This window comes from Solanum dulcamara, chromosome 12, assembly GCF_947179165.1.
Source record: "Solanum dulcamara chromosome 12, daSolDulc1.2, whole genome shotgun sequence".
NCBI classification, from domain to species: domain Eukaryota; kingdom Viridiplantae; phylum Streptophyta; class Magnoliopsida; order Solanales; family Solanaceae; genus Solanum; species Solanum dulcamara.
Genome location: NC_077248.1, coordinates 65,070,416 through 65,142,504, shown reverse-complemented (window position 1 = coordinate 65,142,504; position 72,089 = coordinate 65,070,416). Strand labels below are relative to the sequence as shown.

The 72,089-nt window shown below is 32.6% G+C and overlaps 3 protein-coding genes across 7 annotated transcripts; 1 reads left to right on the top strand and 2 right to left on the bottom strand.

Annotated features, from left to right (window-relative positions):
* Positions 1 to 6,053: 6,053 nt before the first annotated feature.
* Positions 6,054 to 11,702, bottom strand: LOC129876519 (cytochrome P450 CYP72A219-like). Its single transcript, XM_055951972.1, has 5 exons — positions 11,122 to 11,702; positions 9,775 to 9,992; positions 8,795 to 9,036; positions 7,749 to 8,130; positions 6,054 to 6,643 (listed from the first exon to the last, which is right to left on the bottom strand). The coding sequence occupies exons 1-5, from the start codon at positions 11,408 to 11,410 to the stop codon at positions 6,221 to 6,223; spliced, it is 1,554 nt and encodes a 517-aa protein (XP_055807947.1). The 5' UTR covers positions 11,411 to 11,702; the 3' UTR covers positions 6,054 to 6,220.
* Positions 11,703 to 37,983: 26,281 nt separating this feature from the next.
* Positions 37,984 to 41,385, top strand: LOC129875503 (pentatricopeptide repeat-containing protein At3g16610). Its single transcript, XM_055950782.1, has one exon. The coding sequence runs from the start codon at positions 38,056 to 38,058 to the stop codon at positions 40,486 to 40,488; it is 2,433 nt and encodes an 810-aa protein (XP_055806757.1). The 5' UTR covers positions 37,984 to 38,055; the 3' UTR covers positions 40,489 to 41,385.
* Positions 41,386 to 44,281: 2,896 nt separating this feature from the next.
* On the bottom strand, positions 44,282 to 49,546 carry LOC129875977 (probable alpha,alpha-trehalose-phosphate synthase [UDP-forming] 7). Of its 5 annotated transcripts, none has more exons than XR_008763265.1 (4): positions 46,784 to 49,369; positions 46,274 to 46,547; positions 44,986 to 45,355; positions 44,282 to 44,866 (listed from the first exon to the last, which is right to left on the bottom strand). XR_008763265.1 is itself a non-coding variant. In XM_055951246.1 (4 exons), exons 2-4 carry the CDS (start codon positions 48,769 to 48,771, stop codon positions 45,044 to 45,046), a joined length of 2,574 nt encoding a protein of 857 aa, XP_055807221.1. In that variant the 5' UTR covers positions 48,772 to 48,802; positions 49,376 to 49,546; the 3' UTR covers positions 44,282 to 45,043. The 5 variants fall into 5 exon arrangements, 4 of the variants coding, with proteins under 4 accessions (XP_055807221.1, XP_055807219.1, XP_055807220.1 ...); XM_055951246.1 differs by adding an exon at positions 49,376 to 49,546 and having other exon boundaries at positions 44,282 to 45,355; positions 46,784 to 48,802; XM_055951244.1 differs by adding an exon at positions 49,376 to 49,545 and having other exon boundaries at positions 44,282 to 45,355; positions 46,784 to 49,152.
* Between the last annotated feature and the right edge of the window lie 22,543 nt (positions 49,547 to 72,089).

Here is a 72,089-nt window from a genome sequence, read left to right as displayed (position 1 = left end):
GGTCTTCAATGGAAGGCTTGAATTCTTGGAACTCTTGAAGACACCCTTTGTTGGAGGAGGATTTGAAGAAGGAGAGGAAGAAGAGAGGGAAAATTTCTAGGGCTTTTTAGAGAGAGAGAGAGAAGCTGAAAATAATGGTCCAAAATGCTCAAGGATGGTGTATATATAATTTGGAAAAAATCCAAGTTGTCCCTCTTCAAAAATCTGAAAAATTGGACAAAAACCTTGTTGGCGCTATAGTGGCGCATCGCGCCACTGTAGGGCAAAGCCAAAATAGGCTTAAAACACTGCATATCTAATAGTGGCGCGTCGTGCCAAGCCCCAAACTATTGAGGATGTTTTCTGGCGCTATAGTGGCATGGAGCGCCAAGCCTGAATTTCGCCCAGGCCTGAAATTCCTGCAGTACTAGTCTGTAGTAAAATGGCCATAACGTTTGACTTCGAACTCCAAAAATTACAATCGTAGTGGCGTTGGAAAGAAGACTCAAAGAACTTTAATTTGGTAGGTCGTGGTCCACCCAATTCATTATATTCTAATAGATATGGTCGTTTGAAGTTGACCCTTATACTAACTCGTCCGAAAACTTAATCGATTGGAGTTCTTTGGACTCGACTTGGTGTTAGAGATCCCTAATGACCCCTAAACACATCTAAACACTTCGAATACTTAGGAATCAATCCCAACTCATGTGTAGAATTACAAGTCCTCCGGTCCGAGTTTACCCACACGTGAGGAAATATTCGAGTCTTTGTGAAAAAAATTCTGGGGTGTCACATATAATTTCAGGACAATAATTTTGGGGAAGCATCTGACTTTAACGGTTCAATCCCTCCTACGTTTGGCGACGTAGTTATTGGGTTCGAGTATGGACTATACTCTTACCCAATTCGGTGCTCGATACTCCTCCCAAGACTCAATGCTCATAAAACTTCATCCAATCAACTCAATCAAATCATATCGATAAGTCTCATTTAGAACTTTGTCAATTCATCAACTCTATCACCATCAAACATCTCCCAATCATACTATCCGATCGATTTCAATCATATCTTTCAAGAGTAAATTTAAATGTACATTTATAGCATCATACAAACATATCCAACCATTTCTCTATTCATTTAACACATATTTGGAACTCATCACAACTCCAAGGTTTTAGACCAACAATTTAAAATGAATAACATATTTAAGAGAATTAGCATTTTTTGTCATAATCCACATAGTTAAGAAAATCAATAAAGCATGTTTAACAACTCATCCTCATCAACTCATACTCACATGAAGGTTCTTTCTATAAATTTCTTGTCTCAACAACATCAACATAACAAGAATCACATTAATGGATGAAAAGACTCATTTAGACATAGGCCTATCAAGAAACTCCATTCTTATGAACATTTATCCTCAAAAAAAGTGTAGGGAACATGGATGGACTCAACCCATGTTTTGAGTAGCCTTACATACCTTAGTGAAGACTTGAAGAAAACCTTAATGTTGGGTTTTCAATGGAAAGCTTGAATCTTGAAGCTCTTGGAGGAACTTTTTGTTGGAGAAGAATTTGGAGAAGAAGAAGAGGAGAGGGAAATTTTCTAGGGCTTTTAGAGAGAGAGAGAGAGGGGCTAAAAATAGTCCCAAAAACATCCTAAGGATGTGTATGTATAATTTGGGGAAATACCCAAATTGCCCTTTTTCCAAAATCTAGAAAATAGGCCAAAAACACTCTTGGCTCTATAAAGGCGCGTCGCGCCACTGCAGCGCCAAGTCGAATAGGCTTAAAAACCCTGCAACCCAATAGTGGCGCGTCGCGCCAGGGACCAAACTACTGAGGCTGTTTTGTGGCGCGATAGTGGTGCGTCGCGCCCTTACAGTGCCAAGCCCAAGTTTTCTGGGTTCTAAAAAATAGGCTTGAAAATCCTGCACATCTCGTAGTGGCGCACCGTGCTAGGGGACTAACTACTGAGGTGATAGCGGCGCCAAGCCTAGATTTCCAGCAGTTGCAACCTAGGCCTTAAATTTCTACCGTGCTAGTTTATCTTAGGATCGTCATATATTTTGACTCCAAACTCTAAAAATTATATTCTTGGTGGCGTTGGAAAGAAGACTCGACGATCTTTAATTTAATAGGTCGTGGTCCATCCAGATTATCGTCTTTCAAAAGATAGGGTTGTTAGAAGTCGACCCCTTATACGAACTCATCCTAAAACTTAGTCACGACGAATCTTTTGGACTTAGCTTGGTCCTAGGGGTCCTTTGTGACCCCCCATCACCTCTAACACTTTTCAATTTCTCAGGGACTCATATTAACTCATGCATCTACTTCATAATAATAGAGTTCAACCCTACACGAATACAAGAAAGGTCTGAATCTTAGGGAAAACATTTGGGGATGTTACACAAGAATATGCATTGGCCAAAACTTTGCTATGTTAGAAGCAAAAATGGCAATAACTATTATTCTTAAAGACTATTCCTTTCAACTCTCTCCATCTTATGCTCATGCTCCTCATCCACTATTGCTTCAACCTCAATATGGTGCTCATTTAGTTTTGTACAAGTTGTAAAAATGGTCATTTGGAACTTGTTATTAGATTTGTATCATTGTAATCATCAACTATGAGAGAACATGTTTTTCTTGTAATAGATCATGAACTTCAGTAAATATAATTATGTTGTATATGGTTTTGAATGCAACTTGCCATCAATAAGAATAATCTCTATGTGTTTTCCTTTCATATTGATGGTATCCGACTAGCTTATGCACCCCCGACTATTCCTATATATATAACGAGTATCTTATTATTATTCTTATGGTAAATGTGTACATAGTATTATTCTTATGATACTTCAGCATATATAACGTAGTGACTTTTTTGTTATACATGCTTTGCTAGTGACTTTATATAGATATTTAGAAAAAATTGAGTGATTTTTCCGTTACAAAAATGATTTAATAACTTTGGTGCAATAAAACTAAATTGACATGCAACGAACCATATTGAGTATGGTTCTATTTTTCCTCTCGGGCACACCATTTTGTTAAGGTGTCTGCGGCATAGTGAATTGATGCATGATTCCATGATCTTTGCAGGACTTTTGAAACTCCAATGAGGTATATTCTCCATCTCGATCGGTCCGCAAGCATTTTAATTTACAACCGCTTTATTTTTCCACTTGACTCTTGAATTCTTTAAACTTTGTAAAAACTTCACTCTTTTCTTTCAGCATGTAGACCCAGATTTTTCCACTATAATCATCAATAAAACTTAGGAAATACATGTTACCACCATTGGATTCAAGCTTGATTGGTCCACAAACATCTGAGTGTACAAGATCCAGACGTTGTCTTGCTCTTCTTGTCTTGTAATTCCTGAATAATTTCTTTGTTGTTTTCCTTCAATTGATCATTGAGAAGAATCTCCAAATGTGATACTTCCAAGATTTCTTTCTTCAAGTTCAGAAAGAATTCTTTCCTTCCACACATATGATTGAAAGCTCTTGTATCTAAGATCCACGTAATTGACTGCAACAGTTCTTCACTTTTGTATGCCATCAGCGATAAATTTTCTCCATTTTCTTTTTGTGTGGCAGTATTCACCTTTTCTTCTTCAGGTTTAGGATTATACCAATATTCGGAAGAGTAATGGCCATATCCTATGCAAGATTAACACTGATTGCTACTTTTATCATTCTCTCCATTCTCTAGATTGTACCAACACTCGGAAGCATAATGTCTATAGCCTTTGCAACAATGACACTAGACTTGGCTTTTATCTTGCCTTCCTCCAGTATTTCTTCCACTTCTACGGCCTCTAATATTACTACGACCACAACCTCTACCACGATCTTGTTGGCCGGAATTCCTATCATTATTTCTTTGATCATTCGGATTGAAATCTCGACTGTCTCGTCCTCTTCATCACTGGGCAAAATATCTTCCTCTTTGACCAAAATCTCAGCTTGATCTATCATTCTTCAATGTTGAACTGGCCTGGAGTGCTTGTTCTAAGGAACTTTCATCTAGCCGTCTCAGTAGCCTTTATTCATAGGCTTGCAAGGATCCCATGAGCTCTTCTCCTGTCATCTGCTCCAAATCTTTTGATTCTTTATGGCCACTGCTATAAGATCATACTTCGAATCTAGCGATCACAATATTTTTTCTATGACTCGAACATCACTAACCTCTTCTCCGTTTCTTCTCATTCAATGAGTAATCAAAATTTTCTTGGAGAAGTAGTCTAAGATAGATTATGAGGTTCCTTGACGCAATGCTTCGAATTGAGATCGCAATGTTTGAAGGTGCATCTTCTTCACTTTGGATGCTCCTTCGTATGTTTTCTTCAATATCTCCCAAGCCTCCTTTAATGTCTTTGCCAGAGAGATTAATTCGAAGCTAGATTCATCCATTCCTTGATAGATTGTAAATAGAGCTTTTTTCTTTTGCTTCTTCAGCTCTCATAGTTCTTCTTCGTTCTTGTCTGTTTCTTCTTCCTTTTTCGACGAGATCCCATACATCAAGAGATCCTAGAAGAGCCTTTATTTGCATGCACCATCTTTCATAATTGTCTTTGATCAAGATTGGTACCTGTAATGAACTAGTAGATGCGATTTTTTTCAATCACTCACTTTTTTTCACTTCTGCTTTTTTTCACTCAATAACTCTATCTTTATGTAAACCGCACCCTCTTCTTTTAAAAAAAATAATTAAAACTCTTACACATATGCACACATTGCACCCTCTACTCATTTTTCTTTAATATCTTCTACTATATAACAAAACTCACCACCTTTCAATAAAATAAATGGACCCACCAAGAACTGTTATTTTTTTAATTAAACTCTTACATGTACTCTCCACTACCTTTTCTTTAATATCTTCCACCATAAAATAAAACTCACCACCTTTCAATAAAATAAATGGACCCACCAAGCATTACTCTCTTTTTTTCACTTTTTTTAAGAAATAAAATAATAAAATAAAATTCTTAAAATACACATTCTCTTTGTTTTATGTTTCACCTCAATCTCAAACAGAGCACTCTTGCTCTCTGACTCAATTTTTCCTTGGTAATCTCTCAAGAAGATCACTCCAGCTCTCTCTGGCTCTGATTTCATATGTAGGATATAAAAAAATAAGTAAGATATATGTATGTACCGGAGGAACTCACTCTTTTATATCTCAAACAAAACATCAGTACATATGATTTTTATATCTATCTTTTGTTATACAACTTCTACTCTACTTATGATTATTACAATCTCAAAATATACATCCCTATTTATAACAATACAATCATACATGTGCTTAATTATTTTTCAACTAGTGGTTCTTATTTTTAATAGTCGGCAACCACCTTCACCGACGTTCCTACATTCTTCAATATTGATCGCACCGTCTTCTCTTCTGTGTATAATTTCTTCAATGGTCGGCCATTCACAAACTGTACTTATTGCTGCTACTTATTTTTCATGTGCTTCAATTGAATGGGAACATGTTTACTTTTCATCACAACAATCATTTTGAACTCAATTCTGCCATGTGTTCATTCTGCTGGCAGACGATTTCCCCCAAGAACTCCTATGGTTGTTCTGGTACTTATACCATCGATATTACTTCCTCATGGAGTTCAAGTGTAGCTTGTTTAGGGATTTTGATAGAATCCAGTCATCCATTCAGAAGTTTTTATTTTGGTTTAGGCCACGACGATAGTGGATTCATTGCTTCCAAAATTCCTACAATGCTAAGATGTTTATGTTGCACCGCTCGGTGAAGATCATTAACAAATAGGTCCAAGCACGATCAGAAATTTCCTTCGGGTGGAAATTTCCTGTCTCTAGTTTGTCCTTGGAAGACGAATATCATGAAGCAATATATTCATATAGTCATGTTAATTCTTGATGAAAATTTTCATGATCTCTTGTATTTTAAATTTATTTACCGATATCTCCTATAAAAAAAGGTCATATGACTAAAAAAATCATGAATTTAATCTAGGTTATTATCATCTTATTGTAAGGGAAGAAGAGAGTAACACAATACTAAGGATAAACAATTTTAAGGCACAAACATGAAGTACACTAATATTATTATGAAAAAGTACTCCACTCTTACAAAACAATATATGACTTCACTTATACATAGTCTACTATGTCAATCCTTTAATCCTAGTTAAAGAACAATACATAATATAGCATGACTTAAAAGACAACACATGACCACTTCTACAACTTGTGCATGATCAATTGAGCACCATATTGAGGTTGAAGCAACAATGGATGAGGAGCATGAGCATAAGATTGAGAAAGTTCAAATGCATAGTGTTTTAGAATCATGGCCATTGCCATTTTTGCCTCTAACATAGCAAAGTTTTGACCAATACATATTCTTGGACCCCAACTAAATGGAAAAAATACAACTTCTCCTTTTGTTGCTTTTGATATTCCTTCACTAAATCTCTCTGGCTTGAACTCCATTGCATCATCTCCCCATATTTCAGTATCATGATGCACTAAAATTGTTGCTAATATGAGTTGCACCCCAGAGGGTAAACACAAATCCCCTAACTTTGTTTCTGTATTTACCATTCGATTAATTGCATATGCTGATGTATACAACCTTAAGACCTCGTTAAAGATCATAGTCACCTATAGAATAATAGATCACAGCCATATAAACATATTAATCTTAGAAGATAAAATAGAATTTAGAACTTGATTAAGTGAAGCACCAAAGGTAAGTTTGCAAACTATCACTCCTTTTTTTTTATTGCACACACGAAATTCCTAAGTATCTACAAAAAGTATCATAGGAGAATACTATGTGCACAGTTACCATTTTGATGATACTTAAACAAAGTTCAGTGACATTTTGATTATAAAAACTAATTTAGTGACTTTTTGGTGATACGTACGTAAAGCTAAATGACTCTTTTATTACATAAAGTGGTTTGCTGACTTAGGTGCAATAAAGTGAAAGTTGACTAGTGCTTCATAAAATGGCGCAGTCGTCAAAGAAGTGAGCATGGAAGACTAAGACTTCAAATTTCATCAGGAGACAGGAAAAAAATTCTATGAAATTTTTTCTCATCTACCCAATCTTTGGTTGGTAGGGTTTTCCGATATATTTATATAGGAAAAACTATATAAATTAGACATACTTCACTATCATATATACTATTATTACATATAATTTCAAAATATTATGTATTTTACCACTCGTTAAGAGTTTTCTACCATATATTAAGGATGATACAATTAGATATATGTAGTTTTGCCATCAGATACACCATAATAGGGAGAAAGGCGAGTGATATTCGTTATGTATCTCAGATACATGCGAATTACACTAGATACATGTATCTGTATGTATCTGGTGTGATTCGCATGTATCTAGTATTTCAGATACATAGGAGAGTGGCGAGCGAGATGGGAGAAAAGCGATAGAAATTTGTTATGTATCTCAGATAAATGTGAATCCACTTGGATACAATGTATCTAGAATAAATTACTCTTAATTTTGACTCATGTATCACGAGATACATGTAATGAACGTACCAAAATCTGGTAAGATAAGTAATATTGCAAACTAGAGTGTATCTAAGTAATTAACTCCTAAATTAGTTATATTTATGTAAGTTTCCCGTTTATATATAAACTAGCCGGTTGAGGTACAACTTGCAAACTAACTCAGATACTACCGCAATAACAAAAAGTTAAAATTAAAATAATTGAGGATATAGGCAATACTTACTACTTTTAGTTGATTCAACTTGTCATAGTCAAGTTCATCACTTCCAAACACTTGTAAAACCTCCTCTCTAGCTCTTTCTTGCCAAATAGGATATTTGCACAATAAAATCATTGTCCATACAAGTAAAGTTGAAGTAGTCTCTTGCCCAGCAAAATAGAACAATTTACACTCATCAATCACCTCATCAATGCTCATACCAAATTTCTTATGTCCGTGTTGTTGGATTTCTTTTAAATTGGATGCCAATAATATACCTAATAAGTCATCGTGTGATTCTCCTGCTTCAATCATCCTCATTCTTTTATTGATAATTCCCAATATAAGTGCTCTTACTTCATAGAAGATTTGCATCATCCTTTTGTTCTTTTTAGTTGGCACAAACCTATAGCTCATGATCATGATAACATTTTAATTATTGTTAGAAACATCATTATATAAGAAACATAATAGACTTAGAAGACTTAGAGACTCGTAAACATGCTTCTTGAAGATAGTTAAAATCTTTTTCACGAACTAAAAAAAATGATTAAGACAATATTTTCAAATGAGGAATGAAACACAAAAACTTTTCAGAATAATCCATCCTAGTACTACATACTTTTTTCTCAAACACATTTAATTTTCGGAATTTTGACGGAATCTAGTTAGTGTTGGTATGATTGCATCCCCACAACTTTATATTTAAGAACTTTACCTTTTTATACTTGAATCAATTTCACATTCTGATAAATTTCTCTCTAAAAATTTTCAAGTAACAATTATTTTAAAATTTCAAAAGAAACAAGACCTACCTGTAGATTAATTAAGAATTAAAAAAAAAAGAGCATAGATAAAGTTAATGAATAAATTCATGTATTTGCATTAGAACCAAGGATGTCAAAAATGAATCTCAAATTATTTGCAACAATTATTAATGAACCACATTGAAAACTAATAAGACTTTGATGATTATAATAAAATTGAATCTAACGTTTTCAAAATTATTGAAATATCACCTAACAGATTTTATTGAGAATTCATAAAGAAATAAATAATTTTTATTGTACCTCCATCCTGGGATGTATATTGATCGTGTCATTTCTGAAATTAATTCAATTTGTTCTTTTTGAAGTTCAAAAATCTTTTTTCCTTCTTCATAGCTACTACCAAAAGCAGTTCTTGAAATTGCATCACTGGTCAAAGTTTGAAGATATGGCCACACATCTATCTCTGATCCGTCTTTCGAAACAATTTCCTTCCATTTGTTCAACATTTCGCTAACAGTCAATTTGAACGCAGGTAGCATATGCTGCACATTAATAAGACTTCTAAGAGTTTAATTTCTATAAATTAACGATATAATAAAACTTCTACGCCATAAATCACATAAAAATAATTCTAGACAATTATTCATTAAAAGCAATTAATAACCTATAAAAGTAAGACAAAAGATAACACATGCGATAACATGTTAAAGTACATTGATGATGTAAATATTTTATTACAATATAAGTGTACAATTATGGGGTTAAATTTTTTGCTAAAATGAATCAAAATATAAAGGAGTAAACACATTACACATTTAAAAGTCAAAAAGAAGCGTTGTTAGGCATAGAAACGTTAAGACAATTGACTACAAGTTTAATGGATCTTTTAATACAAATATAAAATTTAAGCCAAAATTATTGAATTCGCCAAACCTATATTACCTTCTGCGTTCACTTCTATGCTCAGTCAAATTATGACAACTAAATGGAAACAAGTGGAATAATAGTAGTAAGAGAAATTGAATACTCTCTCTATTTTAATTTATATGTTTTACTTTTCTTTTTAATTGTTCTAAAAAGAATGTCTCTTTTTTTTTGACAACTATTTAATTTTAACTTTCCGCATGACATATTTAATACCACAAGATTGAAGATCATTTTGTATATTCTATATATCTTTAGTTTAAAATGACAAGATTCAAAAAATCTTCTTTACTTTATTAAACTTTTTATCAATCAAAATCAGACAAATAAATTAAAATGATAGCAAAGTTTCAAACCTTCAACTTGTCAAGGTGAAAAGCAGGATTGAGAATCCTTCTATGTGTGGCCCATTTATCTTTTTCATGGGCCGCAAGCCCAGATATTGCCAACTTAGATAGTGGGCTGCCACGTGCCTTGTGATAAACGTAGTTCTTTGTTAGCACCTCCCTTATCAGTTTGGGCTCTGTGATTAAGACTGCTGGTTTTGGCCCAATCCACACAAAACAATTCTTACCTACAAAATTGAAAAAGGGAAAATTACGCGATATAACAACTTAAATTTACTAATTATTCATTTTAATAATACTTTTAACTAGCTAGATTTTCATTTTATAGCGAATTTCTATTGTATATAGGTATGTATGTATGTATGTTAGTTAGACTACGATCATTTTATGTATATATGACTGACTTGTATATATTTACGATGGCAGGCAAATGTATATATACATCTATGGTTGTATGTCTCTAGTGTACATATGTGAGTATGCATGATATGTTTTGAAAAAAATGTTACACTATTATATAATTACATTATAGTGGCAAGCATAGATTGATAACATGCCAAATATGGTATATGACTTTTATCAGAATTTTGGTTAGTGCTAAGAAAAACACATGATATGTAGGTTAGATATGTTTGTCGATAGGTTTAAACCTTATTACACGTAAAAGCTCGATATTTAAATAGAGAATGATGAATGATCATACACATTATTTACCAAATTTATAATTTATCCCATTAGTATATTTAAGAGCTTAAGTTATATATAGTGTCCGTGTAAAACATATTTTATACTATCAACTTATCTACAAGGATATATACTAGTTACCCTCCTTAAAATATTATATTTATAAATGACAACAATAGATAAATATGATCTGATGGTATAAATATTTTAATCACAATAATATTAGTAAAAAAATTCCACATACCAAATCAACTAAAAGATAACATATAGTAAATATAAAAAATGGTTATATTTGTCTCTTTACACTAAAAAGTTATATTTATTTATTGTCATACTTTTCTGATATATAATTTTTTAATAGAGATCAAAGAAGCAAATATGACCCATAATAAATATTGAGGGTCAGTTTAGCTTAACTTATTTCAAGTAGTTTAGCTTTAACTTATAAGCTAAAAAAAATTAGTTGGGTTACTCAATTAATTTTTTTTTAGCTTGAAACTGTTTTAAATAATCTAAGTTAAACAGAACCAATTATTTTTTTGGTTTATTTTAAGCATAAAATGACTTTAAATTGGTTAGTCAAATACTCAAAAAAGATGAAAACGACTTATAAACCAATCCAAAAGTGCTCTAACCATAATAAGCGAACTAGTTACTTGAAAAAAAAATTACCATAATTTGTGATGGTTTTGTGGATGAAGGGGTTGATTCTGGGCCAAATCAAGTCATGTGAGAAATTGATAGGCTTGGATATAGCCTCTTCAATCATCCTCTTCATCTCTTTCATATCCCCATACAACAAGTTGTAAGAATTTCCTTTGAAACCTTGTTGTCTTAGACATTTCTCCAATTTTCTTGGTTTGAACCAAACATAATTTAAGATTCTCCATGTCCATCCCAATACAAAGATAATTGCAAATGAAGAGATTGCAATTTTTAAGTTGTAATATGATATTTCCATATGGATAAGCCTTATAATTCACTCACTAGCACACAATATGATAACACCCTATGGTTGATTAAGAAAAAAAACTGGAAAGAAGTTGCATGTAGAATCCATAAGCATATTGTTCTAGCAGAAGAAATATCCAATAAGATCCAATATCTAGGACCTGAAAGTCCAGGCGGTTTCGTTCTTTTATCTAATTTGTATACTACTGCTGGGAGATGGGATGACGCTGCTCATGTTAGAGTTAAGCAGAAGGATTCTGGCTTTAAGAAGAGCCCAGGATGTAGTTGGATTGAAATAAACGGTGTGGTCCATGCATTTGTTGGTGGGGATCAGTCCCATCCTCAGTATGCTAAAATAGATGAGAAGAAAGTGACTTTTTAAATAAATTAATTAATTAAAAGTCTTAAGGGTCCAATTGGTTCATCGAATAAGGTGGAATATATTAAGGGGTGTATATCGGTCGATTTGTTTTGATTTTAAATATTATCTGTTTGATTTATACGTTTTTTATTTTTAAATACGCTAAATCGATAACCAAACCAATAAAATATTTGTTATTGGTTTTTGATTTATCGGTTTTTAGTCTTTAACGGTTCGGTTTTCAGTTTAACAAATAGAAAAAACTTTTAAAACAAATATACGAATTCTGAAGCCGCCGTCGTAGCAACTTGCAAACCCTTGTCGTTGAACCTAAAGTGGCAAAGCCTAAAGGGTAAATACTAAAATATTAAATATTAAATAGCATTACATAGTGATTAACTGATTTATATATTTATATTAATATTTTTTGTTTTATATTTGTGCATGAGTAAAATACCAAAAATTAAATTAGTAAACAATTATAGTCTTAATGGGTTATCGGTTTACCTAATAACCCAATATTATAAAATCAATATCAAACCGTTAACCCAATAATTATTTTTTTATGAAAATATTAAATAACCGTTAACCCAATAGCAATAAATCATTAACATTTATTTCGGTTCGATTTTTATACACCTCTAAAATATATAAAATTAAGTTTGAGATAAATTTATACCTTCGATCATAAAAATACAAATATAAATACATTACATCTTATGTCATCCAACTTCATACCTTCTCTTAATTAAATAAATTAATTTAAAAACTATAATTTCCTGATCGGCTTTTAGTGAGCAAGGAAATACAGTCCAACCACACGTCTTTGAAAGTTTAGAAAAATTCATATTGCATTATTGCACGTCATTTCTCTATCAATCGTTTTCTTGATTTTTTGTGTCTAGACTATTTGGACTTGTCTACATTTATTAAATCTTCCTTTCTAGAAGAAAAAAACGATATTTTACTAATAATGCAGATATTTGAAGCAAAAGCAACGAGGGATTTAATAAATATAAATAAAATACAAGAATTCCATATAATTTGAACCTACACTTAAAGTTGAACCTTGAATTAAAATAATTTGAACCTTAACTTAAATTGAACCTTGAACTAAAATAATATGAACCTTAAATTAAATTTACACCTTGGAATAAGATTAGTCTTTATTGAGCCTTGGAATAATTTAAAATAAGATTAGTAGTATTAAATAAGTCCTAAAGTTTAAATTAAGTGTTGAATTTTGAAATCAAGAATAGTATTAGTTAGGTTTTGAATGTTGAATTTAAAGTAAAAAAGTGTTGGATCTCAAAGATTATTAAAAATATGAACTTATTATTTTTTAATTATTAGTTTCTTCCCTAATTACTTACAGATACTTTTGGAAGCATTAATTGAAGTCCTACTTTAGTTCTAACTAGTAAAAAGATTTGCACTATACGCGATTGTAAAAATAATATTTTTTCTTAAAATAATAAAATCGAATATTTGTCTTTTTTAAAAAGAAATAATCGTAGATAAGAAACTAAAGGTATATGCATTATGTCAACATCTAGTTTAGAACATTATGTTTCTACATAAAAAGGAAAAATTACAATATAAATCCTGAAAAGTTAAATTAACATGCTAATAAAAACGATTTATTTACTAAAAAGAAAGAGAATATTGAGAGAGAAAAGAAAATAAAAGGGAATAAAACTTAGAAAATTATCTAAATACACATTTTATTTTATCATAATTTTGAATGCACCGTGGATCGTGTTGAGGCTACACGTATTGATCCTCGGGTACTTACAAAGGGTCTCATAAAGGTTTCGAAAAAATTAACCAGAAGCCAGTTCACCAAAATATTCATGGGCTAACACATACGAAAAATGAGAAAATCGCCTAATTCCGCTTGTGCGACCCTAAATGTTATGAATGTGCCATTGATCATGCCAAGGCTATACGTACTGATCCCCCGGGTACTTACAGAGGGTCCCATGAAGATTTCTGGGAAAATAATTACGAGTCTGATATAAGAATAGGATCACTATGAATTAAGAGAGATGACTTTCGAGCTTAGATACTCTTGTTTCTTCATACGACACTCCATAAGTTGCCACTCTGAGCTCCCACAAGGAAGCATAAGACTACATCCAGCAAGTCCTAGGACTCCAAGTCTAACTGCATGTTCTTACTATGTTCAAGCCGCTAAGTCACATGGTACTACACATAAATGATCATGTTAATGTTGACACCCAATTTTGATCCTCCACAAACATATATTGGTTATCAAGCTTCTTCAATTTCAAACAATTTTAAAATAATTTGCTTGCAAAAATCCAAAATATTTTAAAGCTATTTTGACAATTTTATATTTTTTGAACAAAATATATATAATTACTACCTTTACGATTATTCGAAAATCATTTTAAAAAATATTTCTTTTGAACTAAAAATTATGTTAGTTTAATTAATAGATTTATATTTTTATCAATTAATTTAAATTTAGGTTAATTATTTTACTTTGTCGAAATTAAGAAGTTCGTTAATTAATTGATATTAATTCGTCTTATTAAAGTTTTAGCCGAATTCACCAATTAAATCGATTTAGCTATCTCCTAAAGTTAAATAGGTGAAATCTGCAATCTGGTTGACCCAATTCTAAAATTTAATATTAACCAATTTTGCCTCAGTTTTGAGTCCAAATTTTCAATATAAGTTGGCCCAAATCTAATAAATTGGCCCAATTCTTACTTCTATTTCCTATACACATAACCCAACCCATTATATAATATTTATCTCATACCTACATCTATACGAAAATACGTATACACAAACAACCTTCCAATTTCCAACATACACATGACAACACCAACTTACTACAATACATATATTATACTTATACAATACTAACCTCACCCCTTTCCTCTTTTTCCTTTTCCACCTCACAATCCCACCTAAACCATCTTTTCTTTAAATTCTCAAACATCATCATTTTCCTATCTTCATCTTTTTCCTTTTCCTTTTTTCTTTTTTCTTTTTCACCCCACCAAATCCATCATTATTCAAAAACAATATTATTACTCCCACCAACCTCACTCTTTTTTAAAAATACCTTCATCTTTCTTCAAAAAAAAAAGGAGAAGAAAGGAGAGAAGATCAAAAAAAAAAGAAGAGAGAATTCATCAACATTCATCTACTACCAATCAACATTCAAAAAAATAAAATAGAAGAACAATATCAAGAAGCAAGAACAAAAAACAAATACTACAAAGAAAAATACCGAAAGAAAATCACAAAATTTTAGTGTTAGAATCTTATTTTTATTTTATTTTATTTTTCGATTTCTTTTAGTTCCTTTACTCATTTCTTGGTGATTTCGAGGAGTTCATCGCCTTCAAATTCGTCGTCTCAGTCGCTGTCCAAAAATAGGTAAAAATTATTCTTTCGGTTTTATTTTATTTAATGCATAATTACTTCACGCCTTCTATTTAGTTTATTTATTATCTTATTTTTTAAATTAGCATGTGTTAGAATTAATTGGATTAATGATATAAATTTTTTGTCTTGTTTATAGTTTAGTGATATTTTCACCAAATATATGAAAACTCTTAGTTTGATTCATTATTTTTTCAAGTAGTTTTCTTTGATGATATATATTTTTACGTTTTCAATTTTTTCCTTTATCATCATCTAGATAATAAATATATGCTTAAGTTACTTGTTAGTTAGAACATTCATGGCTTAATTGATTTAAATCTTGCTTTAAAATTTGGTTTAGTGTAATGTATAGGTTAATTCCATGTTCTTTAGTTATTTGAATATATTTCTATATAGTGTTTTTTGTTTTCTACATGTATGCATGTTGTTAGTCATTATGTTATTTTATTATGCTTATATGTGCCCCTTTTAAGTGTTATGTATATGTACATATGTGTGTTTTTATATTATATTCTTATGCCTCAAGTACCCACCATATCAAGATCAATTTAGTGGTAATTGGATCATGAGTCGTGTTGTCTCTATTTTATTTACTGTGAAATTATAATGTATATATGTTTGTTTGTTAATAGACAATAGTTCATATTTGTATTATTAATGTTATGCATGAATGAGTTTTAGTATAACACATGATTAATTAGAATTAATGAGATTTTTGTCCTTAGATGCAAGTTTCATACTGATTTTCTTTAGATCCTAGTGATTGCATTAAAAATGAGACATTTAAGTATTTTTTATTCAATTAATAAGAATCATATCACAATTACTTTCTCTCTATTCATTTACTAATTTTATCCTCTTTGTTTATTGTATGAACCATCATCCGAGTCCAATATGGACTTTCTCTATTATTTGCATTTCGACGTTGAGCCACGGAGGCTCAAATACCCTCTTTTTCGAGTCATCCTCTTCAAAACAAAAAAAATGGAAAGAAATGTTGATTTACAGGTTGCTGGAGCTGAAAATAGGTTGTATGCGGTGTATATACAGTCCGATATACATGAAAATAGTATTGTATATACTGATATACAGTATATATACATCCGTGATATACAGTAAAATTGGGCCTAAAGCCCAAAATGCAGGTAGCCCAATAACTTAGCCCAGGCGTACAGAAACTAAGTGTTGGGCCAAATTTTCATTCTTTATTCATTTATATTTAATTTGGATTGTAATAATTTGTTTATTTACGTTTATTCATATTTGCGTAGAAGTTGATTTAGTTTGGTTTAACTTAATCGAACTCCCCTTAAAAGAGAAACCATTTTTGTGTTAATTTGCTCCAAAAATGACTTTGTCCAAATATTTTCCTTTTAGTTAGACATTTCAACAAAAAAGTGAGATTTTCTTCCAAATTATCTTAAAGTTTTTTTTTTAGTTGATGTTCTTTCAAATCAATTGAGTTTAAAGTGTCTTTTCTCTAAATTAATATTTTACTAAATAGCTCAAGTGATTTTCCTCATTTAATCAAAGTCTTAATCGCCTTTAATTTAGTTAAAATACATTAGATCTACCACTTCTCTTTAAACATATTTAAAATTTATTTACTTAGTCATTTAATATAGTATATTTTCTTGATAAATTATCTCAAATATTTCAAATTGATTTACTGCTCAAATAAATATATTTATCTTTGTTGACACCCAATTTTGGCCATCCACAACGCAAATTAGCTATCGAGTTTCTTTGAATTTGAACATTTTGAAACAATTAGCTTTTATAAAAAATATATATATTTTCATATTATTCTTAACTATTTTTATCTTTTTATAAATTTTAGTATAATATACATATTTCTATATAACTATATATTTGATTAATATTTATGTGGTTATTCAAAAATTACCTTAAAAGATTTTTTTTTTTACTAAATACAATGTTAGTTAGGTTAGTTTAATTATAGTTTGCATTTTTGAAAATTTTAGTTTTTTTTCTAAAAATAAAAATAAAAATAAAAAAAATCCCAAACTCCCACATCAAAAATATATGGAAAACTTGGGGTTTTTGGAGCCTATATAAAGGCTCATATTTTCATTAAGAAAAGGAAGAAGGAGGAGGTTTTTTAACCACCCCAAAGTTAGAAATTTTCTTAACTTGGCTAGAATTTTGGACTTTTGTCCCCAGCCTAAAAGTTGTGAAAATTTCTAGCTTTCAATCTATATTTTCTTCACGGAAAATAGGAGATTGAAGTTGAAATTTAGGCTAAGAACCCACGAAGGTTCGAGTCTAAACTTTTTTTTTAAAAAAATCTTTTTCTTTGTTTTTGTAGATTGGAGTTCCATCAAGCTATTATTGGATGGTGGTGAAGTTGTCTTCCGCTCATCGTTTTCAATCTTGGCCCGGAAAGAGATTGGAGTTCCATCAAGCTATTATTGGATGGTGGTGAAGTTGTCTTCCGCTCATCGTTTTCAATCTTGGCCCGGAAAGAGGTAAAATATTTTTTCAGTTTTATTTTACTTAATTGTTTCACGTTTTATATTTAGTTGATTCATAGTCTTATTTTTTTAGTTAGTATGTATATAAGAATAATTAAAATTAATGATATAAATTTGTTATAGTTAGCATGTGTTAGGATTAATTAGCTAGCATGTGTTAGAGTTAATTAGCTAGAATATGTTAGGATTATTTCATTAAAGCACTTAGTTTTGTTCATTATTTTTCCAAGTAGTTTGATATTATTATTATTACTATTATTATTATTATTGTTTGTTCTTATTATTATTGTTTGTTCTTATTATTATTATTGTTGTTATTATTATTGTTGTTGTTGATTACTATTATTATTAATATTATTATTATTATTGATTGTTGTTGTTATTATTATTGTTGTTCTTATTATTGTTGTTTTTATTATTGTTGTTGTTGATTACTATTATTATTATTATTATTATTGTTCTTATTATTGTTGTTGTTGTTGTTATTATTGTGTTCTTATTATTGTTGTTGTTGTTATTATTATTATTATTATTATTATTATTATTATTATTATTATTATTATTTTTGTTGTTGTTGTTGTTATTTTTATTGTTGTTGTTCTTGTTATTATTATTATTGTTCTTATTATTGTTGTTGTTCTTGTTATTATTATTGTTGTTGTTCTTGTTATTATTATTGTTATTCTTATTATTATTATTGTTGTTCTTATTATTATTATTATTATTATTATTATTATTATTATTATTATTATTATTATTATCATTATTATTATTATTATTATTATTATTATTGTTGTTGTTGTTGTTGTTGTTGTTCTTATTATTATTATTGTTGTTCTTATTATTATTATTATTGTTGTTATTGTTGTTCTTATTATTATTATTGTTGTTCTTATTATTATTATTATTGTTGTTATTGTTGTTCTTATTATTATTATTGTTGTTCTTATTATTATTATTGTTGTTATTATTATTGTTGTTCATGTATTATTTATTGTATTTATATTGATTCGGGTTGTAATAATTTAGTTACTTATGTTAGTTATACTTTCCTAGATATTAATTTTAATTTATTTTAACCTAATTAGATTCCCCTAAAGATAAACCAATTCATGTTAAGTTTACTCTTTAAATGATTTTCTACCTTTACTTATTTATTTGATAAACTTTTACTTTTTTATATATACATCTATATTATTTTCAATGTTTAAGTTTAATCTCTTTTTTTTCTAAAAAAAAAATAATTCTAAAGTCTTCATTTCATTTTAAATTAATATTTTCAAAAGTTAGTCAAATAATTTTCAAATCGTCGGATAACCGCGCGTTAGTGGCCACTTTGAATGCTTAACACCTTCTCAAAGTGGAAATAAGAACCTCGTACATTTTTCTCTAAATTTTTAAGACTTAAATCTGTTAGGGTCTTTTAAATTAAGTTTTCTTAATTTCTTTAAAAAATTAAGTAGCGACTCCTTTTTTCTAAAATTGATTTTTTCTCTAAAAAGTTGAAATTAATTTTAAACCGTCTTTTTTCGATATAACAGAAATGGCGACTCCGCTGGGGATTAATTAGGTTCTAACCATTAGATTTGATTGTTTATTTGACTAACTATTTGAGTTTGTAATAATTAGTAATTCTTGTTTTTCTTAATTGTGCAATTATGTGTTTAATTTATATATTAAATTGTTATTTGCATTTCATAGCATTTTTCCTATTTAATGTATAGTATATTAAAGAACGATTTTGCGGTATCGCAGTCGGGCTTTTTATACTTAACCCTTTTCGGAAACGATCGACAATTTATTGATACGCCATGCGTCCAATGGTTGTCGTAAGTTCCAGCCTGAGTTGTCCGCTTGGGTTACCAGTCTTGCAAAAGCCACTCTTAGTCAATCTAGCGTAGAGCAAAGCCAAATCCCTAATTTAGTGCATTGGCCTAAGACGACCTAATACCCAAGGCGTATTGGGCCCATGAGAATGACCACCTTGAGTTCAAAACGGCCCTCGGCCTAAATGGACAAGCATACATATATGTTTAAATTTGAAGGTTTTATACGCGGTTTGGCAAACCATTGTCCCTCGGGGCTGGGAGTTTTTTTTTAGCTTAGTCTAGTCAAAGAAGGACCTTCAGTAAATGACACTTCATCCAAAAGGCGTTGCGTTCGGAGATGTCAAGAAATCAAGAAAGAAGGATTTTCCACGAAGGCTTAGTTAGGATTGTACCCCTGCGTGTGACTGACTATTTATATCCCTTTTTTCCATTTATGTATCCCCATTCAAATTATTCATAATATTTGTATAAATATAAGTTTGGGGACAATGGAATGTTTCAAATGACGTAATACATCCTTCAAATCGTTAGGCCTACCTTTGGCACAAAAAGGTCACATATCTGTTTAGGATGCGCAATAATTATTTGTGTGCTATATGTTATAACTGTTTTGTGAATATGTTGCTTTATTTGGAGACATGCTAGTCCACTCTTTTAGATTTTTTTTAGAGCCTCATAGGCATAAATATCGAGTCACTATCGATAGTGCATCCAAATATTCAATGAGTCTTTAATTTCCCAACAAAATTCGAACTTTACACTCAAATCATAAACTTTGCTTTTTCATCTCCACAAAAAAAAAAAATCAAGTGGTCGAACTACGTAGGACCTGAATTCTCCTTTGTGAGATACGTAGGCAGTCTTTCAAGGCTCGGTCCCTGTTTTTGAAGTTTTCAGTTTTCCTCATTCTTTCAAAGAAATTGAGAACTTTTTCTGCATCTAAGAAAAACAAGGGTACAAAAGTTGAAACGCAAAAAAAAAAAAATCTGTGATTCACAAGTCAACTTTTCTCACACATTTATCATAAAATTAATTTTTGTCCGTATACTCTTTCTTCACCCATAGATTAGTTTGTCTTAAAACAAAGCAACATTTATGTGTTTAATTCTTTATGTGATATTTTGCATTAATTATTATAAGCACAAACTAATACTTTGGCTTTTGAGTTATTTTTCTTTTTCAGGAAAAGACTAATTTATGTCGGAAAACAAACTTGCTTACTTCTCAAAGATCGAGGGTTCAACAAAGTTGTTTCTTTCTTTGTAGGGGCTGTTATCAAAGGACATCATGCGATAAATGAAAAGGATCTCAATTTGGAGGTCAATTCCCTCTCCCTAACTAAGAAGTTTTCTTTGTACACAAAAGAGACGACATTATTTCAAGAGAGGGGATCACGAGACAAAGAGTTAATGGAAAATAACGATGACATTAAATTTCACAAGACACCAATACACAGCCTGAAAGATAAATCGGGGGAGTCTTTGACTATTTTTTTTTTTTTTTTTTTTTTATGGGAACAGACCTTACACGAGGCTCCCACCTCTCGTGCGCGGCCAGGGGTTGAGCCGCTCACCCCCAAGCTGTATTATACATAAAAAACAGAAAAATACACGGAGGAGGACATAGACCTAACCTCCAATCCTATGGTGGTTCATAAGCCGACCATCCTACTAAGGGCAGCCAACTCATCCCCGATACAAGCACATGAAAAGAAAACCTAGAAACTATGCACCTAAAGAAAATGACTCCTCTCGATACAAAGAAACTAGGAAAGCATAAATAAGGGAGACTCTCCCTTTACATAAAATAAAGGAAAAATCTAAATAAAAATGGGGATGAATCCTCATAAATGCTATATATACAACAAAATTAGCATAGACGATGGACATCAAATAACATGGCTAAGATATAACATGGAAAATCACAAACACTGCAATTGGGTGCTCAATCCAAGGATGCAACACTAAATAGTAGATCATGGAGGCTTTTTAATCCGTTTGGTCTTTCTCCGTCTGAAGCTGGGCAGACCGACTCTATCTAGCATGTAGTAACCTCGAGTACCACGAGGTAGCTGCTGAAGGGTGGTGTAGTGGCCTGGAGTGGTAAGAGTGTGACTGTGCTTGGAGAGAGCATCCGCAGTGTAGTTTGCCTCCCTGTATACATGCCTGCAAGAAAAGCGAACAAATAATTTGGAAATACCAACAAGGTCCTGAGTTACCTGGTGAAGGCTCCACGGAGGTCTTTGACTATGAAATCTTACTCCTATATCTTATTACTTATTTTTTTTTTTTTTTTTTAGAATAGCCCCGCTTTCACACTCTTCTCATATCTTTGCAGGAAAACTGTCCCCGACAATAGTCGGGGATGGTTATAACAACGTATGATTCTTTGAATAGTTGGAAGAATTCAAATCATAAGAGACAATCCTCAAGAAAAACACAACAACAATAACCAGAGCTCAAGAAATTGGATTTATTGGAGAAGTATCAATTTGAGGAAGAAAGATATAGGGTGATAAACATCCAACGTCTATATTAGATGAAGAATTAAAGAGATACATATTCCAAGAGTCTCCTAAAAAATAATGTAAAAATTCAAGATAAACAAGAAATAGGATGCAAATACTAATTGAGAAATTATAGGAAAGCATAGAAAACATTGAAAGACAATCCTCTCCAGTAGAAGAATTATCCCAGATTCTGAAAAGAGCAGATAATTTCGTACAATTTGTCCTCCAAAATGCACCCGTTATTATCCGTCACCAGGACAATGAGTTATGTTATCTACAATTGTTTGTCAAGTCTGCATGAAGAGGACATCATCAATAAATAAATGTAAAGATTTTACTAGTACTGATGTAAAGGAATCTCGAAACTTCAAATGAGAGGTTTTGGAAAGGGGAATATCGGCAAAGAAGAGATTATTTGGGTCAAAGAATTCTCTAATATATGTTGAACCTGTGTTCAGTAAGGCAGGAGAGACAATTGGTGTAAATTACATAGGAATGGAGATAACTGATCAGATAAGGAAAAGAGAAGAAAAAAAAATGGCAAAATTGCAAGAAGAGATAGTTGTACAGAAAGCCAAGGAGACTGAACTTAACAGAGAAAACTATGCGAGAGAAACAAATGCTTGCAACCATGTCTCATTAGATTAGATCCTTTTGTCAGGAGTGGTCAATATGATCGAGATTTTTTCTACCATAAAATTGGATAAGGAACATCGTCAGCTTGTGAATGTAATATTGTCTTCAGGAGATTTGGTTCTTCAATTAATAAATGACATCATTGACCTTTCCAAAGTCGAATCAGGAGTAATGAAGTTGGAAGCCACAACATTCCGACCAAGGGAGGTTATAAAGCACGCTGCAGCATCTCCACAGAAAATATTAACATTGGAAGACCACACCAAGTTTGTCTAAAGCTCTGAATTATTTTATATATCATATCTGCAAGAACTACGCACACCTGATTCTCATCTCGATGAGATACGTAGGCAGCCCTTCTTGGGTTCGGTATTTCTTTTTTCAAAAAAAAAAATGATTAAAAAAATAGAAAATAAATAAAATAAAAAATTGTGTACATATGTTAAGTGTCATATCTTCTTGATTGGAACGAATACAGTTAGGAGCATGCGAAATATTTGGTATGATGAAAATGATTGGCTTTGTGGTAAACCATAGCTTCTGTTGGTATCTTTCATTCGTACTTTTGTGATGCTTGAAAATTCTCTTGCGGGCATTCAAGGTAAGAATATAACCAACCTCATGGCTTCATGTGCATTGTGTGGTGAGCTTTAGATTAAAATTCAATTTAATCGCACTGTTGATCTAGAACTTGGCCTGATATGTTTGTTGAGGCGAAATCCTGAGTTATGTTTGGTTTGAGAAAGGATTGTAGGCCTTTTTTGACCCGATTGTGCCTTTCAGAGCCTACCAAATAACATTAATCCCTAGTTTTCCCACTTTGAGCCTAAAACCTTTTCTTTGGACAACCACATCTTAGCCCTTTTCCTTCTGAGTGCTTACATGCACTATCCCTCTCTTGGCCCAACCTCCTTGAGCGCACCAAAGACGCGCAAATTATAGAAGAAGATCCAACTTCGAAATTGCCAAAGGCAAAAGACGTAAAGTCTCCAAAGTCAAGAAAGCAAAGACGACTTTCTCATAAAAAAAAAGAACCTCCTACAAGGTCGATGTAAGACAAAAAGGAAACTACTCCAACAAAAAAGGAGAAACCTCAAAAAGGAACGAAAAGAGAAAAGCTCTAACAACTAAGGACTCAAAGAAGTCAAGACAAAAGAAAGAGGTGAAAAGAGGAAAAACTCTATCAAATAAAGACTCGAAGAAGTTGAGACAAAAGAAAGAGGATTAGACGTCAAAGGCGTATCAATCATCAAAAGCACAAATTCAGTGTGATGCTCAAGGAGAGATTAAGTCACTTTTATCCCAAATTAATATCCCACCCGTTCCCTTAGCCTACATTACAAACCAATAAACAAGCCCTATATGATCTCATTCCAAATATTCTCACATTAGTGGAGACTTACATGCAGGCCAAGCATATGGTATCACAGTTGCATGCGTTGAACTTTCTTGAGAGTGTGAGTGCACTTTGTAAAATGTTCTCAAAATCAAACACTTCATATATGTGCGAAATAGAACTTTCTTTATTGTGAGGGCACTTGAAACATGATGATTGGTATAATTCTAAACCTTTGTTGGAAGCAGGATGAAAAAAATCTTGTCAACACTTAAGTATGTTTGAGGTACTACTTGAAGCTATAAGAATTACCTTGAAGTCAATCTCAGTTATGAGAAAGGAAATGAGAAATATTTCTATGCATTCCTAACTGTTGATACCAATTGTAGTCAAAATTTGACTATCTCTTTGCATTCACTAAAAAAAAAAAAAAAAAAAACTCTTGCATTTGTCATTTGAAAGTGGGTAATCCCATTGATGTGAGATGCCTATTTTACTTCATTGGATCGTCCATATCAAACTGGTGGAATATCTCGTGTTTTAAGCTGGAAATGTTGTAAGTAATACAGTTTTTCATGTCATTATGCTCATATTACACATGTGTCTACTGATTATCTTGTCTCAGATTTTGCAGCATTCATCATCCAGAGAATTGGAACTACATTTGACCTGATTCCTGCATCAACAGGATATGTAGGCGCCACAATGGCTCGGTCATGTTCCCCGTAAGATTTTCATTTCTCCCTTTTAATGAAAACTGGGACAGAATTTTTGAGATCTTCTCAAAAATTCAGAAGAAGATACTATCTTCAGCAAGTCAAGATTGGAGATCATGTTAATATATGCAACTGGGACAGAATTTTTGAGAAGATCTCAAAAATTCCATCAAGAATTGTCAGAAGTTCGAAGTCAACTTCAAATAATCTCCAACATTGCTAGAATGAAGCGAACTCAAATTCAAGTTGCGAGCCACCGAGGCCTCGTATAACTTCTATCAAAGACATGAGTTCCAACGAACACGAGTTGTTCAAAAAAAAAAACAAAAAAAAAAAAAAAAAAAAAATAAAATAAAAATAATAATAATAATAATAATAAAAAAATAAAAAAAAATTGTTGTCAAATCATCCAAGAAGATGACAATGCATTTCATTTCCATTGCATTTTCATTTGCCAAGAGGGCCATTCATATTTTATTTTATTCATATTATATTATCGGAGGTGGTAATATCATTTGCCAAGAAGGCCATTCATATCATATTTTATTCATATTATATTACCGGAGGTGGTAATATCATTGCCAAGAGGGCCATTCATATTTTATTGCATTCATATTATATTGCCGGAGGTGGTAATATCATTGCCAAGAGGCCCATTGCATTCATATTATATTATCGGAGGTGGTAATATCATTTGCCAAGAAGGCCATTCATATTTTATTTTATTCATATTATATTACCGGAGGTGGTAATATCATTGCCAAGAGGGCCATTGCATTCATATTATATTATCGGAGGTGGTAATATCATTGCCAAGAGGGCCATTGCATTCATCATTGCCAAGAGGGCCATTGCATTTTTATTTGCCAAGAGGGCCATTCATATTTTATTTTATTTATATTATATTATCGGAGGTGGTAATATCATTTGCCAAGAAGGCCATTCATATTTTATTGCATTCATATTATATTGCCGGAGGTGGTAATATCATTGCCAAGAGGGTCATTGCATTCATAATTGCCAAGAGGGCCATTCATATTTTATTTTATTCATATTATATTATCGGAGGTGGTAATATCATTTGCCAAGAGGCCATTCATATTTTATTGCATTCATATTATATTACCGGATGTGGTAATATCATTGCCAAGAGGGCCATTGCATTCATATTATATTATCGGAGGTGGTAATATCAATTGCCAAGAAGGCCATTCATATTTTATTTTATTCATATTATATTACCGGAGGTGGTAATATCATTGCCAAGAGGGCCATTGCATTCATATTATATTACCGGAGGTGGTAATATCATTGCCAAGAGGGCCATTGCATTCATCATTGCCAAGAGGGCCATTGCATTTTCATTGCCAAGAGGGCCATTGCATTTTCATTTGCCAAGAGGGCCATTCACATTTTATTTTATTCATATTATATTATCGGAGGTGGTAATATCATTTTCCAAGAAGGCCATTCATATTTTATTGCATTCATATTATATTGCCGGAGGTGGTAATATCATTGCCAAGAGGGCCATTGCATTCATAATTGCCAAGAGGGCCATTCATATTTTATTTTATTCATATTATATTATCGGAGGTGGTAATATCATTTGCCAAGAGGCCATTCATATTTTATTGCATTCATATTATATTGCCGGAGGTGGTAATATCATTGCCAAGAGGGCTATTGCATTCATCATTGCCAAGAGGGCCATTGCATTTTCATCTGCCAAGAGGGCCATTCATATTTTATTTTATTCATATTATATTACCGGAGGTGGTAATATCATTGCCAAGAGGGCCATTGCATTCATCATTGCCAAGAGGGCCATTGCATATTCATTGCCAAAAGGGTCATTGCATTTCAATTTGCCAAGAGGGCCATTGCATTTTCATTTGCCAAAAGGGTCATTGCATATTCATTGCCAAGAAGGTCATTGCATATATCCTACCAATGGATTTTCATTCGTCCTACCAATGGACATGCAACATATCCTACCAATGGATCTTCATTTGTCCTACCGATGGACAGATAGTTATTTTTTCAAGTATCCTATCAATGGATCACCATCCTACCGACATGCAACATATCCTACCAATGGATCTTCATTTGTCCTACCGATGGACAGATAGTTATTTTTTCAAGTATCCTATCAATGGATCACCATCCTACCGATAGTGCAGCATTATCCTACCAACGAATCAATGAGGATTTTTCCAACATGCAAAGAGGATGAAAGAAAGTGCGAACGACATCAAAAAGGATGCAGCACAACGTGGAATCCTTTTAGCAGCGAACTGGGACACAGTCCAAAGAATAATGTCAAACTCATAGGACACGAGCTAAGGAAACGACTTCCACCACAATAAACTATATTTCTATCGGAAGGCGTGTGGTTATTTCGGGGTTCATTCATAATTCAAAACTCGTACCAACCCCTTTTCAAAAAGATGAAAATGGAGTCGGCCAAAATTAGATTTGTCAATTTTCTTTGTCCACGATCTCTTTTATCAATCATATCCAAAGAAAGGGACAGCTGTTGACACCCAATTTTGGCCATCCACAACGCAAATTAGCTATCGAGTTTCTTTGAATTTGAACATTTTGAAACAATTAGCTTTTATAAAAAATATATATATTTTCATATTATTCTTAACTATTTTTATCTTTTTATAAATTTTAGTATAATATACATATTTCTATATAACTATATATTTGATTAATATTTATGTGGTTATTCAAAAATTACCTTAAAAGATTTTTTTTTTTACTAAATACAATGTTAGTTAGGTTAGTTTAATTATAGTTTGCATTTTTGAAAATTTTAGTTTTTTTTCTAAAAAAAAAAATAATAAAAAAAAAATCCCAAACTCCCACATCGAAAATATATGGAAAACTTGGGGTTTTTGGAGCCTATATAAAGGCTCATATTTTCATTAAGAAAAGGAAGAAGAAGGAGGTTTTTTAACCACCCCAAAGTTAGAAATTTTCTTAACTTGGCTAGAATTTTGGACTTTTGTCCCCAGCCTAAAAGTTGTGAAAATTTCTAGCTTTCAATCTATATTTTCTTCACGGAAAATAGGAGATTGAAGTTGAAATTTAGGCTAAGAACCCACGAAGGTTCGAGTCTAAACTTTTTTTAAAAAAAAATCTTTTTCTTTGTTTTTGTAGATTGGAGTTCCATCAAGCTATTATTGGATGGTGGTGAAGTTGTCTTCCGCTCATCGTTTTCAATCTTGGCCCGGAAAGAGATTGGAGTTCCATCAAGCTATTATTGGATGGTGGTGAAGTTGTCTTCCGCTCATCGTTTTCAATCTTGGCCCGGAAAGAGGTAAAATATTTTTTCAGTTTTATTTTACTTAATTGTTTCACGTTTTATATTTAGTTGATTCATAGTCTTATTTTTTTAGTTAGTATGTATATAAGAATAATTAAAATTAATGATATAAATTTGTTATAGTTAGCATGTGTTAGGATTAATTAGCTAGCATGTGTTAGAGTTAATTAGCTAGAATATGTTAGGATTATTTCATTAAAGCACTTAGTTTTGTTCATTATTTTTCCAAGTAGTTTGATATTATTATTATTACTATTATTATTATTATTGTTTGTTCTTATTATTATTGTTTGTTCTTATTATTATTATTGTTGTTATTATTATTGTTGTTGTTGATTACTATTATTATTAATATTATTATTATTATTGATTGTTGTTGTTATTATTATTGTTGTTCTTATTATTGTTGTTTTTATTATTGTTGTTGTTGATTACTATTATTATTATTATTATTATTGTTCTTATTATTGTTGTTGTTGTTGTTATTATTGTGTTCTTATTATTGTTGTTGTTGTTATTATTATTATTATTATTATTATTATTATTATTATTATTATTATTATTTTTGTTGTTGTTGTTGTTATTTTTATTGTTGTTGTTCTTGTTATTATTATTATTGTTCTTATTATTGTTGTTGTTCTTGTTATTATTATTGTTGTTGTTCTTGTTATTATTATTGTTATTCTTATTATTATTATTGTTGTTCTTATTATTATTATTATTATTATTATTATTATTATTATTATTATTATCATTATTATTATTATTATTATTATTATTATTGTTGTTGTTGTTGTTGTTGTTCTTATTATTATTATTGTTGTTCTTATTATTATTATTATTGTTGTTGTTGTTGTTGTTCTTATTATTATTGTTGTTCTTATTATTATTATTGTTGTTATTATTATTGTTGTTCATGTATTATTTATTGTATTTATATTGATTCGGGTTGTAATAATTTAGTTACTTATGTTAGTTATACTTTCCTAGATATTAATTTTAATTTATTTTAACCTAATTAGATTCCCCTAAAGATAAACCAATTCATGTTAAGTTTACTCTTTAAATGATTTTCTACCTTTACTTATTTATTTGATAAACTTTTACTTTTTTATATATACATCTATATTATTTTCAATGTTTAAGTTTAATCTCTTTTTTTTCTAAAAAAAAAATAATTCTAAAGTCTTCATTTCATTTTAAATTAATATTTTCAAAAGTTAGTCAAATAATTTTCAAATCGTCGGATAACCGCGCGTTAGTGGCCACTTTGAATGCTTAACACCTTCTCAAAGTGGAAATAAGAACCTCGTACCTTTTTCTCTAAATTTTTAAGACTTAAATCTGTTAGGGTCTTTTAAATTAAGTTTTCTTAATTTCTTTAAAAAATTAAGTGGCGACTCCTTTTTTCTAAAATTGATTTTTTCTCTAAAAAGTTGAAATTAATTTTAAACCGTCTTTTTTCGATATAACAATCTTTACTCCTTATAAGTAATTTTTCCAAAGTTAGTCAAATACTTTTCAAATCGTCGGATAACTGCACGTTAGCGGCCATTTTGAGTGCTAACACCTTCTCAAAGTGGAAATTTGAACCCTTACCCATTTTCTCTAATTTTTAAGGCTAAAATCTGTTAAGGTCTTTTAAATTAAGTTTTCTTCATTTCTTTAAAAAATTAAGTGGCGACTCTTCTTTTTCTAAAATTAATTTTTTCTCTATAAAGTTGAAATTAATTTTAAACTTCGTCCATTTTTCGACATAACAGTTAATCTACACCACAAGCTTCATGTTTTATACCTTTATAGAGAATTTCATCCCAAAACTACAACTCCTTACCATTATATTCAACCAATCTCTAGTCCAAATCAAGAAGCACCTAATGCATCGGGCATTCATTTGCATGCCATCAATACCACATTCAAGCCTAGTACTATAACCATTCCAATACACTTACTTGAAACCCTTAACGAGGTGATATTAATAGCCTGTTGTAGTCACTCACGTAACGACAACCATTTATTCATGTCTATTATTCTAATCATTTTATGGCTTCTTGTAGTCAACATCACCTAAGAGCTCTCATGTCTACCGTAGCATCTCTACATCCGCATTTGTATTAACTCCTACCAAAAGGGCACACCAATATACTCCTACCTATTTATTACACAAAACAAGATCCCATCTAGCTTTTCCTACATGTTTATAACCTTAAATAGAATAAGCATACAACAACTATCACAATAAGGAACACCTACTTGCTCCCATCTGCCATAACTCATCTATTATCATCACCATCGCTATCAAGACTGAAAAGAAAGGATCACCGGAAGGAATTAGAGTGACAAATCATAAACACGATTCATTCAAGAAATCTAATCTAAGAACATTCATAACGTAATATGATCTCACTGGACTTTTAAGGCCTATCATGAATTTATGGAGCTGAGCATACTGTGAATCGTGAGTGCATATATCATGTCTCATATAACATAAGGATGGAAATTCATAGATTCATGGAATAAGATCGGGATCAGTGAAAGAAGTTACCACTTCTCAATCTAGGTCTTCTCAATCTAGGAATTGAGCATGAACTTGAATCATCATGAAGTACATGGTCTGGGCCATAGGTATGGCTCTTATACACAAGACAAGTATAGGGTATCACCTCGACTGAAGTATAAGGAATGTAAGAGATGGAAAAACATTGATGTATCATCCTTGTCAACTCATCACTTCTTAAAACTCAAGACCCATTTTGGTTCATTACCTCATCATCTCCCCTTTAGCTCAAAGGTCACTACCCTGAGCCTGCGAACTGATTCTCTACATTAAGCTATAAGCATACTGCTCCACAAGCCAAAGTATCACTAAACACAAGAACACTTAAACTCTCAAATTATACTATACTCGAAGATACAAAATTGCTACTAGGGCTTTATTCTAAGATACTTCTCTTAACTCCGTTCTATCTTTATAGGCATCTTTCTATACTTGCTACTCTTATTGGCGTACACGTCCGCTTTCTCTAACTCTTCTTTTTAGCCTACTAACACTCATTTTCTAAGTTCACATGCTCCTAACTTAGTTGAAGGAAACTTGAACTATAACGGAAGAATCATCATCATCTATATATAATCCCTTCGACCCAATTCTTATGGATACCATAAAAAACTTACATCCAGCTCTCTCCATATTGGCTGCTAAAGGATACTAACTAGTCACCCATAGCAAATCATAAAATTAAAGCCACATACAACTTTATACTATCTCAGATACACATTTGAGGCCTCTTCTTACCTAATGACTTAGCCTCAATTTACTATTTTCATCTAAGAGTCACATGCATCACACTCGTAGCATCACACTTCTTGCAAGCTAATATTTTAATTCCCCACTTACTTTATGTCAAACCTATTAGATCAAATCTTAAAAATAGCACAATCGCACTCATAATATTATCCTTTTTTTGCAATACTCATCTCAAAATTCAAGCTTAGGGACTAGTACTAAATATGTACATCAATCCACTTTTTGCATACTATACTCACTTACGACTACTAGATAAGATTAAGAAACATTAAACCACTTAAAACCTCATGACGAGTATTCGATCATCATCTCAATGTCTGTCTAATTACAATCTATCACCACATCTTCTTTCACAACCTAAGTACAATTCACCCACTTATTATACCTCCCTGCCTATCTAGTCTCATAACTCTATGAATATCTTGAGGCTCTCCTTTCAAAATCATAAGGCTAGCTTGGTTCTATCAACTCATGATTACTTTGTCTTTTTATTCAACACCTATACTTGGTCTTTACTAACACAATGACACCTCAACATAATACTCCTCTCTTGGTTCGAGCATACCCATCTCTTAGTTCGAGCATACTCTAACTCATCCTAACTAACAACTCTTTATCTTCCTTCTATCACGAAATCTAGATGTTACTCACTACTATTTAGTCAAAACCAAATGGACTTGATTTAACCCTATTACTTACCTTATAAATACATAAATAAAGTTTTATGCTTCAATCAACCATCATTCTTGCTAGTTGTTTTCTACTCCCCGAACTCCATCTTTATAGCTCTAGGATCATTCTACTAATTATAACTTACAATGCTTTAAATCACATTCTCTCGGGTGGTAACACTAAGCATTTAGCGACATAACTTCCCTCTCAAGGATAACATATTAAGCAAGGTTTAGATAAAAGAGTCTGGTAATACATATTGCTCTGACTCAAAGCACAATTCATATGAAAAAGAGTGCATTCTTTCGAATTAATAAGCTTACGCACACTAATGGGCTCCTCTCAAGCCCTTGTGCAGTCTCTTTACTCTCTCAATACTTTATCTGAAAGTAGCTCATCAATAAGGATCTGAGTTTTACTATTCCAACCACCTTGAGTATGAGGGGTAGTCGAACGGATTTGAGCAACGCACGATTCTAAATTAGTCCCTTAGAGAACCACTCTATTGCATAATTTAGAATTTGAAAGAAGAGAAACTTTTCTTAAATTTCTATAGTCCCTCATTTATAGAAGTGGGGCTCTCACAACCATAAACAAGATCCTACTGACATGGCTTCGTAGACACCCTAGAATATTTGAACTATTTGATACAATACCAAATTTATTACGCCCCGAGAGGGTACCCTAGGTGTGGACGACACTCGATGACCATTGCTGGACTCAAGAGAACCACTTTGTCTGACAACTCATTCAATCACTCAGCGGAAGACGTAGATATACCAAGTAAGGTAAGACACTCAAGTGGGCTAACACCTCAACAACTCAATAAAAAAATAGTTTAAATAAATAATATTAAAAGTCAACTCAATTCTCATATCTCAATACCAAAAGTATAATTTAATCAGAGTCTGGAAATAACCATCTACTCAACTTTGACTCTGTCCATGAAGCCTCTATCAACTATCAAGAAGATATCGAGACAAGCCCATGACTACCTCAAAAAGAACCATTCAATAGTAATAACTAATATAAATGCGATTCCTCTAGAAGCAAGGAGGTCTCACCACTAAGAGAAGAAGAAAATAGATCTTCAACGGAGCACCTGCTGATGATCTCTAACACTTGTATTTGCATCATAAAATGATGCATGCAAAATGACGTCAGTATATAAAATGTACGAGTATGTAAAATAGCTGGAAAGGAACATGGTCAAAAATACTCAATCTCATTCAACTTAACTCAAGGGACTCACTCTAAAATGCCCAACTCAATAAAGCATGAAGTAAAATAATACAATGCTATAAATAATATGCGGTAAGAGACGCAACTCAATATATGAGAATATATATAATATTTTACTCTTCGAGAGTTTCTCTAACCGACAACCATCACTTATGAGCTAGTGATGATACGACACTTAAAAACTTCTATTGCCACAGCTATCCAATACCTTGCTAGGGTAAAGGGTGCTCAAACTAACTGGATCCAAAATCAATCAAAGTCCATCATTTTGGGACTTAGAGAGGCATCACCTCTATCCTACACTGGCTACGTAATTTATGGGGTTTGAGTTTCCTCTACTCTTACCCAAATCGATGCTCAATACTACTTCCAAATAGTAGCAGAGCTAAAATTTTGACTAAGGAGTGTTAGGATATAAAGAAGTTAAATGGCGTAGAAGTCAAGGAGTGTGAGTATATAATATATATATAAACATAAAAAAATATTTTTATCTAGCTACACAGTATAATTTTTCGACGGAGGAGTGTCGGTCGACACCACTTAGGTGTATGTGTCTCCGCCACTGCTCTCAAAATACTTTATTATGCTCATATAGTGAATAAAATACTCAATTAAATCATTTAGTCTCTTTTGGACTTTATATCAAAACTCAACTCATCTCTTCTCTTTAAAATAGTTATAATCTCAACTCAATGAATGCATTTAAAATAAAAACATAATTTAACTTTTCAACTCAATCTCAAAATAGATATTTTAATATAATAATGTTCAACTCGTTTATACTTAAAATACTCATGCTCAAGATAATAATTAAGGAATTTCTCAAAATCAATTCATCTTCAAACTTTTTCTCAATCAAAGATGAAAATAGTTATTCTTTAAACTCAAAATAGTGCATAAAATAATCAATGCAAAAAGGTTCACAAATCATTCTTTTAAAACTCCATTAATGCATAAAATAAAAATGAAATCTCAATAGGGTTTATCTGAATGCAAACATGAATCCATACTCTCAACAAGACTCAATTCAAGAAACTCATCAAGGAATATTGTAATATATACAAGAACACAACGGAATTTATATACAAAACTCAATAGGAATTATAAATAACTCAAGAACTCAATTTATGGAACCTCGAAACTCAACTCAACTTGAATCAATGAAGACGTAGGGCATGTAGATGAACTCAATCCACATTATGGGTAGCCTTACATACCTCGAAATCGAAGGGACGATCGAGACTTGAAGAAATGACTTGAAAACCTTGAACCCTAGCATTATTGGACATTTTGAATAACAGCCAAGAAGATTCAATGTTATGAGTGTTAAATGATAGAAAAAACCTTAGGGTACTGTTAAGGGACAGATTTTAGTCTCAAAAAGAGTTGTGTTAAGTTTGGGAAAGGAGGAGAAAACACCGAAATGCCCCTCATTAAAATAGTGGACGGGGAAAAATCCACTCCCAGGTCGGTGTCACGCACCTTCTACCTAGGTTAGATTTTAGCACTCCTCGACAGGGGACATCGCAGACTCTACTACCTCAAAATATCCCGAATATCAAAATACCTCCTCAAGTCTGCGATGCGGACTTTCTCCCTGTATCCAATTTTCAGCAGCTTCACTAAAATGACATAACTTCTTACTCTGAACTCCAAATGAGGTAAATTTGATGGTTTTGATAAAAGGACACGTAGATCTTTAATTTGATATGTCATGGGACACCTAAATCTTAATATTCTGAGAGATATGATTGTTTAAAGTTGACTCTTATAAGATCTTATATGAAAACTTAATCGGTAAAGGTACAATGAACTCGAATTAGTATTCGAGGTTCCTTATTACCCTAATGCATCTCTAATACACTTCAAATACTTAGGATTTGATCCTAAAATATATATATACAATTAGAAGTCATCAGGTTCGGGCCTATACGCATAAGAAGAATGACTCGGGTCTTAACTTAAATTTTTTTAGGTTTTTACAGTGTAGCATCGATACAATCCACGACATTCATAGAATTTAAGAGTCGTAAAATTGGAATTAGGCAATTTTCTCATTTTTCGCGTATGTTAGCATATGAATATTTTGGTGAACTGATTCCGATTTAGTTTTTTTTTCTAAACTTTTATAGGACCTTTCGAAAGTACCTCAGGGATCAGTACGTGTAGCCTTGACACGATCCACGATGCATTCATGGCATTTAGGGGAAGCACAAGCGAAATTAGGCGACTTTCTCCTTTTTCGTGTGTGTTAGCCCATGAATAATTCGGTGAACTAGTTTTCGGTTAATATTTTTCTAAAACCTTTATGGGACCCTCCGTAAGTTCCCGCGGGATTAGTACATGTAGCCTCGGTAAAATTCACGGCACATTCATAGTATTTTGGGGCTTCATAATCAAAATTATGCGATTTTCTTATTTTTTGTGTGTGTTAGCCCATGAACATTTTAGTAAGCTCATTTTTGGTTAATTTTTTTTTAAAACCTTTATGAGACCCTTCGTAAGTACTTGGGGGTTCAGTACATGTAGCCTCGGTAAAATCCATGGAAAATTCATAGCATTTTGGGGTTGCATAAGCAAAATTATGCAATTTTTTATTTTTCGTATGTGTTAGCCCATAAATATTTTAGTAGGCTTGCTTTCGGTTAATTATTTTTTTAAACCTTTATTGGACCCTCCATAAGTGTCTGAAGGATCAGTATGTTTAGCCTTGTTACGATCTATGGTACATTCATAGCATTTAGTGGTCGCACAAGCAGAATTAGGCGATTTTCTCTTTTTTGTATGTGTTAACCTAGACTTTCGGTCAATTTTTTTTGAAACTTTTATGGGACCCTCCGTAATGACCCAATGGATCAGTACTTGTAGCCTCAGCACGATACACTATGCATTCATAGCATTTAAGGGCTGCACAAGCCCATGAATATTTCGATAAACTGGCTTTCCGTCAATTATTTTTTGAAAATACTATGGGATCCTCCGTAAGTACCTGCGGGTCAGTACGTGTAGCTCGGCATGATCCACGGCACATTCATAGTACTTAAGGTTCGCACAAGCGGAATTAAGCGATTTTTTTTATTTTTCATGTGTGTCAGTCCATGAATATTTTAGTGAACTGGCTTCCAATCAATTTTTTCCACAAATCTTTATGGGACCCTCCGTAAGTACCTGGGAGATCAATACGTGTAGTCTCGGCACAATCCACGATACATTTATAACATTTAGGAATTGCATAAGCGAAATTATGTGATTTTTTTATTTTTCGTGTGTGTTAGCACATGAATATTTTTGTGAACTGGCTTTCGGTCAATTTTTTTTGAAACCTTTATGGGACCCTCCGTAAGTACTTGGGGGATCAGTACGTATAGCGTCATCACTATCTACTGCACATTCATAGCATTTAGGGATCACACAAGCGGAATTAGGAGATTTTCTCATTTTTCATTTGTGTTAGCCTATGAATATTTTGGTGAACTGAATTTCGGTCCATTTTTCTCGATCTTTATGAGATCCTCCATAAGTACCCAAGGAATTAGTATGTGTATCCTTTGCATGATCCACGATGCAATCATAGCATTTTGGAATCGCACAAGCAGAATTAAGCGATTTTCTTATTTTTTGTGTGTGTGTTAGCTCATGAATATTTTGATAAACTGACTTTTGGATAAAAAAATTTCCAAAACCTTTATGGGACCTGCCATAAATACCCAAGGGATCAGTATGTGTGGGTTCGACATAATCGACGGTGCATTCATAGCATTTAGGGCCACACAAGAGGAATTAAAATGTGAGTCGCCGCATATTTGTGACCAGTGTTTTAAAAGGTAGTGTTGGGAAAATGCCACGAGACTCATGTGTGGGGCTTAGTTTTGTGAGACTTACGCCCTAAGCATCCAACTATACACCCTAAGCACGCTCAACGTCCAACGCTCGGGGCTCGCCTAACAGATCTTAGACAAATTATGTGTTAAATTCTTTAGTTAACCTTATTGACCCTCATAATTCTTTAATAAATGATTAATACTTAATGTTTTTTTAATCTATAAAAATAAAAAGATTGAGAGTAACTCAAATAACAAGTCGTGGTATCACATAATTACTATATGGTAACACCGTGGGGGTAATTATTACTTAACATTTCTTTTAAAAATACATAGTCAAATTTTACATATTTTGTCATATATCTCAAAATTGTCATATTTTATTATTTCGCTACTTGAAAGTAATTTTATTTTTATTAATGAATAATGCTAATAAGTTTTATTGATTATTTTCTTTGAGGGAGGAAAATTGCATAATATGTTAGTAATATATTTTTAAAAATAATGATTCTTTTATTATTTAAAAGTTAACATATTAGAGTTAATTTGCATCTAATAACAGTTTTTATATTATTACATTATTTATACTTATAAAATCATGTTAGAAGTTTTATTTTCTATGAGTTTTCTTAATCAGGTATTTAATTATTTATAATTTTGTGTTATTATATTATTTTACTATATCATAAATTTTAAAAATTTAAAGATTCATAGGGCTTATGCACTTACGCCTCATTCTGTGCTAAGCAAAACGTTTAGTCTTACGCCCCCGCCTTTTAAAACACTATTTGTGACTATATAAGTCTATGTCATTTTAAAAAAAGTTAAAATATTTTTTTCTTAATATAAAAACTTGATTCTCTAAATAGATTAATGAGAAGGTAAGAATATGTAATTTAAAATGTTATAAATAGGCTTCCAGCCTTTACTCATCACCATTTTACATAGTGTAATATACTTAGGCGCTCATGGCATGCAACATGTCACTGTCACGCATAAATGTGAGGGGAATAATAAACATCAGTTGGAATTTCAGCCATGAACCTTACTACAATTACCTTGCTATTCTTGATGCCTGCACAGAAACTAAGCAATTAGCTATAGGCAAATCAATCCACCAACACATCATCAAGCATAATCATTGTAATGATAATCGTTCGAATTTACTAGACAAGTTAACGCGTTTTTATGTTTCGTGCAGCAGAGTTGATCTTGCACGCCAGGTGTTCGATTTAATTCCTAACTCAGATAGAAATAACAAAGTTATATTATGGAACCAAATGATTAGAGCTTATGCTTGGAATGGACCCTTTGAGAAGGCTATTGATTTGTATTACAAAATGGTGGAGTATGGTGTTGGACCGACGAATTATACATACCCTTTTGTGATTAAGGCTTGTTCTGCTTTGCAAGACGTAGAAAATGGCGTCGAGATTCATGAACATGTGAGAAGGCAGGGGCTTGTTGGTGATGTTTATGTTTGTACAGCTTTGGTTGATTTTTATGCAAAGTGTGGGTTGTTGGTTGAGGCACGACGAGTATTTGATGGAATGTCGCAAAGAGATATTGTGGCGTGGAATGCAATGATTTCGGGGTGCTCAGTGAATGGTTTGTATTTGGAGATGAGGGGTTTGGTTTTGGAGATGCAAGAAAATGGGTTAACTCCGAATTCATCTACAGTTGTAGCGATTCTTCCTGGTATTGCGGAAGCTAATAAGTTGCATGAAGGGAAGGCTGTTCATGGGTATTCTATGAGAAGGGGCTTTGTTAATGATGTAGTTGTTGACACTGGCATTTTGGATGTGTATGCAAAATGTGGTTGGTTGAACTACGCGAAGAGGATTTTTAGAGTCATGAGTTTTCAGAATGAGATCACGCGGAGTGCAATGATAGGAGCATATGTAACATGTGATTCTACTCAAGAAGGATTGGAACTGTTTGAGCAAATGAGGATGGAAGATACTAGATCTCCTTCTCCTGTCATGCTTGCCACTGTAATTCGAGCTTGTGCTAAGCTGAATGATATGAGAAGAGGAAGAAAGATGCATGGTCATACTGTTAAGTCAGGGTCCAATTTGGATTTGATGGTGAGTAATACTCTTCTATCTATGTATGCAAAGTGCGGGAGAATAGATGATGCGCGTACCTTCTTTGAGGAGATGGATTTAAAAGATTCTGTTTCTTTCAGTGCTATAATTGCAGGGTGCGTCCAGAATGGCCACGCAGAAGAAGCTTTGCAGATTTTACGAGTGATGCAATCCTCTGGGGTTGAGCCAGAATCTGCAACAGTGATGGGAATTTTACCAGTTTGTTCACATTTGGCTGCTCTACAACTTGGAGTTTGCACCCATGGTTACTCGATAGTGCGTGGATTTACAGAGGATGTTTCTGTTTGTAATGCTCTAATTGACATGTACTCCAAATGTGGTAAAATCGGCATTGCAAGGATTGTCTTTGATAAGATGAATAAGAGGGATATTGTCTCATGGAATGCAATGATTGCGGGATATGGAGTTCATGGTCGTGGAAGGGAAGCAATTTCACTGTTCTATGACATGCAGACTGTAGGTCAAATGCCAGATGAGATAACTTTCATTGGTCTCTTATTTGCTTGCAGCCATTCAGGTCTTGTTGCTGAAGGGAAATGTTGGTTCTTCAGCATGTGTCAAGAATTCAAAATTAGTCCTAACATGGATCATTACTTGTGCATGGTGGATCTTTTGGGGCGTGCTGGTCTTCTGGACGAGGCCTATGGTTTCATCCAGAATATGACGTTTAAACCTGATGTGCGTATCTGGAGTGCCTTGCTTGCCGCATGTAGAATCCATAAGCATATTGTTCTAGCAGAAGAAGTATCCAATAAGATCCAATATCTAGGACCTGAAAGTCCAGGCGGTTTCGTTCTTTTATCTAATTTGTATACTACTGCTGGGAGATGGGATGACGCTGCTCATGTTAGAGTTAAGCAGAAGGATTCTGGCTTTAAGAAGAGCCCAGGATGTAGTTGGATTGAAATAAACGGTGTGGTCCATGCATTTGTTGGTGGGGATCAGTCCCATCCTCAGTATGCTAAAATAGATGAGAAACTGAAGGAACTTTTGAGGGAGATGAAAAATTTGGGGTATAGTGCAGAATCCAGTTTTGTTTACCAAGATGTTGAGGAAGAAGAGAAGGAACAGGTTCTGCTTTATCACAGTGAGAAACTTGCAGTTGCATTCGCGTTGCTAAATCTGGATCCTAGCAAGTCCATACTCGTTACTAAGAACTTACGAGTTTGTGTTGACTGCCATAGTACGCTGAAATATATAACTCTAATTACGAAAAGAGAAATTACAGTGAGGGATGCTTGTCGATTTCATCATTTCAGAGATGGAATGTGCAGCTGCGGAGATTTCTGGTGAAGAAGGATGGGAACTGTTTTTGTTGCTTGACGTATCCCTACTAATGCTGCATTGCCTATCTAAACTAGGTAGTTGAAGCGTATTCAAAGATGATATCTTGGCTGCATGTTCTGTTAGACTATTTTGAGGGTCCTCGAATTCACAAGTACATTAGTTGGCAGATTTTGACAGCATGCCATAACTAAGATGCATCTGCAGATAAACTTTACGTAGCAGTAAGATGATGCATCGTCAGGAAGATTTGACGGATGGAGCATGTACTGCTTTGTGCAGAGAACTCAACATCACAGAGTTTTCTTGTAAAGAACCTCGTCTTAATATTGGAAATCTGGTATTTATATTTGATCAGTAACATCCTGGAGCTTCTTTGAACCTACACCATGGTTGCCACATGCATCAGTGATCAAAGTTTTCGATATTATGAACAATCAATTCTGGTGAAACTTTGGCAAATGACGGATTTCTTCCATTATACTGCATGCACTTCAAGATATGATTTTGAGTGAGTCGTTCTATCCTTCTCATATGCTTCCTTCCTCATACTGAAACATATGAGAAGGATCGCGGAGATGCACGGATGCCCCTCTGTGGAGGTGTGGAGGTTGGCTATGGAAGGTTTTAGCAAAGGTAGAGGTAGGCCAAAGAAGTGTTGGAGAGATGTGATTATACAAGACATGACGCAACTTCAACTTACCGAGGACATGACCTCAGATAGGAGATTATGGAAGACATGACTAGGATAGAAGATTAGTAGATAGTTGAGTGTAATTTCGCTTGTCCTTCCATACTAGTAGCCGTAGTATTATTCTTGTAGGTTCTCATTCCCCCAATTTTTGTTACTATCTATTGTCCCTTGTAATTTGTTCATCGTATTATTTTGTTCTACTTACTGTTCCTTTTTCAGTATGCTTTGTCTTTCCTTGTGTTAAAGTATTGTCTTGGTTTCTTCACTCCTGTTATTTTCTTGAGCCAAGGGTCTATTCGAACCAACCTCTCTACCTCCCAAGATAGAAGTAAGGTCTGCGTACACACTACTCTCCCCAGGTGAAACTACATTGATCATTGGGTATGTTGTGTTGTTGTAGTAGAGACTACTCGTACAAGTGGTCAAAATAGTAGAGAGAGCTTGCACCACACTCAATATCTATGATGCCAAAAGCAAATGTTGAGAATTGATACAATAGCAGAGAGAGCTTGCACCACATAACAAGGGAAATCCACCTTCCTTGTTTTACTTTTTTCTTCTTCAACAAATAAAGTTTACTTCATTAAGGACATCATATATCCGAAAGAGTGAGCAGTGTCATTTACAATCCAGTTTGGGAACATCGTCTCCTAAAGAGACTCCACGGACCAAAGAAACAGAAAATGTAGCTAAGTTATGAGCAACAATAATGAAACTCAAGGAGTAAGGGGTCCGGATGTCATCCGGGACAAGTACTAGGGTCTCCAAAGGCCATTCCGCATATTATTAATTGTTTAAAAATGAGACCAAAATCAATTCCGTTACCAGGAATCGAACCTGGGTCTCCTGGGTGGAAGCCACATATCCCAACCACTGGACGATAAAGGAAGTCTTATTTCGCAGTGAAATACCTAAAAAAAAAAAAAATCATGGTCGGGAAGGTTTGTTGATGATGTTCAATAAATTATATATATACCCTATATTTCTCGATTGTTTGGTAAAACAAGAAATATCTTTCCTTTCCAATTTTTTTCTAATGATTTAGATTACGTTTATCACAAGAATATGAGATAGAAAGATAATGAGTCAATCAAACAACAATAACAAGTTACAACATATCTAGTGAAATCTCTTAGATAGGATTTGAAAGGTACAATATACCCAAACCTTATACCTATCTCATGAATGTAGAAAAGCTTTTTTCGAGCTTGTTAAATTGACGTTGATGGTAAAAAAAAAAAAGAATCATCATCATTTGGTTGTCTTCCTTTGCAAGCAGGCAACCAAAAATTCCGAGGTTAGTGGCACACGGTAAATAATATCACTCTCAAATTATTTTTGTTCTGAATGGTGGTATACGTATTCTGACATCATTCATATTATCTAAAATATAATGCAACTCAAAAAATCAAAATTTCAAGTTACAATCAATAACCAAAAGAGTAGAAAGTTAGTAGGTGGTTGAGCGTAGGACTGTTAAAATCAAACCAAAATCAATAATTAGAACCGAAAAAAAGTTTGGGTTATTCATTTAGCGATTTCGATAACGGTTTAGATTTTTTATTATTGAGTTATTGATTATTAACGATTTGTGATTTTTTAACCCGTTAGTAAATTAATAAATTATATTTATACCATTCGGTATATAAAGTTCTTGACTTATAATTTAATTTCATACTTTTATTTTTAGATGTCTCAAACTATTGATTATTCTACAATGTGCGAGTGTTTGCTTTTGAGCAAGATGCAATCTATCAACTCATGTGCATAGTTCATTTGGTTTGTCATCTTATTTCTAAGTGATTTTCAATGATTTTTTTGTGTCGAATCTTAACAGTTAAACCGATAACTGAATCGATAACGATCAATAACAGATAAATTGATACTTGATCAGCCAATATCTTAATAGTTCTATAACAGTTTAGCATGTCAACAAATTGATAATCGTTAATCGATAAGTCAAACCAATAAACTTTAAAATCGAACAGACCAAAACACAGCGCTTGGTTGTTGCCAAACAAACCCAGTTTCTCGATTAGCGACCGACTTCAAGAAAGTGAGGGAATCAAGCCGGTGAGTTGAGCGTTGTCTTATTACTAACCTATTTATATCTTTGGCTGGGTGAGAGTATAGAATTCCATGTCCATCCTAGTATTAGCATATTCGTGTAGTTTTCGGCTTTTACCATCTAATTGCACTTCACCTTACCCAAAAGGTAATGGTCCAAACTATGGAAAGCCTTCAGACTTTTTGGGTTGGACTTGATAGGAAAACTGGTCTTTGATAGCAACATTATTGTTGCATAAGCAAGAGGAAGAGCCGCTGCTCTTTGAAATCAGCAAGAGGTTATGCTACTAAAGCACCCAACCAAACTCCACCTCATGCAAAGTCACCATACCTCTTCGGGAGGGAAGACACACATGCCACACAGACACATACTGTTTAGATTTCCCATGTTGTACTTGTACACACAAAATCTGGGTTTCTCAAAAATGGTCTCTTTACATATCAGTAGGAGCAAGGTTTGAGTACATTCAGAATCATTTTTCAAAAATTAGGTCAAAAGTATTTACTCGTGATCTATCGGACAACAAATGATACGATTCAGAACCATTTTTCAGGCAAACGCCAATCATACATACCGCTATCTTATCGAGGAATTTCTTAAGATTAAGATTTCAAAGACCAGGTGACGACGATGAAACCACCCAAAACAAAAGAAAAATCAAGCTAGGAAATGACTCGTAATCAATCCAATTGATGGACCCTGGACCCACCCGTCCCCCATGCTCTCTTCTACTTACATACCAAGTTTTCATATGTGATAGGGTTTGAACCTATTCGAATTAGTGATATAAATGTAAACCCACACATCACAAGTTGCACTTAGACTGGAAAGCCAAGCCCTAAACCCTTCTGTCTTATATACTCTTTTCTTAAAACTGGAATAGATAATCCAATCTAGAAGAAAGCATTGCAAAAAACATATATGCAAATCTCTACTTCCAGCAGCAGGAGCCAAGATATGGTTTGCATGTAAATGAGATAGGAAAATAAAAAGACAAACAGAAAGACACCATGGAGAAAGTCAGTACTCACAAGTCGTCATAACAAAATTTAAGGTTACTAATTTATAGAGCAAAATTATTATTGCATTACTTGTATCAACACAATGCTTTCCAAATGAACCAAAAGAAAACAAGGTGATAAAAACATCCCTTTTCATCACTAAAGAGTCTGTACAATAAGATCGCCAAAATATCATTGCCTCAATCTACATGTTTATGCTTATTTACCACAAACCGATTCCATGTCCATCGAAAGAATTCTTGTCTAAACTGAAATTTACATTAACTCCAAGGTACTTTTGAAAAGTTAACCATCGATGTATCATGCAGACGCAAGACAACCTTCATAAAAGCCTATCCACCGCAATAAATGTTAGCTGCTAGAATAATGAGAACTTTATTTCGGAGAGTGATCAGAACTTTTAGTTCTACAAAACTCACTGCCACCGTCAATCTTGTAAAATAGTTGATACCATGTTTCTCATCTGTCTCGGTTGCTTCCTTCAATGGGTTCCTAATTCTGCATAAATGTTTCACCGGGACTCTAGGATTTGACAATTTTTTCCCAAGATGCACAAACAATCTACAATCAACTTCAGTACTCCACTTCTCATACAAAGTACTTCTAGGGAAGGGGTAAAAGAATGGATCAATGTCAAAAGGAAAAAATGATTGAGCAGAATGTAATTCTGCTTTCTTAAAACCTAAAACTAACTATCAAAGAGATGAAGCCACTGGCCCAACCTGGAAAATACATGCAGTAGGAAGGAAACCAAACAAACTTAGGCATCCATCAGCTAATTTAAGCCGAGTCCTCAGCTTCTTCATCAGAAATAAATGGAGTAATAGTTGCTTCAGCAAGAGACTCTAGCATAAATCTAACCTCTGAAGTGTCGTCCAAATAATACTTAGCCTTGCTTGGTTTTTGTCCAACTGTGCAGGCAAATACTTTGGTATCATAAGAAAGAATATTTCTGGATAAAGCATCACCGATGATCTCAAACATATCCTCATCAGATCGATCGTCACCGATGCAAAGCACAAAATCTGCCAGTTTTCCTCTCTCTACCAAGGATGTGAAGATCTTTTCAGCTACTAAACCTTTGCTGACCCCCTAGAAGAAAAATGAGAAAATTAAGGTTACTCAAACCTTGTGTCACACAATAATTGAATGACTGCAATCTACCAAAGATGGATAAGTCAAACATCATCAATACAAAGATACTTAAGACAGTAAGAAACTTGACAAGAGAAATCAGAAAATTGAAAAAATTCTTGAACTCTGAATAAATTCCAACCATTGAAGCATTATTTAAATGGCATAATACATAAATAGACGCTTAAACTTGGGCTTAACTGACAAGTAAACACTTGACCTTTGAGTATGCACATCTAGACACCTCAACTCATCTCCATTGTGTTAGTTGGACACTCCAACTTACAAAATGATCATCTAGACACCTCCAAAATTTATGTGTCAGATCAGCATAGACACTATAGGGACGAGTTTAAGTGTTTAGTTGGCAGTTGCCAATTGAGACCAACTTACGGTTAGATGTGCACTCTCGCAGTTGGAGTGCTTACTTGCCAACTGAGGCCAAGTTTGAGTGTTTGTTTATGTATTATGCCTATTTAAAATAATCGCGTGAAAATGATGTTCAGTCATTTACTTATCATCTTAGCCAGGCATACCATAACCAATATATATACATCAAAAGAAGACATGAACACTATGAACATTGACATAATACAGGAAATCAATGATTTGCTTCTGTGTCATATTATTCATTGCCAAAGGCTACTGTTTCATATCATTCTCAGATGTGAAGAATGCAATTCCAGTTTTCAATCTAAGATTGACATGAAATCATTAGAAAATAGGTGTGTTATCATCTGAAGAAAGATGTCATCAACATGCTAGGCTTTTGCTTATATAACGATGCCACTTACCCATTGATGAAAGAAAATTCCAAAATATAACAGCAGATAAGAATGAAACAACCAATTTGGTAACTGGGATAAGTATGCATGCCTGAGGTTTGACTTCCACAATGAACTGCCCACTTTTCACAGCAACAGGTTCATTTGCTAAAACACTCTCTAGATGATCAAGCATCTCCTTTGCCTGAGAAAACCCAAAGCCAGGATCCGCATCACGGTACTGCCATACTATAGCGCTTTCCTTTTTTTCAATGCAAGAGCCATCTGTAGAATCTGTATAGGACTGCATTACTGGTTCAGCAAGATGCATCCAACCAAAATCAGAGTTCTGACTGCACGTTTCCCATTCCTGATCTTGCGACCATCTGTGACATCAAAAAAAAAAATCAGCTAACTAAAAACTGTTTGGATCACATTATTTTAGTATAGTATTCCTCAAAATATATGCGCTATCAATGACATCTGATATATGAACATCAAAATCGTGATCCATACTGTGTAAAATAATGTGATCCAAACAGTTTGCAGTCAAACGACCAGCATGCATGTAGATGTCATTGATAGAACATATATTATAAAGGGAAAGAGGGGGAAAAAACACCTCAAGAAGTAGCCATGTTCTGCTGCAAGACCCAGCTTCCTACAAGGAGAAAACCATTTGTCCAGACTGTCTCTTCCCCTTCCACTAACAATAAAGACGGCATTGTTTTGATCAGCACAAATTCTATTCAGGATTGAGATAACTTCAACACTTGGAGACTTGATGATAGAGTTCTGAGGCATCATAGTTCCATCATAGTCCAAGAATATGGCCCGGCTCTTAGACTTGATATAAGCTGACTCAATATCATCAATTGAAAGCTTTCTAAAGTTCGGATCTAGGGCCACAACTCTGAATCCAAAACCCAAACCAATGCCATAGCATCTTTTTCTGAAGTGATCTATACAGGTCCTCTCCATATCCTGCAAGAAGCTTCTTGCCCAATAACCAACATCATGGGTGCTAACATAACGATAATGATTTTCATGTCGTAGCTGCTTCTCTGGTTCAGCCATAGATATAGCCTCATTCATTGCCTCAGCAGTTGCTTCAACATTCCATGGGTTGATGCGGATTGCCCCACTCAGTGAAGGTGAACACCCAATGAATTCAGATACAACTAACATGCTTTTCTTAGGTTCATCCACATCTGAATCAGCTTCTGAACCAGACATGCCCTGTCGACAAGCAATGTACTCATAAGGAGTTAGGTTCATCCCATCCCTCACAGCTGTAACAACAACACATTCTGCGATACTGTAATAAGCCATGCGTTCACTGCTTGATATAGGCCTATCTATATAAACTACAGGTTCATATCCAGGCTTTCCAAATTGCTTATTGATTCTCTTACAGCTTTCCAGTATCTCCGCCTGTATTTCCTTTAAATCTACTCCTTTACCTCTTGTAGGATTTGCAATCTGGACCAGCACAGCCTGCTCTTGCCACTTGGGGTGCTGTCTGAGCATGTGTTCCATAGCTAGAAGCTTTAAATTAATACCTTTGAAAATATCCAGGTCGTCGAAACCAAGCAACACAGTTTTTCCTTCAAATTGCTGCTTTAGCTCCTTAAGCTTCAACTCTTTAGCTGCAAGTCTCTTCATGTTCTCAATGTGTCCCATATGTATTCCAACAGGCATAATCTTGATGCCTACTGTCCTTCCATAGTATTCTAACCCTATATAACCTCTTTTAGACTGATACTCTAAGCCTAACATCCGACTGCAACAAGAGAGGAAGTGTCGTGCATAGTCGAAAGTGTGGAATCCAACAATGTCAGCACAAAGCAAAGCCTTGAGTATTTCCTCTCTAACAGGAAGAGTCCTGTAAATCTCAGATGAAGGAAACGGACTGTGAAGGAAAAACCCCATCCTCAAACGATTGAACCGCCTCCTTAAGAATGTAGGCAACACCATCAAATGATAATCATGAATCCAAACAAAGTCGTCCTCGGGATTAAGAACCTCAACTACTTTCTGTGAAAACAACTTGTTGGCAGACACGTATGCTTCCCACATAGAGCGATCAAACCGGCCTCCATGATCAGGTGAAAATGGCAACATGTAATGAAAAAGTGGCCACAAATGCCTCTTACAGAACCCCTCGTAATATTTTTCCACAATATTTGGCGGAAGAAATGCAGGAACGCATCTAAACTTTTCCAACAGATAATTAGACAAATCATCCTGTTCAATCGGATCAATATCAACACATAACGACCCAACATATATCACTTCCATGTCTTCAGGTAAACCATCCCTAAGTCTCAAAAGTAGTGAGTCCTCATTCCAATTAAAGCTCCAGCCTTTATTGTCTGGTTTCCTTTTTGCTTTCAGGGGCAACAGATTTGCCACTACAATCATCCGTTCACCAGCCAGCGAAGACGGATTCTCAGATGAAACACTATGAGCCTGATCATCATCCAGCTCACATATACTCCCAGGTAGTGTCATCACCCGTGGCATCCGCCTCCGGTCCCTATCTCTTCCCATTGTCGGAAAATTCCCAGATGCCAAATCCATAAGGTTGGTATACGATCTCGAAATCATTTTTACTAATATTCTTCAGTGTCTTTTCCAACTGCAAAAACGTCTCCTTACAATGCCACCTCAACCCCTTAATTGGGTAGTTCTTAAATATTTGCAAGGACATCAAACAGTACAAGTTACAAATAATAACAGCAACAAGAATGCGTCAGTCCCAATCCCCAAACTAGTAAGGTTGGTCTATATGAACCCTCTATATTCATTCTTTCCTTTTTCACCCTAATTCATTCCAATAAATCAAACACTACGACTTCACATACAACTAGCTCAAACATAAAATCCTAGCCCAACATATCCCAATATATAAAAAGGGGCAAGCCGATGCGCTAAAGCTCCCGCTACGCACGTGTACGGAGAAGATCCGTACCACAATGCCGCCTTACCCTGCAATTGTGCAAGAGGCTGTCACAGACCATTAATCCAAATCACATGCAAAAAGAGAAAGAAAAAAAAACGCTAAATAAAATAAATCAGACAGAACCCATATGATTTTTAAACTACACCATAATATCAAAATACAGCATTCCAAAATCTTGATTTTCAGATAAATTAAACAAACAAAATCACACAAACCATATATCTTTTTGGGATGAAAATCAAAACCCACCTCAGAGATTCAATTAGCAGAAACCCCTTTGAATTCTTGGCAGCAAAAAGATGAAAAAGACTCGATCTTGGAAGTTCAAAATTGGTGAAGTCTAGGGTTTGAACTTTGTTGGGTTTGTTCTTAATTATTTTTTTTAAAAAAAAAATAAAAATAAAAAGTGATCCACTAATACTATGTACAAGGAAAATGCTGGATAATGAATATTCAGGCCAAAAAAAAATAATAATTGTTGCATATAATTTAGTAGGACAAAAAATGAGCTTTCAAATTTAGACCATTTAGCTTATGGTGCCCATTTTTTTTAAAATAATAAAGATGTCTATAATTATCTATATAGAGTGTTTATATTAGATTATGTAAATCTATTGTAGTTAATTGATTTAATAAAGTGATAATGCATGTTGATTAACAATAATTAAACGCTAAAGGTTTATGTATAAATATATGTCATGTTTTTATTGTTTTGATATAAACACTGAATATAAATAATTTTTTACTTAATTTGAGTGCATTTTTATTAATTTATCTAATACAACTATCTGCTACATCATATGATATTATTCCCTCCATTTATACAATTATCTCCTATATCATATAATATTATTTCCACTAGTATAGTTTATGGAGCTGGAATATCTAAAAATCCCTCTAAATGTAAAATTTTATGATTCAACCTATTGAACGTTGTCATTTTAAAAATAGCCGGTGTTTCGGATTGCTAAGCCTAACATCAGACACTCCTGTGTTTACACTTTATAATGATTTTGAAGTGAGTAAAGGTGTAATTTTTCAAGCAGTATGGCTATAAAGTTAAATGATGATCTCAACATTGGCTAATTATGCATTTGCCCTCCTTTTAACTTGGCATTGATTATTAATTGCACACTTTAACTGTTTGTAGGCTTAAATTATTATTTTTTTTGCATTTAATAAAGGTTCAAAGCTTAATCATTCAGATGTAATTTATTAAGCGCATTTTATTTTTAGGTCGGAATCTTATTAATTCATGATTTTGAAGTGGGTAAATGTGTAAATTTTCAAATACTACGGCTATAATTTAAATGATGATTTCAAAATTGGCTAATTATGCATTTGCCCTCCTTTAAACTTGGCATGGATTATTAATTGCACACTTTAACTATTTGTAGTCTTAAACTTCTCTTTTTTTTTACATTTAATAAAAAATCAAATCTCAATCATTCAGATGTAATTCATTAAGCACATTTTATTTTTAGATCGAAATCTTAATAATTCGTATCAATCATCAAATGCATTTGATTCTTTCTTTTCTTATTTAGTAAAATCTAGTTATGGATGTACTTCAATCATTTTTTCCTGATGTCTAAATTAAATTCATTTGTTTTGATTCTTTAACATGCTATGTGCAATGTTTGTACTCTGTGCATGTTCAAATATTATTATTGAATTTACAAGTAGCTGAGCTCAAATGTGAATCCATCTAAGAGAAATTGATTTTTTTTCCTTATCAGGTCCAAAATTATTCTGTAGTAGATTCATCATGAATAAGAATAAAATTTATTATTAATATGATAAAAGAAACATCACTTTATCATGAATAAAAATAAAATTATTTTTTAAATAGCAAAATAATAAATATGATATTTTTGAGACAATGACTAAACATGAAAAATGACAAGTGAAAATATAAAATGTGGAAATGTATTTTTTTTTTAAAAAAAATGTTAAGTAATATTCACCCTCACAGTGTTATCTCCTAGTAAATATGCAATACTACAATTTGTTATTTGAGTTACTTTTAATCTTCTTATTTCTATAAATGAAAAAAATTATAATTAAGTATCATTCATTTATAAAAGAATCATAAGGGGCGCCATCAAAGAATGTGGTGCAGCAGATGAAGTTGTTTCTTCCTTAATCAGAAGTTTTGGGTCCGAGTCCTAGGTATGAAAAAACTCTTGGTAGGGAGTGCTTCATTCCGAATGGGGCTGTATGTGGTGCAAACTTGAAATAATTGGGCTTCAATGCGGGAACCAGACATATTTAGCGTGTACAATCTGCAGCTTAGAGCGCTTTGCCAATGCCGTCTCCAGGATGAATCCCAAAAGTGCTTATTAAAATACTGCCACCAATCACCTCTTATATATACACAATCAATACGATTGATTACTTCTACCCTGCTACTATCAATTACCTCCACAACCATCAACCACTACCATCAAATCGCTAACTATCTTCATTGTTACTATTATCACTAACCACCAATCACCTTCATCATCACTCTCCATCGCACAAATTAAGACACAGAAAAAATCACAATCATGCATCTTTATCATCGGTCAACATCATCAATCGCTACGGTCTACCACCCCATAGCCACAACTAACTATGTCCATCGTCTTAATTATCACTATCAACTATGCTCATCATTATTAATTATCACAATTAACTATTATTATTGTAACTTGAGTTAGATTAAAGATAATAATTACCTATAAAAAAATCTAAGATATAACATGAAAAATATGGGATACATCTACTTCTGCAATAGATTTCATTTAGCTATGTGTAACTATTCTTACCTATTCATATGCTATCATGATGTTTCCTAAGACAAGATAATAATATTAAACATATTTTATTTTTATTTTTATTCATTTCTTTTAAAATTAAATTATTTTAATTCATCTTTTAACAAAATGAAAAAAATGTTTTAGTTTTTTAAAGAAATATTGCTGGCTACCTAACATAAAAAATAATATTCCTTGAAACGTACCTAAATCTAGCAAAGTTCCATAATTGAGCGTTTAGTCTATCACATTTTGATAATAACATTATTTACTATTAAAAAATTATTATTTTTTCATTAAATTTTTTTACTGAAAAAATATTTAGTAGCTATTTTAATAAATATTTTAATTGAAATAGTGAGAAAAGAAAAAATAATTCACACGAAAATTAAGAAGCTTCCTAACATTTTAATGAAAATCAATTTTTATCATGTATTTTTTTTAGTGAGTTGATTCAATAGAAAAATCATATTTTATAACATAAATTTTCTATTGATTCGCAGTGAAATAAAATCTTTCTAATATTTTAATGAAAATCTGTTTTCATATATATTTTCAATGATTTGATTTAATAGAAAAATTATATTTAATAACATAAATTTTTTATTGATTCATAGTGAAATAAAGTCTATTTCTAGTAATGATTTTCGTGATCCAAGTACTATAGGTGTTAATTTCATCATTTTTTAATTATGTATTGGGGTAGATAGGCACGTTGTTTAATATGGGCCGAGTTTATTATTTTTATTAAGATTAAAATGTTTAAATTTAAATATGTATTTGAGATGTTACATTAAAATTTGAATACTAAATAAATAAGTTTTTATTTTCTCAACATTTGAATATATATAATAATATTCGCCGCTAGTGATGTCATTTTTTTAAACATCTTTGAATAGAGACATACCTTAATAATAGTAAAATTTTGTTATAGATTTTAATCGTCTTTACTATTACCTCTAGGGGTGTACATGAATCGGGTTGGTTCAAATTTTTTACAAACTAAACCAAATTATTTGTGTCGGGTTATTAAATCTATAAATCAAATCAAATCAATAAAAGTCGGGTTTTTCGATATCAATTTTTCTCGGATTTTTCGGATTTTTTTGGGTGTCTCGGGTTTTTTATAGTATCTAATAAAAAGCACAGAGCAGTGTTTCTTAAAAAGAGTTCTAGTACAAAATATCAACATATAAGATGGAGGCAGAACATTGTTTGAAGTTTTAACTTTATAATATAACTTTATAAGATGAGCTTTTTTGTATATTATTTAGATAGATTTCTCAAGTCCAAATCTATCTATAAAAAAAGAAAACAAAAATTATGAATTTTTTTAAAAAAATATTTATAAATTATATTTTAATAAATATTTGTATGTATAACATAATTTAAAAGTAGTATATCTATAATCGGATCGGTTTGGGTTCGGTTTGACTTTTTTTAGTTAAAACCAAACCAACCCTATAATGGTCGGGTTTTTTTTCCAAACACCAAACCAAGTCAAACCAAACCACTAGTCGGGGTTTTTTTCCGATTTGATTCGATTTATCGATTTAATGCGGTTTATCGATTTACCCTATACAATCCTAATTACCTCTATCACTATCAATAACCACTTTCACCATCAGCCTCGCATAAACTATTCTACGAATTAAATATATCAATTACTTCTAACTACCGCCTAATCGCTACAATTAAATACATCTATCACCTACTATTACCTCTGTGACTTTAAGCTATTATCATCAACTATTTTTATTCTAATACTTAAATTTAGAATATAACAATAACGTATAGTGAATCATGTTAGAACATGAAAAGTATGGGATCTACTTGCGCATTAGATTTCACACGTGTTACTCGCTTTTGTTTTATGGTCTATCAAAATACAATAAATTAATTGATCAGTTAATTAGTCTCTTGATAATTACATATTCTAATAATATCATATAATAAGGTAGCTACTTCACCTACTCATGAAATCATTACGTTTCCTAGGGATAAAATAATAAAAAGAATATGGAAGCCGTACTATTAGATAGTGTGGTTTGATTTTATTTATTTATTATGGTAAAAACATCAGGTGGCTCATCTCTCGAAGGTGAATAAGATGTGGATTCAATGAATTTTTTCAATGATAGATTCATGATGGTTTGTTGTATTTCTATTAACGTAACTAATCATTTTAGCTTAAGACGGTAGCTACGAGCAGTGAGGTGGCGCTGTGTAACGCCCGCAACTTTTAAGGAAAGATTCAAACCTTCCTCTGTATGCGTATAGGCCCAAACCTGAAGATTTCTAAGCTTTTATGTATGTTAAGGTTCATTCCTATGTAGTTAAAGTGTAATAGATGTAAGTTATGGTCATAAGAAACCTCAAATACCAAGCCCAGTGCAAAGCCTTCCTACCGACTAAGTTTTCGCATAAGTTCATATAAGGGTCAACTTCTAATGACCATATCTCCTAGAATTTAAAGAATTGGGTGTCCCATGACTTATCAAATTAAAGATCTTTGAGTCTTCTTTCCAACACTACTAAGTTTGCATCAATCCGAGTTCGAAGTAAAAAATTATGACTATTTTACCAGAGACGCTGCAAGCGGTCAATGTCCGACGGGAAAAGTGACGGCCCATCAGACTGGGCCGTCACACTTAGGCAGAAAGTCCCATTTTGGGGAAATTTTTTGACGGCCTGAGTGACGGCCCTTCACCCAAGACACGGTCCGCCACCCAAACGACGTCAGACGGCTGAATTTCATCGATTTTCATCTTTTTGAGTATATTATTGTCCTAAAAAACTTTGGGGAGTTATCTAAATAGCCGTAAATGTGTAGGAAATCAGTTTTCATTATTAAAACCTCTCATTCACTCCTAAATTTCTACGCTCTTAACTCCCTCAGCTCAGAAACTACCACAAGGAAAGCAAAAGCTAGGGTTTCAAGGTTTTCAAGCAAGTTCTTCTTTCAAACTTTATTCTCTCAGGTATGTAAGGCTTCAATGAGAGTATTCCTTTCACTCTCATGTCTAAAAATGTTTTAAATCTTCAGAAAATATCGATGTATTGGTAGAATCAAAGGTAGGGTTCTTTATGAAATTATAAGTTTTCTTCTTTATGAATATGAGTTTTCTTCTTTATGATATTATGGATTTTCTCCAATAAGATAAGTTTTTATTGTTCACTTTGATTTTAAACCTCATGGTATTGATTTAGCATGATTTCATTTATGGTCATTCAAACCCTTTATGGTATATTAAGTATGAGAATAAGCATGACACAAATTACAGCTTTATGTATGTTTTTATGATATGACTTATGAGCTTAGCCTCAGATATGATTCAAACGATAAGTGATTTTAATATCTATGAGCACTATATGTATATGTTGTTTTGGGAGGACTATTTAGTACCGAGAGGATGTGGATTTTAGAAAAATTCAAGTCCCATAACTATGCACCAATATAGGACTTGAGTGAACCGCTTTGTCGGGCAACTCCATATGGCCCTAAGAGGCACACACTAGTGGATCCACATAGATATAATATGGTCTTATACCTTGGCAAGGTATAGGGTAGCCCACCCAACTGGGTTAGCTGTTGGATATCATGAGCTCACATGGTGTATGTCGGTTATAAGAAACTCCCTAACTTATGCATCTTTTTACTATATGCTCTTAACCTTATATGGTTCATTTTAAGTATGCTATATTATGAATATGATTATGCAATGCTACTAATTTAAACTCTCCTTGATGTATATGCTTTTGAAAGAATGCCCTTTTAAATTGATTTTCATGCATGGACTCCAACTATTTCTTTCAGTTCCTTTATTATGATTATGATTTTAGAAATCATATTTCACTGTTTCTCCATATGTTATTTATATGATTATGATAGTGTTCCCTTACACACTCAGTACATTCCACGTACTGGCGTATACTTTTTCTGCGGTGCATTCTTTTATGATGTAGATTCCGACACTCGTTCTCAAACTCATGGCTAGTGAGGTTGCATTAGTTCTCAATCAGCAGTTGGTGAGTCTTCCTTATTCGGAGACTTCATGGAGTAGTTTTAGTTAGTTCTTTTACTAAGCGATGGTAGTCAGGAGCCATGTTCCGACAAACTTATTTCTTTTAGTTCAGATGTTAGAGGCTTATTTCAGACATTAGTTTTCAGTCGTCATGGATATGTTATCTTTCTAATAAGACTTTCTATGCATATGTTCCAGCTTCCGCATAGTTTTCTTATGATATGTTTTGATGTATTATGCCAAGGGTTAGCTTGGGACCACTCATGGTTCTAAGTGTCGTGTCTCGGCTAGGGTGTAGACTCGGATCGTGACACGCTCGTCTCTAGACAGAGAGGAGAGAGAGACGAAGGAGAACGAAGGAGAAATGGTGGTCAAAACATGTATATGATTAGGTGTATATATATCTGATAAAATATACACATGTATCGAATTAAGAGTTTATATATCTGATAAAGTGTACATGTATCCGAGATAAGATTATATGTATCTATGGAAAAGATTTCTGATGCTCGGAAAAAATTGAAATAAATTTGAAAAATTTGAATATTTTTGGAGAAGAAATTTAGAGAAAACCGCATGATTTACTCCTAAATTGATGTTTTTCAATTACAATATTTCATATCTAGATACACTTAATTAGATATGTCTTCTTAACATGTACCCGAGATACATGACTCTGAATGCGCGGATCCATGTATTGTTGGACAAAAAAATAAAGAAAATTATAATATTGAAAACTCACGAAAAGACATGTAATTAATCCATAAACTAGTAACATTTATGTTATCTGCCCTTAATTTAATCATGAACTTTCATTTTTATAAACATCTTTGAATAAAAACATATATCTTAATGACACTAAAAATTTATTATAGATTTTAATCATCTAGATCTTAATTTTATTTCATTTTAAAAAAACTCACTTAAAATTATGTAAAGCCTCTTTTTTTTTGTTGTAAAATTGGAGATATATTATAAACTTAGTTATGCATCAATACAACTGAGTGGCAGAGTTATGCTGCTATTATAATAGTTCAAAGGGGGAGGAGTATTAGCATAATATATACTATGGTCTCATGTTGATGAAGATGATCTCTTGAGCCTTGTAAAAGAAGTACCTGTCTTGTCTGCTTCTAATTCCGCTGATACAAACAATGGAGGAACTGACCAAAAAACGAAGGAGTTAGCTCCCTTTAACTTACCCTTCTTTAGCTAGTGCATCTGCCACCTTATTTTCTTCTCGAAACGTATGGTGAATTAGGGGGTTCCCCAGCTTGCATAGCATTTTCTTGCAATCAGACAAAATATTTGTGTAAGATGGGTGATCGTTAATAAAAAGTTGAATGATTCCTTTGTAGTCTATATTGATCTCTAGTGGCACGAGGTTGTTTGTGAGAGCAATCAATAATCTTTTTTTAGAGGGAGTAAAGTTCAGACGTAATGGTGTTTCCATGGTATAAATTACCCATGAAGCCTACTACGTACCCATTCACAATCCTTATTCCTTATTACTCCCCCTACCCCATACCTCCCAGTCTTATCTGAGGAGGAGTCATCTGTATTTAATTTGAAGCCTGTTACAGGGGGTTCCCATTTATCATATTCAATTGAGGGCTGACCTTTCTTTGTCCTATGATTAGTTAAGGCTATATATTTCATTGTGTGAAAGAAAGGAGTTTTTATGTTTACCTCTTCTTACTTATTGTGATGGTAATTATCATTTCTGCTAAGCCAGATATTCCATAGGTAAAAGGGAAATGCATCTATCCATTGTAGATTCTTTATATCTACTGGCATATTCCTAAGTAGTTCAAGCCATTTTTTCCCACCTTTTTGGACAAATGTATGAATGGTGTAACTTATGCCTAGCTTATTCGAAAGACTTTTAACTATTTTACACTCAATAAAAATATGTTGGATTGTTTCAGGGCAATTGCATATATGGCACCCCTTGCCTACTTCTATTTCTATTAAGTTCAAGTAGTTGCATGTTGGGAGTCGATTGTGATTTACATAGCCATAAAAAATGTTTAACTTTATTTGGGCATCGAAGACGTTGTAAGCATCTATATTTTGCTCTTGCTGAGTTTCTTTCTCATGGATATAGTGATAGACAGAGATAGTAGTTAATGAGCCTTTTGGATGTGGGTTCTATGATGCTTTATCTTTTACTCTAGCTGAGATTGGGATATATACACATGCAATTAATTTTTTTTATAACTTCAGAAAAGTAGACGGATATTCCTTGTAGGTTCCAACTACTCATGTTTGAAAGAATATTTTGAATCCTCATTGTTATGTCTTTCTCTGTCAAAGGACCAGAAATCATTTCCCTAAGTGTTTTGTTGTTTGTGAGCCATCTATCATCATAGCTAAATTTGGATGTCATTTCCTATAGACCATTTCATACCTTCTTTGCAAATATCCCATCCAAACACTAAAAAATTTCAAATTTTTCCATGAGTGTGCTTAGCTACTGGTCCTATATATTTATATATTAATATGGACCTAGAGTTCGTAAAGGCTTTCCATGCTAGTTTTACCAATAGAGCTCCACTTTTAGTGTCCGATCATTGAACTCCTAATCCTCCATTCATTTTACTCTGAGTTACCTTTCCCACTTAATCATATGAATTTTCCTCTTTGTATTTGTGGTCCCTCAAATAAAATTCTTTTGAATTTGGTCGATTTTGTTAGTGATTGCGATTGGGAGTTTAATGTATTGCATAATATGAGTGGGGATATCATAACACATTCATTTACATTATTATTTTTTTGCAATTCATTTACATTTTTTGTTTGCAAATATATACATTTTACCATTATTATTGCCACCAATCACCATGCACAATCAGTTTATATATGATAACCTCCTCAATCTGCCACAACCACCTCCACTATCACCAGACGTCAACCATCTTCACTATTACCTTTATCACTATCACTAATCACAATTATCAACCATCTTCCATCAGTCTTCATCGCACAAATTATTCTACAAATTAAATCACCACTTTCAATCGCTTCTAACTACAACCTAATCGCTACAACCAAGTACACCTACCACCATTAGTTATAGCCACTCATTACGTCCATCACCATTAGTTATTATCACAAACTATTTTTATTATAACACTTAAATTTAGAAAAATAACAATTACCTAAAACGAATCATGTTAGAACATGAAAAATATGGGATCTTTTTGCGCAATAGATTTCACACATGTTACTTGCTTTCTTTTTATGGTCTGTCAAAACACAATAAATTAATTGATCAGTTGATTAGTCTCCATTGACAATTACATTTCCAATTTCCAATAATATCATATATAAGGTAACTCATTAAATCATGACATTTCTTAAGGATAAAATAATAAAAGAATATGAAAGTCGTACTGTTAGGTATAGTGTGATTTTCATTTATTTATTTATTTATTTATGAGTTAATGTAAAATACACGTATAAATTATCTTCTTTTCGCGTGTTTCATATATCTCAATTATTCATTGTTCTATTTTTCTACATAACTATTATATTTTCGCGAGTTGCATACTTCAACTATATATCAATCCCTTTGTTTTAAAGTACACCTTGATTCTAAGTTAATTGGCTTATTACATGTGTCGATTGAGAATTATAAATATTTGACCAACTTAACACCAAGATATATTTTAATACAAAAAGCGCGATAATTTAAGTAGATAAAAATAATAATGAATAATTACGATGTTCTCTGCTTAAAACTGGATAATTAGGAATATTTTGTTTTCTCCATATCTCAATATTTATAAATTAGCTTGTTAATAATTTATAATTCTATACACAATTTGAAACCAAATCTATTTAGAGAAAATAAATAAGTAATTGTAAAAAAAAAAAAGAGGCAAAATCAAATTCAACTTGCTCAATCGCTCGATTCGTTCTATGATCCTATGGTTGGGTTTAATTTTTCTCTAATTAAATCCTTTTATTTTTTGTATTTTCATTTTGCAAAATGAAAAACATGTGTATAGCTTTTTAAGATGATTATTAAAATATTATTGATTACCTAACAAGTCCAAAATTGTCTTCTGAGTAAATTATTATAACTTTGTAAATTACCTAATGACAGTACTCCACAACCCTTTAGTAATAATTCACTAGTATTATTTATTTATTACTAGTTGATGTATACAGCGTATATTTAAGGAGTATTCAAGAATAAATGATTGAAACTAATAGCAGTTACTTTAAAAGGGTAAATTTCAGAAATGGCAAATATATTAAGTTTAATAATTTTTTTATGGGTATAGTTTCCCAAATTACTCTCCATAACTAAATTTATGTTTTTTATGTAACATTTGTATATCTCGCTGCATTATACAAATTTTATATATTTGCTTCCAAATCTGTATATTCGCTTTTGTATATTCGCTTCCAAATTTGTATGTGAGCCACGAATTTATATAATAGCAAATTTCATTATACTATAGCCAATTCATGTAATTAATTGAAACTATACCCTTATCGCATAATTATAGTAGTAATGTTTGTCAATCCGCGCAATTTTTCCTTAAAAATATTTGTAGTTCTCTTAATTTAAAAGAAAATGAGAATAACAATATTCTAGTCACCTTAGTCAATATTAACCCCTCAGTTTCAATTTGTTTGTCTTATATATTTTTTAAGTCTGTTAAAAAAAGAGCGAGTCTTTTCGTTTTTGAAACTCTTTAATTCTAACTTTCTACATGACATGTTTATAACTACAAGATTAAACGGTATTTGAATGCATTCTACTCTGTTGACATGGGCAGATCTAAGGTGTAGCAAATCCCCATTATACCAAAAATGATCTTTAGCGGCAAATAATTAACAGTAATAGTTTAACTGCCGCTAAATATATTTTTTAGAGACAATTACTAGTGACATTTACGTTTTAATATTCTTTGAAAATGTCACTAAAGCCTATAGCCAAATTGGATGTAATGACAATCAACTAATATCGATAAAGACTTTAGCACTATTTATTAATGTGCATATTTATTGACGCTAAAAGTTGTTTTTATTTTAGTGGCTTGACAATAAATGACATTGTATATATAAGGTATTTTCTAAATAAATAAATAAATTATATTTTAGACGTAGTGGTCGAAGGTTTCAAAATTTCCTTTGAAGTTCCACGTTCAAATTTCAAATATTGTATTTTTATTTTTCGAATCTCTTAATAAAAATTCTAGATCTGCAATTGCAATTAATCGGGAGCTTGCATATGCAAACAAAAGAGTAGACATCCCCTTTGATAACGGAATGCAAGCGAGACTGGACCTAGTTTCACGTATATCAAGAATTATATTATGGAAAAATTATCAAATTATCCATCTTATATTTCTATATTTTTTAATTATTTCTTATCATTTGTAAAAAATTTAAAAATTTCTCTTCTGATACATACGAATGACGCTGATACATCGCGATGTGATACATAAATCTTTTTCATGATACATCGCTAGTTGATACAAACCAAACACATAATATATCAGTAAAACATATGTTTTACTGCTATTTTTATTGTGTTCATGATATATTAGGTGTTATAAGCTGATTCATAAGTTTTATTGATATTATAATATTTAATTTATATCAACTAATGATGTATAATAAAAAAGATTTATGTATCAATTTGTGATATATTAATATCATTTGTACGTAATAGATATTGAATTTTCATTACTTTTTTTTTATATTTACTTCTTAATATTTTAATCTCATTGTCCCACTACGTCCCAAAGTCTAGCAAGTTCCAAGATTGAGCATCAGTCTATCATAACTTTGATAGTGACCTGATTTTCGTGATTCTCACGTACTAGTACTATATATAGGTGTTATAAATTAATTTGTTGTCTTACATTGTATTAATCATTGTACTATATACTAATATATTAAGGGACCCATTAGCATTGTTTAATCATAATTAAGAGACTATTATTTGTTTTTTCTCCAATAAAATAGTGAACTATCATGGTAACACGATAATTTAACGTTTAAAACATGTACATGCATCTCATAATGAATAAATGTTAGAGGATTGATGAGTATATTCATAATAAAGAACTTCCTCACAAGATTATAAACTAGGGGCAGTTTAAAATCTAGCTTTCTATGAAAAACTATAATTTTCTTATTTTAATTTGTATTAAAGCTTGTGCGATGTGTGGTCATTATCTTATAATATTTGTTTGATCATATTAAAGAGTTATTACTAATACGGAAGAATAACAAAGAAATATTGGGGAGAGGTGATTAGACAGGACATGACGCAGTTACAGCTTACCGAGGACATGACCTTAGATAGGAGGGTGTGGAGGACCCATATTAGGGTAGAAGGCTAGTACATAGTCCTGTTATTCTTCCGTATTAGTAGGAGCATTAACGCACTATAATTTCTTGTGCTCTGACTTCTGTCATTATCTTTCTATTACTTTCTGTACTTTGATTACTCTATTTTATCTGTGTCGCTTTCGTTATTTACGTTATGTTTTTGCTTTTTTTGCTAAAAACTTTGGAATCCCAGCTTTTTTTCGATAGAGTTGGATTGGAAGAGTCAGCCTGCGGGGTAAGCCTTTTCACGTGTGCGCATTATTGTTTCGTTATTTGTTTTCCCATATCGCTTTGAACTTCTTAGCCTTATCTGATTTTTTTATGCTTCTTTTGAGCCGAGGGTCTCTCGGAAACAACCATCCTACCTTGGTATGAGTAAGGTCTGCGTACACTTTATCCTCCCCAGACCCCAGTGGGATTTCACTGATTTGTTGTTGTATTAAAGAGTTATTGTTAATACATACTTCCTTTGTTTTTTTATTTGTTAAGAATTTTTCACATATAATGAAGGTTGTATCTCATTAAATGATTTACAAGGGAGGGTCTAACCCAATCCGTCTAATTCGTTCAATCCATTTAAATTTCGATGAGTTATACTAATTCATCCATTTATTAGCTCAACTTATTTAATGTAACTGTAACATCCCCTAAAAACGTTATATACGATGTTTCAATTCTCGCCTAAATATGATATAGCCTCTATATTTTGGGCATAACTTTTCATAGGAATATCCAAATTAGGTGATTCAAATTTCTGAGTAACCACAAGATCATTACCTACAATTTTTGTTAGACCATATTTGAAGTTTTGGAGTTTAAGTAGGTTAAATAAATTAATTTTTGTAAGGTAGGATGCTGTGACGGAAATGAGTGTTTATAGAAGAAAAATCATATCTCACTGTAGGTTTATCCAAATTGGTTGATTCTTGAACGATATGAAACTAGACTTCTATATATACAATTCTTATGAAGACACCAAATCCTAATAAGGAATTTATCTTATTCAAATGCAGCTCCGAAAAGGAGTATTCTGTCAAAGATAACTCATTTCACCTACCATAGAAAGATCTAAATACATTTGACATCACTCATGACATAAATTGTCCTCCATTTAACATCATTCATGATATCAATATATTCCATTAAATTTTCAGATTTTTCTTTATAATTATTTTATTTATTGTTAGGTCCCTCTTTCCCACCTATAAATACCCACCTTATTTCCTCATTTTATTCATCAAGCTTTCTCAAACAAATCTTCTCTCTATACACTTCTTTACTCATTCTCAAATATAGTTTTAGTTCTTAGTAGTGAATAAATACTATTCCGGTAATTCATATACTCCGGGTAGTACACAAAACGTTCCGGCGAGGAGAAAAGCTAGGACTCAAGAGTATTCATTAAGTCTTTCGGTTTCAACTAAAGGTTCGAATTTCAGGTATGTAAGACTTCAATGAGAGTATTCCTTCCACTCTCATGCCTAAATTATTTTAATTATATGATAAACTATATTTATTTTCTTTATGCTTTACTCTAAGTTATGTGGGTATTTATCCATTGGTTCTTCCACCCATGTAGTTCAAAAACTCTTTCAATTAAGTCTCTTGATTTCAAATAATATTTTTTTATGATAATTCTTATTTTTACTTAATATTATGAATCATGGTTAAACTAATGATTATTGGTCTATTTTGATACAACATAATTTAATATGTATGAATTGATGTTTTGCAAGTAATTCCTCTATTTATCTATTTAAAGGTTCTTGAAATTCATGGTGGGTTGTTTAAAATATGATTTTTAATTAATGAATTTTAAAGTATTTATGTATATTTATTTACATACATATTTGCAAGTTGAAGTGATTTGATCCCAACTAGTTTTACTATATTTTCAATGAAGTTTGACTTAAAAGCTTTGACTGCAAATGAATGTTTATGAAAGAAATATCTATGATCAAAAGGGAGTCTTATGAAATGAAAAAAATAATGAAATGATATGAATGATGGATTCTTTATGCAATAAGGACAATTCTTGCATATTTGAATTATCAAATGTTTTAATGAGCTATTCTACCGAATATGATGTTTTAATTCTCAAGTTATATGCTATATTTTGAAATATTAAACTATTCCGTGGGATTGACTTAGCACCGAATGAGGCATTGAGGTGGGATTCGGTAAGGGAATCCTAGTAGCAACCCGTTGTCTCATTAACTATGTGCCAACATAGGAGCCCTTGTAGGCTTAGGCTAATGGATCCATAAATAGCCCTTAAAGTTAAAGTTAAAGAAATGAATGAAGTTGACGGAGTTCTACCTGGCAAGTAGTCTCCCCGGCCAACGTAGGGGGTTATGTTGGATTCTATGTAATAGCTCGCATGGTCTTAAATGTCTGTTATGGTTAATTTCCCACAAAATGAATGTTTTAAAGGATATCTATATGATTTATTATGCATACATTAAATTATGTTCCATATTACATAAATGTTTTAATGTTTCCTCAATGTTCATGCATCCTTACATACTTAGTACATTCAAAGTACTAACGCATACTCTTTTGCCTACATGATATCATCATGTAGGGATCAATGCTCCTCCTCGTTCTCCTTCACGTGACTAGTTGATATTCCATTAAAGACTACTTTTGGTGAGTTCCCATGTTCCGAGAACAATACTCCTTTATCTTTCTAGTTTATGATATGTTAAGATATTTTACTATGATATTTCTTCTATTATGATTGAGGGTGAGCTAGGGACTTGTCTTAGCCCCGTTAAATCTAATAGTTAGAGGTATTGTTGGACATATGTAAGTTGAAGATTTACTATTATGATTTCCGCTTGTTTATTTATCATCATTACCTATGAAAGGCTAAAAGAATGCTAAGAGGCTTGATTGAGGTACTTTCGAGTTCCTCATTCGTTATGTCACGTCTAGGCCCTAGGCTTGGGTCGTGAAAGTAACGATACAGAATAGTCGTGAATTAATATTAGAAGAAATCACAAAAACATATACTCAACTGGGTCCCACCATCCCGCCAAAGCGAGATGGTTTCGTCTTAGTGGCGTTGCCAGAGCGGGAATGTGGCCGCCAGAGCGGGAGGACATGGGTCAGAACTTAAGTCGTGATTTTCTTATTTCCCCCACTTCTTCCAAGGGTAAGTTAGAGGCGAGGGTTACTGCAAAAACCCTCCCAAAATGCTTCTCGTGACTTGGAAAACAGAGGAGAAGGAATCTCGGCATTGGAAAGCTTTCAACTGGTGGAATTCAGTCCGGCCTTGCCCGTAGAACATTTGAAACCAAGTGTTTCAGCAGCATTATCTCTCTACAGTTGCTTGGCGCCCAGTTAGGCTAGGTTTCTCTAATTGATTAATTGTAAATCTATTCCCACGCATTCTATATTGTAGTTGATAGGAGATTTCATGCTTAGGCCTTCGGACACGGAGTTTGGATGGCTGAATGTATTGTTATTATTGTTTAGGGTAGGAATGTACCATGTGGGTATGATTATCCTATGACTAGTGATGATAGCCTAGTTCTTGGTTGATAACTGTAATACTGCTTGTTGATATGATTGATGGTCTTTGTAAAGATTAAGGTGAAGGAAATTGTCAGGTTAGAGTGAGATCCTAAGGCTTGTGATAATCAAGGGACGGGCCATATCAATATAGGAGACATATACATAGATTTACATATGTGAGTTCATATTGATGTTTCTATGTGAAATATCTGAGTAATGTGAATCATGAAATAAAAGATGAATGTGAATGACTTATTTGATAGTCTCTTGCCACGAACCTATTTGATTACTTGTGGTTGTAGGTTATGGTTTAGTGTATGTTATAAGAGACTCTTATAGTATTCGAGTAATGTTGCAATGTCTATCATACATTTAATGATTGTGGTTAAGTGATTGATATATTATTGTGATCGGTCTACAATTTCAAGATCGTAAAATTTATAATCTTGAACTTGCTCTACTAAAAGCGATGCCTTGAATAAAGAAGGCTTGTAGATGAAGGAAAAGATTGAAAGAAACCAATAAAATGACTAATTTTGAATAATTACATGCAATGAACATGTTACTTGATTATGCAAATATGTGTATTATTCATTGTGTACTGTGATTATGGTTGTGATTGTGATATTGGATCGGGTGTCATATTTTGATACATATATTGGATCGAATGTCACATTCCGACACACATATAGGATTGGGTGTCACGATTCGACATATATATTAGATCGTATTTCACATTCCGACACATATATTGAATCGAGTTTCAGGTTCCAACACATATATAGTTGGAGAATGGGTTCCATGAGAGAACCATTGTGTGGCTATCATCTTGAATTAATCTTGACTATCTGGGTGATGATAGAGAAACTAACCCAATTATAATTGAGCATGTCCATCTTATTTAATAATTGATATGAAAGGATCGAAGGTCCAAGTGTTGCTATGCTGACTATTGTAACTGAGATTTACCTTGTGAAATTGTTTATTCCTCTTGAAATGGTAAATTGATAATATGTTCATGTATATGCCTGTTCGGATTATGTTATGGGTGTCAGATGCATCTGCATAATAGGTATGAGGTTGTGGATAAATAAGTGGGAAGTAGTCAATGCCTTTGTTAAGGGGGATTAATGACTTAAAGTCAGGTATTGTAGATGTCCTGTGGGCACTTGAGTTAAAAAAGGGGATTGGGAGGTTATTCGGAGTTTCTGTCTTCGGGCAGGCCGCCCTTGCTGGAGGAATCCCGCTGTGGCAAGGCCGCTAGAGCGGGATAGGTCCCGCCATAGCGGGCCATTAGGGTTATGAGGTAAGTCTTAGTTCACTTAAATATTTACCTTTCCCAAGTGAGATGTTAATTATTCTAGGGTCAGGTGTTGGTGTGAAAGCTAAAGGTAATAAACTTGTTAAACAGAGTTAGTAGTGGCCCGTAGTTTGAAAACTCCTTTATGTGATAGAAGGGTTAGGCCTTGATTTGTATTAGAGTTGGCAGCGGACCCACTAGAAGGGATGAGAGTTAAGCTTGAACAAATTTAATGAGGTTATCGAGAATAGTAAGAGTTGCGCATAAAGGTTTTGCAGTGTATTTCTTAAGAGCATGCTTTCTTCTCGTTGATTTCTTTATATTATGAAGTGGGTATTGAGTTGATCGATGATGCCTGTCAGTACCTGTTGTTTGTACTAGTACTACTCTTACTATGCCACTTGGCATAGTCTGGTTGCAGGGTCAATGATGTTTCTTAGGTGAAGACGAAGATGATTCTCCAACAGCTTCTACTCTTCCTTCCTTATGGTGGGAGCTGTGTCATTACTTTATTTATACTCTGTATCTTTAGAAGCTTTTGTACATGTTTAGACTATCCTTGAGGTGTTAGTATGTTTCTAGTAATAAAACTTAGAGTTTTAAAATTTTTAATTATGGTGTATTTCTGACTTTTTAGGTTGGTATTTGGTCATTGTTAAACTTTCGCATGTTATTTCTGTAAGGGTTCTCCTATCTAGGTGTTAGAGTAGGAGTTCGTACGGCCCGGTGGATTGGATCGTGACATTTAGCATAATCCATTAAAAAAATGAGCCGATATGCAATCCAAATTGACTAAAGAATTTTTTAAAAAAATAAAAAAAATATTTTTAACCCTTCTAATTCTTTTAGACTGATAAATTTTTAAAATAGGTAGGCGGAAATCACACTTGTTGCTTCATTTTGTAGTGGCTAAATTTCTTTTTAAATCATATTTATAGGAATCTCTTGTTTTTTCTTCATATAATTCAACAAATAACGTCTAGAGTCATTTAAAGTCTAAAATTGTTAATAACTCCATCAAAAGAAAGTTTACCTTTTCAAAGTCCCCAAACCAAAAAGGGAAACTTAATACAATTATTGCTAGTGAGGAATTGTATTAACATCTATAAAAATAAGAAATTGAATGTAGACTTAGAATTACACTCTCAATATTATAGTCACAACAATATTCAAAGAGCTTACCTTGTAAATTTCACACATATTAGTGTATTACTAGGTTTTTTTTAATGGTCTATATAAAAAAAAAGTTTTCACTAGTAGAAACAAAAGTATTTTCAAGTTTCAAACTGCAAATCAGTAAAAAATTTGTATTATACAGAACATAATTTTTTCATTTATTTTTTATCGATTCAGCTTACTAGAAAAACGCATGGTGTGAAATAGATTCTTACTGAAATAGTAAAAATATTTTTATTTTTTTCGTATGAAAATATATTTTTTTCTCACGCATTTCTGAAATAGTGATGTTTTAATAGTGTGCAGGCACCAAAGAAAGTAAAAAATTGTTGATCAATCAGTCTGCCATTTCTTTTTTACAGGAAAACACACAGGGATTTTGGCTCCATTGACAATTTGCATATCCCAATAATATGAGATAAGATTATTAACAATGATTGACAATTGCATATTTCAATGAAAAAATTTTCATTTGGCTGTTTGTAACTATTCTTACCTACATGACTACACGTGAATATATGATATTTCCCGAGGATAAAATAATAAAAATATCCGTAATATTGATTTAGCAGGTAATTTTTTAAACGTGAATTCATAAGTTTGAATTATTTTTTTTGATTGATTTATCGCACAAAACTTGCTTAATGCAATTTACTTTTTTAATGTGATATTTTCTGTCCATAAAGTTTAATCATTGTCGAGAAGAGAAAATGCTCAAGATATATCCTATGATAGCTACCTAGCTAATTATATTTGAATGGACCGATTTTAGAGTAATGTTTTAATAATTAATAAAAAAAATTATACAGTATTTAAGTGAGCCCAAGATCTATTTAGAGTAAACTAATAATTTGCATTTTTCTCTAACTAAATCCTTTTATTTTTCATTTCATTTATAATAAAAAAAAACATGTGTATAAGTTTTTATAATGAAAATAAAAATATGCCAGTACTAATAACCAAAATAAAATAATACTTCACGGGATTTCTTTGCAATTTGCTCGAAAACTCGCGCCCTTCTGTTTTATATTATTTGACTTTTGTTGAATGATATATCCGTTAAAAAACTTGTAATTAGAGGTTTGAAACTCTATTTTATCAAAATGATATTATTAATAATATTTTAAAACTCTAAATTTAAGTATTATCACTTTATATAATTATTTAATACTAAAAATACTATGATCTAACAAACCCTAGAATTGTCTTTTGAGTCAATTATCGTATTTTTGAGAATGATCTGTGAATAGTGCTCCATGTCCTCCACGTTGATTATCATGCATGCAGATAAAATATACGTTTTTTTATTAGTTATCGATTTTATTTTATATTAGTTATCGATTTTATTTTATTTTTATAATTTTTCAAAAATTATAAATAAAATAATATTTCTTATTAATTTATCCATTTAGAATTTTTTTGGGGACTTTCCAAATTTATGTTATACACTTTTAAAAAGAATGAAATGTAAAATATATTTTATTACCTTGGATCTTTAAAGGTTAAACTGTATAAAAAAAACTTGGACATTGAAACTACACGTTGGAATTATCCTTCAGTGCGGAGCCAGATAAAGGCAAGGGGATTATTTGTTCGATGAATAATTATATTTTACATATATATATATATATATATATATATATATATGATTAAAATAATTTTCTACGCATATATAATAAATATTAAACTCTATTATTTTTTTTATCTATTTACTTTTTATATTTTTAAATCTTATTAATAAAAATTTTGATTCCACCGACAATTATGCTTATTGAGAAATTGGTCACATAATTCGAGCACAATATCACCTTGGAAAAATCAAAATCCTGAAGGTCGTAAGAGACAAAATTGTTTTTGGCCCACAATATTTTACGGTTTAAATAAAACAATTAACCATACACATGCAGACCCTAATAATACACTCGAAAAATCAGCAATTTCCTACCGAAATTTTTCATTGAAAAAATGTTTATTGGTATTCTTATGTATATTTTGATTGAATTCATGAGAAAAAATGTAATTTTACACGGAAAAAATTAAAAAATTTCCTAAAATTTCAATAATAATTTAATTTCCATCATGCGTACTGAGAGCTGGGAGCACACCTTAGAAGGTTTGTGCGAAGTGTAGGAATTAAGTTGATTATCCATTAGGTTACATATTTTTGTAATCTCTTCTGTTATAAGGCTCGTTGAATTTAGTGAAGTTGGAGTAAATTCTTTAGTGGTATAAATCGTGATTTTTACACATTTTCAGTCAGATATTTCCATGTAAATTACTGTGTTCTTACTTTACTGTGTTCGTTGGAGTAAATTCTTTAGTGGTATAAATCGTGATTTTTACACATTTTCAGTCAGATGTTTCCATGTAAATTACTGTGTTCTTACTTTACTGTCTTTACCTCTCTGTTGAAACACATTAGACAACAACAATAATAACACACGAAATGCGGAAATATCCTAGGAACTGAAAGCCGTCCGTACCAAAACTCTAACTAATAGTCAATATAAGAAGGAAAACACTCCCCAAAACCAAGTCATAATACTAAAACAGTGTTTGAAAATCTGAGTCCTGAAAAAGGGACTAGAATAGAGAAGAGTCTACGACAGCTTGAAACAAACAGCTCACCCTTCAACTCGAACAAGTTTTACTCTTCTAACCGAGGTCTCTCCGCAGCGGGCTGAATATGCCCTGTACTCAACAAAAGGCAGAGAATAGTAGTATCAATACACAAAAACAACGGTGTACTGATAGGATCACACGGTTAGCCAATAAGCGTATCATACACAAGTAATTTTCACACAATAGGCATATACATATACAAAATAAGTCAACTAGTCTCAAGTTCAACTATATTCAACAATATCACAACTCAGTATCTTGCACATGTTATAACTTCACACAAGGGTCCTCTCAAGGGACCTATAAACAATCAGCTTTGTGTCAGAACTTAACACTCGATCCAAATATGTGTTAGAACGTGACACCCGATCCAAATATATCATGTCGGAACGTGACACTCAATCCAAATATGTGTCGAAACATAACACCCGATCCAAGCATACCACAATCACAAATACATTCAGTATTTACAGTATTTATATCACCAAGAATAGGTTCATCACAAAAATAGGTCAGATAGTGATTATTTCACGCATAATCTAGCATGTTTCCCTATTCATATACACACATGCATATCATGAAGCAATTTAACAAGTATATGAAACACATACGAGAAACTATACCGCTACTTATACCTCAATTTCAAGTTTCAACAATTTTACAATGCAATACCCTTCCCTTTCCGGGTTTGTTCTTCTCGTTCTTGGTCTAGAAAATAGTAAATACATATAAAGGTTCAACACAATGGCCTAACTATCATAAAATATAATACAATTTACACCCTAGGCCAAGCCATGATCCTAACCCAACCCTTATTTCCCACCATTAGGTTCTAGGAATCAAAGAATGAATTTAGGGAGTAAAATCCTTACCTGAAGCGTGAAAATCCATGGAAAATTGATAGAAATCGCCCTAGGCCGTCTCCTGAAGTTTTTGGAACAGTTTTTGCAGGAAAAAACCATTCTAGGGTTTTTCTCCGACCTAAGTCACGTTTGCCACGCTCTGGCGGGACCCATTCCGCTCTGGCGGGATATGCGGAAACAGTGAGCTCAGATAGTAGCGACTATACCTGTCACCACAAATTAAAGGAGATGGTTATTACCAACACTCCATAACTATTACTAGTACAAAGGGTTGAGAACTTATTGTTGTCATGCCAATCTTGT

Bases quoted from the DNA above. Each gene is read 5' to 3' on its own strand.
- LOC129875503 (XM_055950782.1), top strand. From the start codon at position 38,056: ATGGCATGCAACATGTCACTGTCACGCATAAATGTGAGGGGAATAATA.
- LOC129875977 (XM_055951246.1), bottom strand. From the start codon at position 48,771: ATGATTTCGAGATCGTATACCAACCTTATGGATTTGGCATCTGGGAAT. The intron at 46,548-46,783 runs GTGTTTTTTCCC...TTGATGTCACAG, and splicing joins GAACATGGCTACTTCTTGAG to ATGGTCGCAAGATCAGGAAT. The intron at 45,356-46,273 runs GCATGCATACTT...TTTTTCTTCTAG, and splicing joins TTGTGGAAGTCAAACCTCAG to GGGGTCAGCAAAGGTTTAGT.
- LOC129876519 (XM_055951972.1), bottom strand. From the start codon at position 11,410: ATGGAAATATCATATTACAACTTAAAAATTGCAATCTCTTCATTTGCA. The intron at 9,993-11,121 runs GTAATTTTTTTT...TCAATTTTGTAG, and splicing joins CAAAACCATCACAAATTATG to GTAAGAATTGTTTTGTGTGG. The intron at 9,037-9,774 runs GTTTGAAACTTT...ATTAATGTGCAG, and splicing joins TTCACCTTGACAAGTTGAAG to CATATGCTACCTGCGTTCAA.